Here is a 72,089-nt window from a genome sequence, read left to right as displayed (position 1 = left end):
TACATAAGATGCCACTCTGCAAAGGGCCAGAGAGTGTCCAAAGGGGGAATCCCGCAGCATGCAGAGCCACAATGGACGCTATTGATGGTAATTACTATGGTAGTAACTTTGAGAGTGCTATACTTACATAGATTAACAATGCTTTCTTATGCTTTGTGAATGTTCCTGTGGCCTCAACAGTATTCTTTGTTTCTTTAGCTGTATAGCGATATGAAAGTGGAGCATAATAAGTAATTTGTCAAATATTTTTAATTCAATGACGTTAAGTTTTCTCTCTATAATTATACCTCAAAAAGTGTACTACAACATTGTTTCTGTGCTCACTATTAGTACATAACTTGACTTAGCACAATTTATCATGGAGCATAGCGTGATTATACTAATTTGGAATCTTGATATTTCATTAGAGCTTATGTGAAGACAAAACTGAAAGGGGAGGTGGTGCCCAGGCTGTCAAAGACATTCAACAATTTGGCGAAAAATCTTAGGGTGAGCAGTGGTTACCAGGCGGGAAAATACAGATACACCTCACAGAAAAGGTAAAGATTGTATCAATTATTTGATATGTATCACTGAAAGTATACATTTAATAAAATAAATTTTCATTCAGTGAACTCTTCTTTTAAGAAGTGTTTATCAGTTTGTATCCCCTCGAATGTTAACAAAACTATCTCATTGAACATGATTAGTAAAACCTTTTCCTTGAATGGAACATGTTCGGAACGTGTTCCTGGGAATTGCAAACGTGTCATAACTTGTTGAAAATTCAAGATGGCCGACGGTAACAGTTGCATTATTTGTGCTAAGTACGTAAATACAGATAATCCTCACACTATTTGTAATTATTGTGATGGATTTGTTTACAAGAAGTGAAGTAAACTTCGAGATAATGTTTTCAAGATTTACATCGCCAATAAGGACAATGAATGGCTTTGTAAATCGTGTAAACCGAATCGGTCGCCGTCGGAGTCAAGTGAAGGTGTTCATTTTCAGCAAGCAAACGTTATCAACGAACTCAGAGCATTGATTACGGACCTCAGGAGAGAGATTGAAGAATTAAGAAACAGCTTTAGTGAGAAAACAAGCCGCACTTCTTTTCAGGTGAGCAGTGAAAGCCTTGACTCTATAGTATGTGAAGTAAATGAGCGCCGTAAATGTGCTAGAAATGTTATTATCCACCTTGTCCCGGAGGAAGACGGTGCGAATATGAATGTCGATAAAACGAACGGAATGAAGATCCTGACCGCTCTATTGCCGAATATCACGAACAGCAATTATAATCATTGCTTCCGTCTAGGCAAGAAAGTGTCGGGGAAATCACGACCTCTGAAGTATACATTGGCATCGGAAGCTGAAGTTTCTGAGGCTTTACGCCGCTATTAAAATCTGAAGAGGGCAAAAGACAGCTTATTTAATACTGGTGCTACTCTGTGTAATATATCTTTGTCCCGAGACCGCACATTAGCAGAGCGAAGGTTCTTGCAAGAACTTAGGTCTGAACTCAACAGGAGAACTGCTGGAGGTGAGGCAGATCTCACAATAAAATACATTAAAGGCATCCCGAAAATAGTTTCAAAAAACGAGGAGTTCCACGCAGTCACAAAGTAAATAATCTCCGTTTATACTACCAAAATGTTCGTGGTCTACGCACAAAATTGACTGAATTTAGTAACGCAGCCTGTCTCGATGAAAATGATGTGATTGTACTGACTGAGACTTGGTTAAGCCCCGACATTCTTGACTCTGAACTACTATTGACAAACTTTTCTATCTTTCGGAGTGATCGGGGTGAACTAACCAGTAGCAAGATGAGAGGTGGTGGTGTTCTAATAGCAGTAAAATCCAGCATGACCAGCTCCTTGCTTCCCTCTTCGATGTGCAATGTTGAACAGCTGTTTGTTTCGGTGGGATGTGGAAACTTGAATATCCTCATTGGGGCCGTATATTTACCACCAAATGCCACTTTGGAAGTGTACTTTAATCACTGCATGGCAGTGGAAGAAGCTTTTTCCTCCAGATCCTTTTCGGACGTCATGTTTTTCGGGGACTATAATTTGCCCAAATTCAGGAGATGGGAGATACTTAGTGGCATATACAATCCCGGTGAATGTGATGTGACTATTCCACCTGCAGCTAAGTACATTATTGAATCTTTTTCTCTGCTGCAATGTTACCAATTCAATAAGTGTCATAACTCATTAGGCAGGATCCTTGACTTGGTATTTACTCAAAATTATTGTGCCAATGTTACTTACTCCCAGTCACCTTTGGTGGGTTGTGATTCTCATCATCCTGCTTTGAGTATCACTCTCCCAAATGAGTATATGGTTGCTGAAAATTGTCCAATATTCTTTTATGATTACAAACATTGTGATTTTAACGCTAAGAATTTCTATTTAGAGTCAGTAAATTGGGCTGGAATACTGTGTGACCTCAATGTTAATTATGCTTTTTCAAAATTTTATGATATATTGTATGATACTGTCTATCAGTATACTCCTCTGAGATCTGTGTACACATCATCCTTTCCAAAGTGGTTCACTCCTGAATTGAGATCCTTAATCAAAACTAAAAAGTCTCTCCATTTGAAGTAGTAGTATTTGGATTTAGGGTGCGTCGACGGCAAGGTCATTTTGCACCACTACTGTGCTATTTAATTACAAAAGTTATGTATAAAGTAATCTACTGCATCTGATGTCTTAGTTGAAAGTGTACATAATTAGACTTTATTAAAAATGTTTATTTCTCTGAGAAACCGAAATGTACAGATTAAGTTGGTAGGGTGGTCTCCTAAAAGGGTTTTTAGGTCTCCCCCTAGATTATTTCGTCTTCGCGCTTCGCGGTACTTAACACAATCTAGCATGATGTGTCTAATACTAAATGGACATTTACAATCCCCACATTGGGGAGGTTCCTTCTCTTCAGTAAAGAGATACGCATGGGTGAGGGGGCTGTGCCCTATCCTCAATCGTGTAAGTACTACTTCCTCTCTCCATTTGAAATTCAAACTCACAGGAGCTCAGGAGGATTACTGTGCATTCATGTTAATCAGAAAGCAGTGCAAGTTTCTTTCTGCCCAGTGTTATAAGAGTTACATCAAGGAGGTTGGGGAATCATTAGTTGACAATGCGCATTCTTTTTGGTCTTGTGTTAATTCAGTTAGGAAAACATGTGGCTTCCCTGAAAGCATGCATTTGGATGACAATGTTCCTGAGTCAAAGAGTGAAATACCTTAATTATTTGCAAAGCACTTTTATCTGCGTTCAGTCACACAGACCTTGATGTCAATCCTAAGTTCAGTTTCCAAAATGATATTTCACTGTCTAAATTGCATTTATCTGTTAAGGAAATTGATAAGAAACTGAGGTCTGTAGATACAACAAAAGGTCGGGGGCCTGATGACATTCCTCCTATACTAATCAAAAATTGTTTTAAATCCCTACTATATCCACTTTTTATTCTGTTCAACATGTCACTGAATTGTGGCTCATCTCCTGATGTACTCAAATTATCATCGGTAATCCCTGTATTTAAAAATGGTCAAAGAAACAATAGAAAAAACTATCGTCCTGTTGTGATACAATCCTATTTTGCCAAACTGCTTGAAAGCTTAGTGGTTGATAATTTGGAACCTGTACTAAGACATATTATTGACCAACCACAGCATGGTTTCTACAAGGGCAGATCTACTACTTCTAACTTATTAATACTACAGAATAACATTATATCTTGTTTTGATCAGGGTAAACAAACTGATGTCATCTATACTGATTTCAGTAAAGCCTTTGACAAGGTCAACCATAAAGCAATGGCTTTGAATACTGACAAATGTTTTTACATATCATTTAACCGGGAGTCAACATCCATCACCTACTTATATTCTTTAAAGGGTCATTCCTTAAAGGAAGTTAAGTTCATAAAGGATTTGGGGGTCACTTTTGACTGCAAACTTCAATTTATCTTGCATTATTCCATAATTCAAGCTAAATCTTTAAAAAGCACCTTCTAGGTGCTCCATTTATTGACAATGACCACATCGCTGACCACACAAACTGGCTCAGAGAAGCATTTGAACGGGTTTATAACCCAGTCATTGGAAGAGCACTAGTCCAAAGACCTACACTAGGAAAAGTGCCTCTAACATCATACGTTGATCACGACGCAAACGAGGTAAATCCATATGAATACCTCATTCGATGTACAGAAGAAATAATCCCAAATTTGACGAAGCTATTCACCCAAATTGGTGAATATTTGGACACAGAACCAGGTAACCTACCCAAACTTGGCTCTATACTAGGTAATTTGGCTGGAATCACCATTCTAGACCATTCACTTGAAGATCCGACCCTTCCAACATGGCATCACATCAATCTGCCGCCGAAGGTAACTTACTACAATACCACTACCCTCTCCCCCAAGTCCTACGCTAATAAAATCAAATTTCACACCAAGGTAAAGAACGGTTCCTCGTCTCTGTTATACCCAGCAGATGACAAACACATAACCAAAGACCTTTACCTCATACATAAAGGTAATTTCGATCCTAATAAGCGACGACTTAGATATATTGAGTTCAACTCCAGGGTGAACACCCACCCTCCAGTACTATGGTACCAGCCATACGAGAAGAATCCTTCTCTTAACTACTCACTTCCACTCGGCCTTAAGATTGAAAACTCCCACATCGACGGAACTGTCATCCCAACAGTTAATTCAGCTAACAGTTTAGTTGAAACGAACTCTCAATACCTACAAGGATCCCTTCCCCTATCAAAGGTTAAACCAGGCCCCTGACACTCGAAGGTTCCCGCGATTGACTGTAGGTGGCAGAAAGTACCATCGATCACAGCGCACCTAGTGAGCACGGGGGATCTTTTTTTAGCGCAATTTTAATTCGTTCTTCCGCTGTTCTCTAACTAATCTGCCATTTTCGACATTTCGCTCACGTGGTTGGTCTTGTTGGAGTTTTTTTGCGTTTTGTGTGAAAATGTCTACGAAGAAGAGGAGCAACTATTGTGCTGCAATGTGGTCCAATAATTGTACGGGTGTGAGGTTGGATTCACCAGTCTCACTTTTCAGCTTTCCCAAAGAGGAATCGAGGTGAGGTGTACGAATTTCGTTCGATTGAAGAAGTGACTCAAGTCTGTTTTTACGTTCTGATTATTTTGCTAAGGTTAAGTATTTGTGTCCGTTATAATCTACAAGAAAGACTCGTAAAGTTTTACGTCCATGTGTTTAAAAAAATATAGATCACGGATAATTGATTCGGGGTGGAACGGTAATTAGGCTAAGTCTGGGGTAATTCTTTAAATCCTAATGTTACAATAGCAGTAGTCGCTCATTAATCGAGATCGTTAACGTTTTATCTTAAATAGCGTAACCAACCCCTTGGGGTAATTCAGATATACTTACGTCCTGGAATTCACCTATTCACGTTTTGAGAATGATTTACTAAGTTGTTGGTGATGGAGCCATGGGTTATGTTTTGTTATCTCCTTTTCGAACTGGAAATAATATTGGCTGTTTTTAGAGCAAAGGCATGGCTTCGGTTTTCCCTGAGGGAAGAACTGTGGAGTCGCGACGTGAAGGACTTGAGGAACCTTCGTCTTTGCAGCGACCATTTTGAAGAAAGATGCTACAAGAAGAAATTTCCTAAGCCTCTTCTTACGTGGGATGCTGTGCCAACATTGCAAGGTAGTACAATTTAGTTTACATTACATATTTCGTCTGTAGTTTGAGATTGTTTGAGTGTAAGAGATATTTTTTTACAGTTCGCAGTGGAAGTGAAGCTGGCTCCAGTGGAGTTTTTGTTCGAAAGGAGTCTGTGGCAGTTATTGGAAGGGATGCAACGCAAAGAACAGTTTTTTTTAATACATGGTTCTTTTCCTCCCATGTGCAAATGAAAAATTTAGTGAAAATTTGGGTAAATTCATGAATGAGGAGATTGTATATCCTGCTTGAGTAAATCTATCACCATTTCCAAATTAGCGAAGGTGGCTGAATGTCATTTGAGCTTCTTCGTTTAATAAACCTGATCGGAATATTATTCAGTGTCAAGTTGTTTCCACAGCCTTATTGTGCCAAGTCACCCCAGTTATAAATTTTAAGGTGGTTTGAATGTTTCGAGTTGAACCTCTATGAATAATGACTTGAAATTTTGGGAGAAAGTATTTTGATCTAAATTTGTTCATAGAGTGTTAGTTAACCTTAACTTTTAATGTGCATGTTTGTGAAAATTGCATTTAAAAGAAGTAGGCTTTTTTTCTTGAGGTTTCGAATGCCCATACAATTCCTCCTGTGGGTGGTGCTCTAAGTGTGTGTGGCGAGACTGCATCAACCAATCTCATTTCATGAGCATCCCTTTAGTGATATTTCTTATTCTTTGACAGACATCTGCTGGAAAGATTAATTGCATGTCGATCAAATGATTGCCGTTTTTTTGTAACTTTCATGTCAGTTACTCTATTTGAATAGTATTGAATAATTCTCTACTAGTAAGTTATTTCCTTTTCCTCTCTATCAGAAAATTCTGGTGTTGCAGTATCTGACATCCAATGTGCTAATGCTGGTCTCGACGCGGTGGATGGTGAAGGTTAGTTTCTTGTCATTGGGATAATTGCTGCCTTAATCTTCCGGGTATTTCTGAACTTTGTACACTTTTATATGTCTCTGTAAAATTCTTACATGCTTTTGTGTTACTTAGGGCATGCTTGCGGCAGCAGTGGTGATGCTGCGAATACAAGTCCAGCTACCCCAAATAAGCTCAGTGCCAGAGAGCAACCATTTGAAATGTCTCCAAAAGGTAGGAATTCCTTATTTATGAAAGCTTTTCATTAGCAGAAGTATGATAATCATAGAAGTTGGAATTAAGCTGTTTCATTGTGTTAGTTGATTTATCAAAAGTTAGAAAAAGGCATCTAGCTTATTATATGGCTAAATATAGGGGTCCTGAATAGTCTTTGTTTCAAATGGCATTATTGATGGAGTTCTCCTATTCTTTGAATTCAATACTGCAATGTTATTGTCCACATTTTTTTAAAGTTTCGCAGCGTCCATTATCATATATCCTTTTGTTGCTCATTTCAGGAATAAGGTCTACTCCAAGGAGAACCTTTCGGAGCCGACTAACTCCAAGATCGGCAAAAAAATTTCATCAGATGTCAAGGAACATTTCTGGGCTTAGGTCCAAGCTCTTCCGGCAGAAGAAGGCCAGGAATGCGATTCTCACAAGGATGCAGGAAATGAAAACTCTGATGGAGACTTCAACGAAGTACCTTGGGGAAACTTCTCAGAAGTTGTTGATGTGCCAAATTAGGATGGCAAATATGAGTAAGTTTGGCAGGAGGTGGTCCCCTCATTTAAAAAATTTGGCCTTGTCACTGCATTACCATGGACCAAAGTGCTATAGGTACTTGCAGAAACTCTTGCATCTTCCCAGCGAAAGAACTCTTTTGCGGTGGCAGAAGAGAGTTGTAGTCAAGCCTGGAATTGAGACATGTGTTGACTGCCCTTGAAAAGAAGGCTGCTACTGTTAAGTCTCAAGACTTGCCTGTAGCCCTTCTTATTGACGAGATGTCTTTGAAGGAGCATCTATATTATGACTGTGGCACAGATGCAATCCTTGGATTCTGCAGCCCAGGGCAATTCCCTGAGGCTAAAGTTGGCACCCAATGTCTCGTTGCTATGTTAAAGGGATTGAATAAGGGGTGGAAGCAGTGCTTGGGCTACTGGGTAACCCATGAGAGCACTGGAGTCGATGCACTGCATGAGATAGTTATGCAGTGCATTAACTCTGTTAATGCAACAGGCTTCAGAGTGGTGCTCCTCACCTGTGACCAGGGGCCTCACAATCAGTCTCTTGCCAGGAAGCTGAACGTTAACTGTGAAACTCCTTACTTTTATGCTGGCAGCCAACAAGTGTTTTTTATGTTTGATCCCCCTCACCTACTCAAAAGTTTCCGGAACAATTTAGTCAATCATGACTTCAATTTTGATGGTGTGGTGACTTCATGGAGGCATATCAATAACCTTTACCATCTTCAACACCCCTTCAGGGTACAACTGATACCCAAAATAACTCAGCACTATGTCCACATGAAGCCTTTTAAAAAAAAATGAGAGTGAAGTTAGCTTCCCAGGTGTTTAGTGCACGGATGAGTCTTGCACTTTCCATGTTTTCCACTATGGGACTCCTGGATGGGGATGCAGCTCAGACGGGGTCACTCTTACTGTTCTTGGACTCCCTTTTTGACACATTTAACAACAGTGAGAAGAAATGTGAGCCAGGGAAGCACAGGTCTGCTATTACTAAGGAGAGCACTCACATTACATTCCTCCATGAAAGTTTTGAGATGCTGCAGAGAAGTGCTTTCCTTGAAGTTGCAAGACAACCCCCATGTCTCAATGGCTGGCTATTGAGTATTAGGAGCCTGATGGGGTTATTTGACTGTCTGTGCTCCCAGTATTCCTTCAAGAGTCTCCGAACGAGGATACTAAATCAAGACTCTTTGGAGAATTTATTTTCTGTAATTAGGCAGCAGCATGGGGGTAATGATAACCCCAATGTTTATCAGGTGGGAATGGGGATCAAACACATAATAATGGCCTCTATTCAGAAGCTATCTGGTAATAGCAACTGCGAAGTTGACATTGAGTCGATGCTGGACATTGCCAACGAGTTTCTTGACAGTGTAAATGTTGGCAAAAGGGGAGGAATACAACCATGTGAAATTTTGAGTGGTGCTGAAACAATTACGGACTATCAAGACAGGGCAGTCATAGTTGAATATGGCAAAGAAATATTAAAAAGATTTGTTAAGGGGCATAAATGTTGTGTATGCGAGGGCATTGTTAATGAATGTGTTGCTGGAGCAACCTGTGGCCATTATTGACTTGTTTGAAAGGTGGGAGAATATGTTTCTAGAGCACTTTCCCTCAATTATGAGTCAGGGGAACGTGTGCTCAAAGATTATTTCCTTGATAAAAGTCAACAAGGAATTTTTGGAGTTATTTAAGTGCTGCACAGCTAGGGCTAATCTGCCCCAAATATATGCAAGGCAGAGAGTCCTTTGGGCGATAAAGTGCGAGAATAGGGGACGGGAAAATAAGAAAATGTTGGCAAAGCCCCCCAAAAAGTTAAGAAAGCTTTGCCATGTGTAAAGATTCCCTAGGCTTCTTCATTCATGAAGTGTGGGTTATTGTATATTTTGTATAGTTTATTGTGGATTTTCATTTTTTGCCTTCGAAATTGAAATTGATTTATGTTCCTATGCATTTGCCCTACAGTGTGGGTTATTCATTGTATATTTTGTGTAGTTTATTGTGGATATCCATTTTTTGCCTTTGAAATTGAAATTGATTCATGTTCCTATGCATTTGCCCTACAGTGTGGGTTATTCATTGTATATTTTGTGTAGTTTATTGTGGATTTCCATTTTTTGCCTTTGAAATTGAAATTGATTCATGTTCCAATGCATTTGCCCTCCAGTGTGGGTTATTCAGTGTTTATTTTGCCATTGACATTGCTGTTTCTTCATTTATCATTGCATATCTAACGTTACATACGAATCATGCGGCCCTGTTGCTCTGAAATTGATTCATGTTCCAATGCATTTGCCCTCCAGTGTGGGTTATTCAGTGTTTATTTTGCCATTGACATTGCTGTTTCTTCATTTATCATTGCATATCTAACGTTACATACGAATCATGCTGCCCTGTTGCTCTGAAATTGATTCATGTTCCAATGCATTTGCCCTCCAGCTTCGGTTAGGCAGTGTATGTTTTGCCCACGTTTTTAGTTTTCTGCAAATTAAATGTAACTGCTTGTGATTCCTTGCCAATTACATTACCAATAAATGTCCATCTGAAGACATGATGAGGTTAATGCCACCCTATTGCCCTGAAATGGATAGTTGCTAAGTTCTATTTTCTCTTGATTGGGGGGTATTCTGCGTGTATTTCATAGCTGTCACCCTTTTCAATAGTGGCTTGTGAATCGTTGCCCACCGGGTATCTCTGCCGACAGAACTCGTCTTATTAGAAAGGGAGATACCTTTGTCAGGGTCTCACCATCATTAGCACATCTCATAACAAGGAATTTCCGACATGCGGTAGACTTACTTTCTCCCCCGCCCACTTCCGGACGGGATCTTTTCGTTGGAGGAAGAAAGTTGTTATCCATGGACTCAAAACAGAAATTCATCCCCTGGGCTCCCCACCCACCACGGAGCCACACATTCGGGACGCCACACCGAGATCCGGTGTGGTCGCCAGGGCTACCCGAGGGATATAGGAACCTTTGATAGGGGATCTCTTTTGGGTTAGAACCTCCAGCGCGGGGGCCCTCCGAACCCACGCACCTTCGGCCGCCCTACGGAGACCCCCATATCTCCAGCACTAACCCGTCCTGGCGTACGCTCGGAAGGAGCCGCCAAGCTTCCCAGCCGCCAGGAGCCGATTGACCGAGCTGGGCTCTTCTCGGCCGCCCGTTTTTCGGGGAATCCAGGGCCGAAGTGGGGTGTTGAACTCCGGCCCATACCGGGTTTCCGACGCCCAGCTGGGTGCCGGAGAACTCACCCACCAGGATCCCCTTCTCCCCCTTGTACGGGTCTCCACGCACGGCAAACACGTGGGTGAATCTGGACGCCAGATGTTTCGGCTACTCAGCACAGCAGAGTCACATGCTGTCTGGACGCTATCCTAGCGTACGAAGGGTTTTTTGACGAGGTTGTCTCCCCGGTGGGCTCGGGTCCGTGGGGGCGCGACTCCCCAAAGGAAGAGATAACTCTCCTCCCCCCGTGCGGGGGTAAAAATGCTGCTCGTGCATAAGCACAAATCAATGGAGGAATATTCTCCGTTAAAGGAGTTGAAGCGTGTCCTCTCGCCATTGTTCAATAAAAAGAGGTTAAAATCTCGGAAAAAGCTGCTTAAAATCCGTCCCCTTCTGTTGCGTTGGGCAGAAGGGCCGCCCCGCAGAGGATCATGAGCGTTAAAGTCACCCAATAAAATATAGGGTCGCGGCAATTGACGTATGAGGGCTTGACGATTATTGTCATTTACCGGAGCATCTTCCGGGAGGTACACGTTGCACAGCGTTACCTCCATGGGTGCATGGACGGTGACGGCCACAGCCTGGAATGGGGTGGTTAGCCGCACACGGGAGGTGTGTAGGGTATCCCGGACCGCTATTGCTACACCACCTTGGGCTCTTCGCCCACTCAAGTCATCCAACCTAGTCACACTATATCCCTTTAAAATTCCCTTGCCTGTCGATTTAAAATGCGTTTCTTGTAGACATATACATGAAGGGTTAAAATCATTTATTAAAACAGCCAGCTCCTCCTTATGCCGATAAAATCCATTACAATTCCATTGTAATATAAAAGCCATAAAAAGGTTTAAAAAGGGTGAAAGATAAAAACAGAAAAAAAAGATGTAAATATTTAAACTTGGAGCAGCATTAGCCCGGAAATCTGTGGAATCATCGCTTCAAGCGACTTTTCCTTCCCTTATTCCTGACTTTTTCGATCTCTGTGTCCGAAATACAGAGATCTTCGTCTATGTCCTCCTGCATCGGTTCCATACCTTTGCCGCAGGGACCAGGAGAGGGAGTTTTCTCTCGCTGGTCAGGTTTTCTGGTGGTTTTCTTTGCTGTATTTTTGGGAGACCTCTCCACGCACGGCAAACACGTGGGTGATTCTGGACGCCAGATGTTACGGCTACTCAGAACAGCAGAGTCACATGCTGTCTGGACACTATCCGAGCGAGCGACGGGGTTTTTTTAACGAGCTTGTCTCCTCGGTGGGCTCGGGTACGTGGGGGCGCGGCTCCCCAAAGGAAGAGGTCACCCTCTTCCCCCCGTGCGGGGGTGATGCGATGCGGGAACGGGTTTGATCCGTCGGAAGTACCGGCGCAGCTTCGCGACGAACGACTCGTCCTCGTTCTCCGGTTTGGAAGAAGCGAAGAACTCTCCCGGAAGGCGAAGAGGTTCTCCGTAGAGAAGCTCTGCCGGTGAGGCGCCGATGTCGGCTTTCCAAGCCGCTCGAATGCCGAGAAGCACAGCGGGTAAGGTGTCGTACCAGCTGTCGGACTCGTGGCACATAATAGCAGCCTTTAACTGCTAGTGATATACCACATTATTTGATGTTCTTCATTCTAACCTCAGACAGGTAGAATTGAAAATGAGCACCGCAAAATCCGCGGACGCTCCGGCACTCCCCGCTCCTACTGCGGCTCTTTTACCCGCCGCTCAGGTGACGAGCGCTGCCCCAGCCGCCTCCCCCACAGTGAAACTTGAAGGCACTACACTGCCCACAGTGCCAACCAATGGTTTAAGAAACCCTGTCATTTTTAATATTCCACATCACTCCACCAATTATTCTTTCTTTTCACCATTATCAAAATTAATGCGTGATTCTAATTCCATCCCTAAGGACATCGACTTATTTAGGCTTTCAAGTCACCAGCTCAAGAAGCTTCTGAACAATATTGCATAATATTATAGACATATTCATTTGGTGTAATTGATAGTCTTAGATTTTGGAGTGTACTTTATTTTTTAATTTATGTTCAATATAATTTTAATTATTTTCTTCATTAAGATTGATAATTTTTCTCTGTATGTTGCATGATGTTTATGTGAAATTCTGTACTTTCAATATGTTTGAAATGGGTTATCAATACCCGTCAATAAATGTTATTATAACATGACATCTTTTCTGTGTCAAATGCATTTCCAATGCATTTCTGACTAACTATATCTCGTGTCTGTCATTTCAGGAAGCCTGTAATGGAAGGGCGTGATGAGAGCTGAATGAAGAATGTTTTTTTAATTGCCTTTGTGTTATTGCATACAGTTATGTTGTCTTTGTATGATGATGTACAACTTTATTTCCCTTTAATAATTCTTGCGCTGTACAAATTCACCATGTATTTTTTAAAATTTCAATGTAAGATATTACATTTTATATTAAATGACTTAATATCTGAATTGGCTTTCATGTAATTTGTCTCCAATATCAAAACAGGGTTTGGATCATTCCCTTTTCCAGCTGGTTTTTTGGGTCTTCTTCAGAGTTTATCCATGGCTTTGGATGAAATTTAGTCAAACTTCCAGTCAGCTTCTTCGGGTTCATTGAAGTGTCGAAGAGGATTCGGTTGGACATAAATATCAGTCTGGCCAAATCTGCATCACCACTTCAGTGGATCTGATGAAGCCAGCGGGAATGTTGGTGATTTTTCATAGTGCCATGGATAAAACGGAAGAAGACCCAAAGAAATCACTTTGACTGTACTGTGGTGACTGCACTCGGACTGTGCTGTGGCGACTGCACTCTGACTGCGCTGTGGCAACTGCACTCTGACTATGCTGTGGTAACTGTGTAATGGCCCCCGGAATATGTAGGGAAGGGCGTAGCCTTTTTGGAGGAAGGAGAGTTCCTCCTAGGGGGTGAAACCTGGGTATTGGGATTTAATATCGACATTGACCACTACATTGACGTGACAAGCCACCTCATGACGGAGGTGCAGACATTATTAGCGAAGGGTAAGGGGACCACACCGACTGACGTTGGAAACCAAACCCTTTTGACAGCCGATTTCAAATCCATTGTCCAGGATATCCTCATAACGGAGGGTAGTCGATTAGAAACGGCCATAAATAAACTGTTAATTAAACTTTGGAAATTTGAGGATTCGTTGAAAAGACAAAGGAGAGGCCTTATTAACGTTGGCGGCGAGATTATGAAATTTTTATTCGGGACCGCGACAGAGGCAGATTTCGCAAAATTAATAAAGGAAGATGGCACTCTCCATTCCGCCATCAATAAAAACATCCACGTAATTCAACTACAGGCGTCACTTATAAATTCCACGTACACCATGGCCAAGAAAAATAAAGCAATCGTCGAGAAAATCGCGAGGGTAACAGAACGACTCGCAAAGGAAGTTAATCTCATTAACATTGATTTGGGCGAAGATTTGCGAGTTATGGCTCACCGCCTGGCGAGTACGTTCGCGATTTCGTCTTGCTTCCGTCAATTAGAAGCAGTACTGGCTGAAATCAGGGAAGACCTCATCCTCCTTGAACACGCCTGGGAGAGCACAATTCATAATCAGCTTAGCCCTTATTTTATTAACCCCGCTGACCTATTAAGCTCTTTAAAACAAATCAAGCCACACCTTGCGACTGGAATGAAATTCCCCTTCCCCCTCACTCCTTCAGAGATTTACAAATATTACGCGTTGGCACGCGTATCTTACCCCATCGTAGAAGGAAAAATCAGAATTATGGCGGAGATCCCGATGCAATCAGGGAACCAATTATTTCGGCTTTTCAAAGTAGTGCCACTCCCCGTCAGATTGCCAAAATTAAACGCATCAATTGAAATAGTCCCGGAGGCGCCTTATCTAGCCGTTTCAGAAAATAGGTTAAGACACATGCTGCTGTATGATGGAGACCTGTATGCATGTACTTATGGCCCCTTGACCATATGCCCCCCTAGGCAACATGTGACGGAGTATCCATACTCATCTTGCCTGTATGGAATTTACACGGGAGAGGACAAACCCCTTGACTGTGACACCCGGATTATCACCCACCCCAATCCCCGCTTCTTCCGAAGCAAAGGCACCAACCGCTGGGTCTTCAGCGTGCCGCACCGCAGCCGCCTCCTGCAGCGATGCCCCGCGGGAAAGGAGTCGCTCAACGTCACCGAGACCTTTCTCGCCGGGACGGGCGTCGTGGACCTAAACGAAGGTTGCTCGGCCTACAGCGAGGGGCAGGTGCTAACGGCATATCAGCACCGCAGCCAACGCGTCTCGCCAAGAGCAGAGGAGGTCGCTATGCCGGACATCCACCGGATTTTGCCGGAAAGACTTCGCGACTACATCAACACCCCCACCATCGAACGTCAGCAACGGCTCGCATACATCATCGCGGCAGCGGCAGCAGCGCCCGGCGGAGGAGCTGACATCCCGACGGCGCAGGTGGAGAGGATGCTGTCGGAGGCTGAGGACCTGGAGGAGACAACGGGGATAGGCGGCACCGCATCATTTCTCCCTTACATTGGAGGGGCACTGCTACTACTCGTCATCCTACTCATCGTAGGCGGCCTGATCATCCGCCGATGGAGGAGGGCGACGAAGCCGGCACCAGTGCCAGCGGCGCGAGAAGAAACGGAATGGCTGCAACTCCATTCGGCGCCTACCCCAAGGCTCATCCCAGCGGCGACTGAGGAGACAGTGTGGCGACACACGCGCGCACCGCCCACCGCCCCCAGCGGAAGAAGAAGAGACGAAAACGCCCCCGGATCCAGAGAGCCCCCTTCTTCAACGGGGAAGAATACCCCGACCCCTATAGACTATTCTCATTTTTTTTAAATTTTTTTTTGTTTTCTCGTCGTTCGTTTTTATTTTTTTGGTGTGATCAGTGTCACAAACTTTTCACGGGATATGGACTAATGTGTGGTTGTATATATAAACATTCGTTTTTCTACTTTCCAAATTGACTAATGTGTTTGGTACTCATTCCTCTTTTTTTTCTCATCTCCATTTATAGTCTAATAATATGCCAGTCCCCCAAGCAACCAATCAAGGGTGGAGGTCAGCAGAGCGATGGGGGGAGTTCTGGGTGGAGATAGATGGAATCCCCTGGGCTGCTGACCCCTACCAGTGGAGGGAATACCTAGGATACGCGGCCCGCCCATTGGAGAGCCGGGAGTGGGGCAACGGTGACGGCCCCACCTTCTGGTTGCGGTACGGGACGCGGGAGGAGACGGAGGCGGTCCTCCTGTTTTGCAGAATGCCGGTGGCGGGGGCACCAGGAATGACAGTGAGGCTGTGCCACCCCCTATTTGTGCGAGGATTATGAACATTATGGTGGGGGGGGGGGGGGAGTGATAAAACGAACATTTTATTTTTTTTTCTAATTATAAATCATGTATTAAATATAGATAACTTCACGGACAGCTATGTGTGATTTTCTTTCTTGGCATTATTACTTCTTCTTTTGCTGTCCTTTCTACGGGAACCGATTGGTTCCCGCCTTTCTATTTGTGTGTATTTTTCTTTCTTCTTTCTCTGTGTTTGTACTGTCTAAAAAGAGGAATGAGTGGTAATAAAGTGAAGAAAGAGGAAACCTACCTAAGAACTAAAACGGCATTTACAGGCACATAAAAATTCGAGTAGCCTCGTCGGAGGCTGCTCGATTTCGCGAAAGGAGGGAGTATTGTAATGGCCCGAAATTCGGGGGCCATTTGCAAATTATTTCGCGGAGGACAGGGCTGTTTGCGAGGCAGAGGACGATGCACAAACAGCCCTGTTTTTCATAAAATGGGAGATCCGGGAGGAGGAGAAGGAAAGGCAATGACCGAAAGACTGGCAAATAGGAATAAACACCATTAATGGAACGCTCACGGGTTCTAACTTTTCGAAGGGGGGGGTCTAGCTTAAAAGATATGTTTTCGCGGAATACCCCCCACCTGGGCTTTTTGAACGTCTCTACGTCATTCGAGAGACACTATATAAAGGTAAACCGGGAGATACTTGAGGTCGTCTTCTACTTCGAGTCTTCGACTACTTCGGGGTGAAGTTTTGATCGCGAAAGGCGTGATTGTGCACGCCTGGATTATTGTAAACTCTTGTCTCGCGCCTGCTTGGCTCGTCGATACCCGCTTCCCGGGATCTGGTATTTTTGCTTTCACTCTCTTCATACCTTGCTTTTAGGCCCTCTCTTGTAGGCCATTTTCGCCATCAGCTTCCGTTACTTGCGAAATTTAGACTTCATAATCCCTTCCCCCTCCGGGAACTTGGGAAATTCCTCGCGCCCTATCCATCGCTAGGACAGTATTTGCCAGTCTATCGCCTGTCGCCACACCGTGCTGCCGCCTTCTCCTGCCTCCCAGGGTGATTCGTGCCGTTGCCGGAAATAAAGGTAGATTTCCTTTTTCTTTTATTAAAATGCAATCCATGTACTATCATTGATACCCGACGCCAAGGGCAAGAGCCCACGTTAAAATAGTTCGGATTCGAGTCCCGGCTTATCCGGGGCCGGGTCGCGACAACTCTGTCGGCCGAGGTATCTATTGCCTAGGGCGCAACTAGAACAGGCGAAGGCAATAAGAGTTCCTACTCAGTTTGAGAATCGCAGCCCTGCCGCAAAGACATCCGCCTCTCCGCCTTCGCGAGCATCGCACGAGCTTCTCAAGGAGACCCGAAGGTAAAGTGCCTTTTCACTTTATTCACAAAGTAGAGTTTGAACCAATTCATTGCTTCCTGCACCCAAAGGCAAGAACCCACATGGCAAAGCCGGGTTCGACCCTCCGTCTCACGAGAGAGACCGGGGCGGACACTACATATCACCCACTATCACTTTCATCATTTTTGTATATATTTTGTATAGATAACACGTGGGTTATCTACCAGAAAATACAGTAATTGTTGACAGTGTGTAATGAATCTTAGGAAGTAGGCTACTACTCTAGTCAGCCTGGTTATCTAAGAAAACCGTCTCACTCAATACACTCAACTCATATGTAACTCACGCAGTCAAACATTGGGTGGCCGTCACTTATTGTACATTTACGTTAACACAGGAAGGAAGCGATGAGTTACGAGAATAACCAAGCAATGTGAGGGAAGTTTGGAAAGCTTTTGGAATAATGGAAGAAGAAATGTGTTTTGAATGCAACAACTCCCTCCACATAACTGGGAACTGTCCTACAGCTGTTGGAGTGACAATGGAATGATTAGTAAGCAAAACAAGATCAAGAGAAATATGGAAAACGTGCTAAAACGAATAATGCTTATGGTTCCTCTAAAGCTAGACAAACAAACGTAACGTACGTGCAGAACTAGGATGGCAATCTTTTGTCAACGAAGCAAATACATGAGCTGCGCTTTATACTTTTGAATTACTGCTGTGAAAGGCAATGTTGAGTTATTTTAGACTTTTCCCAGCTGAAAATTTCAACCGGGTTTGTTTTTTTTTTCACCCGAAACAGACTGTACACAACTCAAATCAAAATTGACTGTGCCATGCCTTATAGACTTTGTACCACCATGCTGCAGACATATCATTCCAACCCAACTCTACTGAACACTATTCGGTTGCCCAAATACGTTTGGATACGACCCATGTCTGATATGATTTATGCTGCAGCCGTTCATTGGTATTATAACTTCAGTAATTCTGCCACACAGTGTAATGTATCGTATAGATTACTCCCTCTCACCCATCCCATGCCACCTATCTTCCTTACCGCCAGTCTCCTCTAAGATCTCGACTCATCCTCACGTACCACCAAGATCTTCCATTGGAATGTGTCTTTTCAATTACCTCACAGTAAATCTTCCTCCGATAACGATGCTCATACCGAACATCGCACACAGCAGTTTTTTATGTAATATAAGAGTCACTGTTGAGAGGTTTAGGGACGTTTTTCAGTCTTACATTGCATCATAGGCACGACCCTACTCCCAAGCATATCCCAGCATCATTTACCCTAATGCTAATCCCAGTATCATTTTTCTTAACATCACCATTTGAAAGAGTATTTTCATACCAAAAGTAAAGTAGGATATGGTATAAAAAAATACGAAGATTCAATTGCCATCAATTACCTTGCAGAGGCAGTGCGGGGAAGTGTGACACTGAAGGTAAAGAGCTTAGCTGGAATTTAATGCTGGCGATTGATGTCTCAAGGTGCTTCAAGCAAGCCACCTTTGACTTCAGGGGAAGAAAATGGTATTAGAGGTGAGTTTGAAAATGAGGGGCTTCTTTTGCATTTTAATTTATATAAACCAGTGATGATCAGGTTAACATGATTCTTGTTTCATGTACCACGTGTTTAAAAATTCTGGGGCACCTGTGGCATAAAAAATCCCCTGGGATTTAGTTGCTCCACGGCTGGTCACTATAACAGACATGGTGTGGCGGAAGCTGTTGTTACCTGTCGCTATGACATCAATCAACATGTTTTATATGTGCAAATATATACAATGTTGATGAGTATTCTGCATTACCCTCACCACCCTTTTAGTCGCCTCATACGACAAGCAGGGATACTGTGGGAGAATTCTAAATGCCCCTTCCCACAGGGCTTTTATTCAGTTTATGGTTGTTATCAGTCACTATGCAAAGGGATTTAATGGCACTTGCACACACAACATAACAATTACCAGCTATGACCATATTCAGTAAACCAGGAAATTGAATGGTAACTGCCAGTTACGCAAGCACAATAGCTGCTCCCCGAGCGCACAAAATGGAAAATGAGCATAGATGGTACTATTTTTGACTGATCCTTTAGAAAAATGCAAACTTGGACTTCATTTGCAGACCTATAAGATACTGCACCAGTTCAAAATATTTCAAGCAAAACCAATAATCAGCAAGATACTATGCTTGCTACAAATTGACTGCTTATAACAAGAAAGATTAAAAAAGTAAATGAAAACAGCTATTGATTCTCAATTACCCTAGTAGCATTTATTTTTTACAAACAAATGATGATTGGGATTCAGATATTAGAAAGGAAAACCTTGATTGGGCAATGGCTGCTCATTCCTGTTTATGGATGAAACTGGGACAGCAGAAATGAAGAGAACAAGCAAACCAGCTGCTAGATCTGAATTGAGCAAAACCCAATCATCCACAAGCCCACAGATACTCCCACTGATGCCAGTGCAATGGATATCGAAAATGGGGTAATTCTCTCAGATCCAAAATTGCAATCTGTAAAATGAATTTGGCTGATGGGATGGTAAGCTACTTTGAAACTCGCCTGAAAAAGCATTGTTTACACGAGTTACTAGTGAATGTGGAAAGTTAAAAACAATCAACTGATCAGTGGAAGATCAAAATGGCATATTCAGGTTCAACCAAGTGACACACTTCCTGAGAGTTTGCAATGATACATACTTACCTCAAAAGGGTTAAGGGAATCGATTTATCATAATGCATTAAAAGGTAAGTTAGTGACCGATCAAAAAATGGAAAAATATATGTATCTTTACTTTCCAAACACTATCACAATTGACAACCAAATAAATGGACAAACAAGCCTTCCTGTTACGCAAACTTCATGATCAATTCCATGCTAAGATGTTACAAAGCACACTTTGGCTCAGGTGAGCAGCACATTTCCATGATGAAATTCACTTTATGCAAAAATTCTGATTAAAACGATCACTTCTCAAAGAAAAAGGAGCTTTCCCTACACAAATTTACCATTCTCTTCCCCTTTTAAAAATTCTTCCACTAATCTCCATATCTATCACAACTGATTTTGTGTAATAAAAAAGTAAGCTCACATCTCATTCAAATATTTTTGGCCTAGATGAAAATGATGCATTACAAATATGATCTTCATAATTATTCAATAAAATTAGAGATAAATGTTGTTTACAGGGCATGGGAATTAGAGGTGTCTAACAAATTACCTCTTCTCCTGAATAACAAAAAATAAATAGTACTGGCCTCCTCAAGGAAAACTATTAAGCATTGACCTCACACAATAAAGAAATCATTGTAAATTAGAAACACCTTTGGCTATAAATACATACACACTCCTAAGTGTGCAGCTAACAGGAACATGCGGCAGTGTGGTGCAGTGGCTGTGATAGGAAGGTATTAAAAGCGTTCAAGGAGGGATAATATTTTCCACATATCACATAAAATGACAATTTTCATGAATATTGAAGGAGAAAATGGTAGGCATAAATTAAATATAAATAAACAGATAAAAATTAACATAGAATTTTTTAAACAATGTCACACCTATTTATTAGTGACTAGGGCATAACATTTGTACCTTTATCACAAAAAGTTTTTTTAAATAAATAAAGTTCTAATGAGAACAAGAAGCAAACTTTGCATAAGAACAACATATAAACAATGAACATAAACTAAATTTAATATAAAAATACTTGATCAATAATCAAAATCTGTCGAGAACAAAAAGTTTTGGGTTAGTAATGACTAAAACCTTTAACATGTGTTTGAACATAACCAGATTTTTCCAGCATATGTCAGATGTAGTTGAATGTATTTTATGACAAATACACAGGTACTATGTCTGTGATGAGACCATGTGTTGCCTGAGCAATGGATATCATACAGGCACTAATCATCCATATCTTAAAATACATTGGCACAATAAGTCCAAATAAGACAAGTAAATTCTTTCCCTGGGTCTCTCCCATTCCCTGGTGTAAAAGAATGGATAATTTAAAACAATTCATTGATATCATGGTTTACTTAACATTTAGCAAAAGAGGCAGAAAGGAACATAATGTTGAGACAATTGCATAATTAATCTCAAGGAGAAGCTGGACCTTGGACCCATAACTATTTATTCATCTTTCTGCTCAAAAGGCCAACTGGACTCAGTCCACAGCTGGGCACTGCCAGGATCAGACTTACATCTCTTCAGACCAATTCAGGGAAGGTCCATTCAGCATTCAATGAAGCTCCCCACCTAGACAATTGAATAATGAAATATAATATTTAAGGCCTGCAAGTTTAGCGGTTAAGACCGGGGATCATTTAATATTTCTAGATTTATGCTCATATTTGATTGCGGTCACAGATTTAGCCAACTAAGTGAATTTTTGGAAGTTTAATTAGTGACAACCAAGTGATATTGATGACTCATAGCACAGTACAATTGGAAGTTCATTTCCATCATGTCATCGTTGTTGCTTCGAGCAATGAGTGACTCGTGGAACAATTCATTTGAAGAACCAACAGTTCTCTGAATGTTGTCACTTTCATTTGTACATAAAAAAAACAACTCCTTCTGAATCATATGGCCACCTTTCATGCACAAGTTCAAGAACTGCAGCTATGACACAGCAATCAGAGCAACATGGAGAACATCATCATAGAACCTCAATGTATTCCTTGACCCAACAAAATTGGTAAATTAAGAGACATTTTTAAGAAAACACTTAACTGTTTCACAAAATAAAATATATTGCGACCGGTTTCGATACAGCGTATCATCATCTGGCAATTACAAGTATCAGTACACAGAATTTATACCCTTGAAGGCGTTAGAGGGGTGGTAGAGTGGAGGTGGAGAAAGGGGGGGAACTTCGGAGTACCCATTATTGCATCAATTAGTTTGATTGTGTTTAGCTCCTTCATCCTGTTGTAATTCGACAATGGAATCAATCATAATCTGTGAAGCATACAATGTATTGCTGATAGTTTGTGAGAGAAGTGGTGTCTTGAAATGCGGTGTATTATTTGGTGGAGGGGGTAAGGGAAGGGAAGGTAGGTTTGGGAAGTACGTCGCTGATGGGTCACTGCACGGTGTAGCCGAGGGTTGGTGTATGATGACGAAATACCGGGAGGGGTGTTATGGAGTTGTGTGTGTCATCCGTAATGGCTTCTCAGAAAAAACATTGAAAAGTGGTGAATGGTGAGAATACAACTGCTCGTTAACTAATGTTATGTTGGGTGAGGTTTGGTCCACTAAAATTTCCAACTGCTCGAGTGCGTCAAGCCTTGGGCCGTAAAACTGGAAAATTACTACCTAAACATCAAGTGAAGGCTGCCTTCTACAGTAGAAATACACTGGGCAAACTGTTGGGCAGTGCCAAGGACAAAATTAGTGCCGGAGAACACAGCGGAGTATATAAACTCCGTTGCAATGACTGCAATTCCTGTTACATAGGAAAAACTGGACGGAATTTCAACATCCGGGCCAAGGAACATCGTTCATGTTTTATTAACAACAAAGAAACCTCACACTTTGCAAAACACCTCTTGGATTCCGACCACACAAGCGATTTCGAACCGATAATCCTACATAAAGAAAACAACGGCCCAAGGCTTGACGCACTCGAGCAGTTGGAAATTTTAGTGGGCCAAACCTCACCCAACATAACATTAGTTAACGAGCAGTTGTATTCTCACCATTCACCACTTTTCAATGTTTTTTCTGAGAAGCCATTACGGATGACACTCACAACTCCATAACACCCCTCCCGGTATTTCGTCATCATACACCAACCCTCGGCTACACCGTGCAGTGACCCATCAGCGACGTACTTCCCAAACCTACCTTCCCTTCCCTTACCCCCTCCACCAAATAATACACCGCATTTCAAGACACCACTTCTCCCACAAACTATCAGCAATACATTGTATGCTTCACAGATTATGATTGATTCCATTGTCGAATTACAACAGGATGAAGGAGCTAAACACAATCAAACTAATTGATGCAATAATGGGTACTCCGAAGTTCCCCCCCTTTCTCCACCTCCACTCTACCACCCCTCTAACGCCTTCAAGGGTATAAATTCTGTGTACTGATACTTGTAATTGCCAGATGATGATACGCTGTATCGAAACCGGTCGCAATATATTTTATTTTGTGAAACAGCTAAGTGTTTTCTTAACCTTTGTGCATCATGAAGGAGTTTCACCATGTTACGCCAACCACCATCGCATTTAAGAGACATTTTATCAAACAGATAAGCATAGGAACATAGCTTTCCTACAGAAAATAAAGAACTTTAATAAAGGCTACATAGGACTGCATGAGAATTGACATAAGGTTAAACAAAATAACTGCAAAAATGATGTATGCCAGGAAGGAAAAGGTGGTGGTGTGAGATTGAAAAGTAAATGAAAAGTTCTCAGCCACCTTGGTGTACACAAATAATGCCTAAAAAAATCATTCCCAGTCACTCATGACAAGTGAGTTCCAGTGGGATTTACTTCCCATGGCTGGTCACTTAAACCAGCAAGGTGTGGTGAGAAAGACATTTATCACCAAACACTACAATAAGTGCGGCGGTCAATTAATTAACTCTTTGAGGACCCATTGGGCCCATGTGCATATAATCACAATGGTGGGAGATCAATATTACGTCTGTCACAGTTTAAAATGAAATTTTTTCAGCCCAAGAAAAACAGATAATTTTATATTATCCCACCTATCCTTAAATAAGAACTTAACACGTTCGCGGCTATCGTGAAATTTGCTGTTTCTTCCCCGTGGGCGTCAATTTTCGTAAAAATTAAATCGATCCAATCATGTTAAAATTAATGCACACTTCTTTGGTATAGTTGAAAATGATGAATTGCAATAAATTTTGGAAAACCTATGCACCGATATTAAGTAATTAATTAATCCCCTTTTGCGTATGCAACCACGCATTACACGTTTTATTTTCTTCTGTTTTTATTTATTGTCGCCTAAAATAACTTCAAAACGTACAAAATGGAAACAATGAAATAATTTATACACTTACTATTATTATAAGCCCAGAATGCAATATTTAGCTATTAATTAATCCCCTTTTGCATATGCAACAACGTATTACATGTTTTATTTTCTTCGATATTTATTTACTGTCACATAAATACCTTCAAAATGAACAAATAAGACGTGCTTTTAGGTATGAAAACGATGAAATAATTTATTTACCCTTATAAGCCCAGAATGGAATAATTTAGTTATAAGTATCGGAAAAAATTCGTTATTTCATAGTTTTTTTGCAACTGTTTCGAATTTATCTTCTGAGCCTTCATTACCCTCTTTCTATTTCGCTGTGATGCCTTGCTTCGGTTTTATTGCTTTGGGAACAAAATGCAGCGGGAGGAAATCATACATCTCGTTCCTGCTGTCATTGTCAGAGGTTCTATGCTTTCAGAAAGTCGCGAAAATGATTATCCCCAAAAGTACCGGGAAAACCTCTACCTTTGTGACGCTGGCGACCGACCGCTCAGTCCGTAGCACCCGATACGAAACAATGGCTTTCCCTTTCTCTCGCCTTTCGGGGTGGACGTTCCATGGGATTTCGTAGACTCAAGACGGGCCTAACCGCACTTGTCCGGCGCTTAGAAAAGGCTACGGCTGACGATATTCCGCACCCAACCTCACGCCTCCTAGGAGAGGGGTGGTGGTTGGGGCGGAACCTTTGAATCTATTATTTCCATAATCTGCGGATAAGAAACCAAATTATTATTAGCATAGGTGAAGCTTTGCTTACAATTTTATTGCAGGCAGACCCACTCGTGGGTGCAGTTATTATCGTAAGCTTACCCACAATTGGGTGTTGCAAGTAACCCTTAGGAGGCTAATCCGACAGTTTCGTTTTTGAATAATCTTGTGCGGCATCGCTTCTCACATAGTGGCCTTATCGCAACAACGCAATCCACACGTCGAGTTTCAAATTAGTCGAGCCGAGCGGAAGGCCTTACATGTACAATGGTGACAAAATTTTCCTTGCAGTGAGAGAAGAACTTTCAGTCTTGGCTAATAAACGAGTGCCACTGGATATACGAGTCCATTTTCCTTGTCTTTTTGTGGAGCAGTGATTTTTGTGTTATTAGTGGCAAAGAAAAATTAGAGGAGACGGCTTACTCAGATGCATATCAATTTAGTTCTGACTCCGATGATTCATACATTCCATCCGATTTCGAAGGAGACAGTGAATCTTCATATTCAAAGGACGAAATTGGAGAAGATTCACCTGAAGAGGAAGAGCATGCCGCGTTATCAAGCTCCGATGAATGGGGAGACTGCATCAATCGTACAGATGATACCTTGGAGAGGTCGATTACATTTTAGGCAGTACCTGCCTGGAAAGTCTCATAAATATGGAATAAAATGCTACAAACTGTGTAGCCCTGACTCATTCACGCATAGTTTGCAAGTGTACTCTAGGAAAAGTGAAGTCCCAAACACGATGGAGAAGGTTGGACATGGTCACAAAGTTGTACTGCAACTGATGGAGGGACTTTTTGATGCTGAGCGGACATTGTGCATTGATCATTTTTAGACAAGTATGGGCCTAGCTGAAGACCTTTTGGGTAGGGAGACCTATGTTTGTGGCACAATGCGGGCGAATCGGAAAAGGTAATCCACCAGAGGTTCGTCAAAAAAAGTTGAAAAGGGGGGAAATTATTGCAAGGCAAAGTGGAAAAGGTGCTAGAATGATGAAATGGCAGGAAAAAAGACCACTTATGATAATATCCCCTAATCCCGACCTTGGTGAGATTTTGCAACCAATCACGTCGAAATCTAAGCGAGGGGAAATAATGAAACCCTAAGCCATCATAGTCTACAATAGCGCGAAAAAGGGGGTAGACATTTCCGACCAAATGTCTGCTTATTATAGTTGCATCAGACGATCTCTCAAGTGGTATAAGAGACTGGCATTAGAACTGCTTCTTGGGACATGGATGGTGAATTCATAGGTTTTATATAATAATTATGGACAAAATAAAAAAATGGAAATGCTAATTTTTGAGAGAAAGTTATTGATGGATTATTGAAAGAAGATGTCGTCTTTAGCGATGTGGCTGGGGGAGGTGTTTCAGCTTCGAAGTCCTTGCACAACCTAAGTAAATATGAAGGTACTGCGAGGATAGGTAGGAAGAGATGCCTCAATTGGTACGAGAGAATACGTAAAGAAAAGGGAACGAAAGAGGCAAGCGAGAGGGCAAAAAAAGTGAACACATTTTGTGAGGAATGTGATGGACACCCTACAATATGCTTGGATTGTTTCAACAAAATTCACCATTGACATTGTCAAAGAAAATAAATGAATATATTGAAAATAATGTAAATAAGTGATTATATTGAAAATAGTTTGAAATTATATTTGAGATTCGTTAAGTTTTCGCTGTGCTCATTTGTATTCCCCATTTAGAAAATTGTTTCCATTGACCCAATTAGGATAACCAAACTGAAAATGACATTTATTATAGTTTTGAAATGTTTTCTCCATTTTTGTTTTCGATCTAAATAATTTTTCCGGTGTGTGCTACCCTCTAAATATCTACGGAAGTGGAACATCTTCGATACGTGAAAGCCATGTAATTGAAACGGTGAGTGTAGTAGTATTTCAACGTGTAATCAAGGAAGGTAATCGTCCTTCTTGTAGGTCCATCTTACAGTCTTATAGAAAACGAAAAAAGCATTTCTAGCGATGCATAATGCCACGTAAATAGTAGGAATATTTTAGTCCTATCTTCATCGTAAAATGTGAATAGAGCAAAACCAACTTGATTTATATTTCGATATACTTTTGATAGAAGATGCAAAACATAAAATTTACGTCTAGAGATTGCTGTGTCATAGAAAATAATGGCTCAATAACGAATCAACTATATGTAGCTCTCGTCTACCTTCAATATGACTGCAATATTCTTTATTTTCTTTTATTATTGAATAAGCTTCATAATACTGCCTGTGGAATTGATATGAATGAGAACTTCGTTCGTAACACAGCTAGAATTTTTTAAAACGCCTATAATCGACAGATAGGCAACCCGCAATGCAAGAATTACGCATTTCATAAAATTATGGAAGTTGATTACCGATGATCGAGTTCATATGAATATCTTTCCGATTAGTTAAACTAAAATTGAAAATATTTCACGCACAAATGCAAATACAACATCAAATACTGAATCTTTACATCATTGCCCGCCATTTTACTTGCTACCTTTCTCTTGGCAAAAAGTTCGGTTTGGCATCAGTAAAAAGTTTACTAAAAACACCTTCATGGGCGATGAAGAACGTAATAAGTCCGTCCTCATGGACGTACGTGGCCAGAAGCTCCTTTAATTCGCATGGGAAACGTGACCACCGGTGGGTCATGCCGCCCATAGAGCTTAAAAACGCATGACCCACCGGTGGGTCATGCCGCCCACGGGGATAGACCAGCCATGACCCACCGGTGGGTCATGCCGCCCTGAACGTGTTAAATCAAGAAAAAATAAAAAAAATACCAAATAATCAAGTAGAATGTAACAGACTTATATGTATGTCAAAAATATAATTGATTGAAAATTTTGGAAATAATTGAAGAATGGCCAAACAAGAGCAAAGGAACCCCTTTCAACAGGCCACCCTCAAAGCATTAAAATATTTTATAGTGAAAGAATAATTTGGGATATGTTCCTCACCAGTCATGCTTTCCTTAGCAGATTGAGAGCAGGGTAAACAAGCAGCTGCGAGGGTCCTTCTCACCGAGGTGCATCACTTGCGCCTATCCTGATCCCATGGTCCTTCTCCATGTGTATCTTGCGCAAGCAATTGTACATAAACCCCTTGTTGCACACGGAGCACACAAATGGCTTCTCCTTGGTGTGCGTTCGTACGTGGTATGTGAGCTGGCTCTTGCAATAGTACACCTTTGGGCAGAGTTGACAGTGGAATGTTCGGCTGGGACGCTTGCGCTCGTGAACCCACGCAATGTGCTTTGAGAGCCCATACTTATGGTCCCAGCCCTTCTTGCACACTGAGCATATGTATGGCTTGGTTGCATGCTTGATAACAGGCAGGCATGCCACCTCACGATTCTCCTTGTGCTTGCGCAATGAGGAGAGGTGTGCAAACCCTTTTCCACACTCTGAACACTCGTAGGGCTTCTCCTTAGTGTGTGACCGCTCATGAATACGCAGCTTGCTCTGCGCAGAGAATGTCTGCGGGAAGAAAAAAATGCAATCAATTATGCAATTCAATAAATGAAAATATTTGCAGACTATAATTTTTTGGTGTTTAAGTCTCTTGCCCATTTATTAAAAAAATATGTAAGGACAACATTTTGGAACTTCATGGCTGCATTATGAACGCTTTCACAAAAAAAAGATGTTCATGGTTGCTGTAACTACAATAAAACCTCTACATAACAAACCCCTTCCATACAAATAGACAATGTATGTGAAAAATCTGAAACAAGCATTAGAAAAAATGAAAACTCCGTACAACAAAGTCTACACTTGGAGCTAAATGAGGAAAAGTGTGCCCATTCATTATTGTAAGAGACACATAGTGATTTGCAATTAAATGTAATATTTTTCATTGATATTGACCTAAAAAGCAGGGAGCAGAACCAGACTGGAAAGTACCATGTCATAAAATATTGCAATGTAAGTCACAGTATTTTATGGTAAATAACATCAATTATTTATTAGCAATATATGAAAGGTTTTATGTTGAATGCAACAAGATTGAGAAATTTTCTTCATTTGCATCGTATAACATGAGGAATACTTCTACACCCGCCCCTAAAAAGATGCAACTGACATGTGACCTCCATAGAGTGAAACCCACTACAGAAAATCATGGTTTTTCCAGTTACAACAAATTTGTTGAAGGAGATTTTACTGTACAACTATTTTCATGACAGCCTTAATAAAGAAAATGAGAGTTATGAAATGCTGGCCTTGAACGATTTTTAATTAAAAAACAATAAGAGACCTATACTCCAGGAAATAATAGTCTACAATTATATTAACAGGTCAAGATGGTAACTTACTCTAATGAAAAATAGTTGCATATACATTTAATGTTCCTTTGTCACCTTAACACTAACAGCTTAATTTATATCACACATCCACTATAAACACAGTTAAGAATATGAATTGACATTTCACAAAAAATAGTAGAATACTTTATACATACAGTACACCCATGTCTCGTATAGCGCAAGGGATGCGTTCCTTGGGGTCTTTGCGCTATACGAATTTGCGTTATACGAGAGCGTTTTAACATTGGGAAGATAGGGATGCGTTCCTGGTAGCATAGGTCTTGGGTATTGAATTTCCTCTAAAACATATATATTCCCATAAATAGCCTTAGAAAACATTATTTATATAAATGTTTATAGTTTAAAACATCTTTAAAGATATTATGCACGCATTTGAAGACTTTTATTCACGTTAAAAAAAATTCTTACGCGCTTTTTAAATTCCCTCCTGTCGTGCGGGTGGGCTAACATCTGCTATCTCAGGGGATCGTAATGCGTTGCCGGCAGTTGACGATTTTTCAAACCAGTCGAAAAACAACTATTGTGTCACCCAGGCCCTTTTGTCGCTCATCGAAATGACAGGAAAATGCTACTTTGAATGCCATTTCATAGCTAGCGGAGTTAATGAACGATAAATCATTTTAATTTGAAGTCCTCCGAGTCATTATAGCAGCTACGTGAAACAGTCTTTAAATGCCTTGAAACCTGACCCAGGTTTTCCTTCCCTGAAAATGAATGAACGAGATTGCATTCTTTTCCAAAACAATATCGTCTCGTCAACACTAAAAACTGGTTGAGGGGGAAAGGAGCCACTTTCAATCACAGCTTGGAGTTCATCAGAAAATGTTGCGGTGACTGCGCTATCAACACTTGTAGATTCACCTGATATCGCCGCACTGAAAATACCTGCTTGCCGTTTAAATTCTGGAACCAACCGGAGCTTTCACTAAATGTCTCGGAGCGATTAACACTCTCGTCTTTTTGTACTGATTCACTATGAACTTTCCGTATGTGTAGACCGCTTGGCTGAAGTTGGTGCGGCTGAGGTCACTGATGTTTTAACTTCGTCTTTATTCAGAATAAGGCATCGTGAGTTTAAACTTCCGCGCAATATCGCTTTGACGCTCTCCATTTTCAAAGCAATTGACCTCTTTCAATTCCTCTTCTAGGTTTATAGTTTTTCTTGATAAATTCTTGATTTTTCTACACGCATTCCTATTTTTTTGCCATGTTCTCTTAGTTTTTACTCTGTATGGCTCTATCTATATCACCTTCCACTGCTGAACTGTATTCCTGAGACGCAGAAGGCATACGACTGCGGGGAGGGAACGAAGCCATTGTGTTTGAGACTCTATAGCGGAACCTTTTATGTGTTGATGCTATTCATGCGCCACTCCGCCACCGCTCCATTTCTCCCCCGTGAATACCGATGACCTTGAAGGCTTTAGCGTAGACTCTACCTGGAAGTCAATCGCCCGATAACCTATGACGGCAAAAATACGCCTCAAACCGTATTGCTGAAAAAAACTCATTTCCACTAGCCCCACGCTTAAGTAACGATCTATATTATTTATTATTATTCTGTTAAGGAGACGAGATAAATTACTTCGGTAGGCCGGCTATCTGGACCCAATGACGAGTAATACTTTTGGCCATTGCACAGCAATGGATTTCGATTAATATATAAACAAAAACGAAGATTTGAGGCAAGCAATAATATGAATATGCGCAAAATGATAGAAATTTCGTGTGTACTTAGCGCAAGTTCACGTTTTATCACGAGAGCGTTTAAGATTTTTGATTAGGCTACACTGCGTTGCAATGTTTCCCCGAGGAACGAATTTGCGCTATATCGAAATTGCGCTAATCGAAATTGCGCTATACGAGACATGGGTGTACTTTCCTCAGTTACTGAATGTGCTAATAGTCATTGTAATAGATTCATCTCGTTTCTTATTTTTTCAATTTAACATGAACTAGAATCAAATACTGTATTAAACACATAGTCAAAGATTTGAGCTCCTTCATGTAAATATGGCCATTACTTGTATTAATGTATTGTTTGCAGTTTATTTATTACATTTGTGATATCATTTTTAATTTATTTAGTTTAATCATCACATTATTTTGTTTTCAATATTGTTTATTATCGCAGTGCATTCACTCATTCAGTGATTCAACCTGAAGGTTGATTTGGAAAGGTGAGGGTAAGTAAAGTTCAGCTCAAACTAAGCCACAAGATGGTGTACATCTCACATTGAGGGTAGGGGGCCCCAGTTCCTTCGCCTTTCTTACCTTGGGGCAATAGGAGCATAGGAAGGGCCGTGCAGGCTCAATGCCCAGGTGGAAGTGCTTTGTATGCCTCTTGAGGTCTCCCTGTTGACTGAATGTCTTTCCACACTCAGCGCACAGGTAAGGTTTCTCTTTCTGGTGCGTGCGCATATGCGTCACAATCGAGGACATGTTGTAATTCTTGTGGCACACCTCGCACTCAATGCGGTTGCCACAGCACTGCTGCCGGTGGTCCTCCATCCTCTCCAGTGACAAGAACTTCCTCGAGCAGTTGGTGCATGGATACAGTGGTGCTGAGCCATGCTTGCATGCCTCATGGTACAGCGTCGCCGCCTTTGCTGAAGAAAACAGAAGAACAACAGTCAAGCACAGGGTGACCATTCACATTAATGGCCATGGAATAAAAACCCCAGGAATCAAACCACGAACCATTGGCTTTCCAGGATAGTGAGCAGATCATTATGTGATACAGATTCCTTGAATACCATGGCAACTTACTGAAGTTTATGGTCTACATGTTAGGCTCTAGCAGTCAATCACCAATGGCGTTGCAAGGGTAATGCAGACTTCCCAGGAATCCCACCCCAGGAATCAAACCACGAACCATTGGCTTTCCAGGATAATGAGCAGATCATTATGTGATACAGATTCCTTGAATACCATGGCAACTTACTGAAGTTTATGGTCTACATGTTAGGCTCTAGCAGTCAATCACAAATGGCGTTGCAAGGGTAATGCAGACTTCGAAGAAGTCACTACCAAAAGTGAACCTCATTTCAGAGCTGAACCCATGCTTGGTGGGTAATTGTGGAATATTTTCATCCTACTGCAAGAAGGGCAGAGAAATCGACGCACATTGACGTGGGAAAATACTCACAGGGAAAGTGTCATGAGATTTATAGGAATTTAATGGAGATACTTTGCAAAAACCATAAATTGCTAGATAATAGAAAGCTCTACTTGCCAAATGGTTATATTTTTGGACAACCCCCCAAGTCTGACTTCACATTCCAAGTTTACCTCCCACTTTGTTGTTTTCCAGGTGACAAAAGTTCATAGTTTAGATTAATGACTTAAACAATTAGAGATTAAAATTAAACCCTTAAAATGCAGTGCCATTGGAGGGTCTGCTTTTGAAAAGGGGCAACCTGGAAATATGTAGTCAGACAGAAGGGCTGTTAAATAATAAAGTAATTTGGCAAGTAGGGCTCTTATGAACGTATCCGTGGAATTTGCGAGACACGATATCACAAAATAACACGAAATAATGCAAAATCAGTAAATAAAAACGAAACCACCTTTTTCGTTAATTTCTGGTGAATTAGCAAAAAAAATTGCCTCTAATGAGTCATAATCTATTAAGCCTAAGCCTTCATTATTTAACGCTGCTGACGTTCATTCAATGCATCTCATTACAATTCCGAGGTCGATTGGCTTGTTCTGTCTTGTGCATATCGCATTCATCTAATATCGCACACTGTAGTGATGTCACCGCTGGAATTTGCCGTTTAATTAATCACAGCCTCTCTTTTCGCTTCACATTTATCAATCCTGAAATTCTCGGAAATATCTAGCATGACGAAGTTTCTCTCCTAAAGAATTAGATACTTTGAATTGATAAAGTGCTGGCAGAAAGATGATGGGTATCAAAAGGGAGCCCAAGACATGAAAATTTTTGGCCAAAACGTAAGTCATACATTACTCATGGATATACCGTAACAACCCAGCACTTGGTTTGAAAACACCATCATGAGTGGTCGTGATTCACATTTGGACTTTTTTATCAGGGTTACGGCTTTAAAGCCTTAAATATGAAATGAAGGAAAGGAATTTTGAAATACCAAAAACCTGGTGTTACAGGGTTCGTGAATTCAGCTCAGAAGGATTTTATGTGAAAGAGAAAGTATTACTGTGCAATTTTTCTTTGAAAGACTTGAATCTGAAAGAATTGAAGCACATCGATGTACTTCAAGTCTTTCTGATTAGTAAGCAATACACATAAACTTTCAAAAGAAAGGGGACCCACAAAATTACAGCTATCATTTATAAGCTTCAGTCAGGATTTGGGCCCCATGAAAGCCTTCATCCCTATAATAGTCCCTTTTAACTGGAAGTAAGAAAATAAAACTTTGCAAGGTTCACTGTTATTTAATTATGGGCACGACCCGGGTTTCGTAACTTGGTTACATCGTCAGGTGACTGATCTTGCATGCATCATACATTTATACACAAAGTACACAAGTGACAGTGAGGACATCTATTGGAAAGGAAAAGGACTGGTTGAAAGGGCGGGGGTGAGGGTTAAACATGGAATGGAATAGTGAGAGGGGGCGGGGGGGTAAGGGGAAAGGGGCAGCCTTGATTTGGGACGAGGGTTTTTCCTGTGAGGATAGGTATCTGACCAGCCAGGGGAGGGCGGGGTTAAAGTGGGTGAGGAGACGAGAGCTAAAGAAGGTGGCGGTGTTGGGGAAGAAAAAGAGGATTAGCGGGGTACAAAGTTTTATTTCCTTACTTCCAGTATGGCGAGGTTTCTCAAAGTAAAGCCTGAAGTTATTAGTTATAGTCCCTTTTAAGTTCAACTTGCCTTTGAAGCTTGCATTGCAGAAGCGACATTTGAAGGGTTTCGGCCTCCGACCCCGTGATGTAGGAGGAGGGGGTGGTGCAGTTGTCGTTGCTTCCCCACCCCCCCCATCCTCCTGCTCTCCAGCAGCAGTGGTGGTAGTGGCAATATCCTCTTCCTCCAACTCCCCATCCAGCACCAACTCGTGCATCTCCATGTGCAGCCGGTACATGTATCGCTTTGTGAAGAATACATCACAGAACCTGCAGAAGTACCTACGAGGCTGCTTGTCTGTTTCGTGGGCCTGCTTCATGTGCCATGACATCTCAGCCTTGGAGTAAGATGACTGGCCACAGTGGACACACGTGTACAGAGGAGTATCCTCTTCAACCAAATCCGTTGGCTCAGATGGCTCTCCCAACTCCGTCGTCTGCACTTCAATCTCCTCCCCAGCATCCTCTGACAGGTACACTGTAGCCAGAGAACAGCCAAATTAAATCATGCTTCATACCAGCATACCATTTTCAAATTCCAAGACTTTTCCCTGATTTTCAGTCTGAATTTTTATAGATTCTCATACTTAATACATTGCATACGGATGGCGAGAATTCTCGTCATTTTTTTCCTGAACGTTCTGGACAGATGACGAAGATTCTCGTCATTTAGGCGCGTCAACCTAAACAATTTTAAAGCGTACAATACGTGTTCGTTAGTACGTTTTCAGTTGCTGTTCGTTATTCATAATGAATTGATGCATCATTACGTTTGATTGGGTGAAGTTATATTCCAAACATTAGCTTTTTAACCATGTTTAAACCAAAGGCATTACGCCCTAATAAGCACATATTTCCAATCTCGGCATTCCTAGGAATTTAAATACCCCGGTACGCAACGTGTTAATATCAATGGTAAAGCACTGATGTTGAGGAAGCTAAGTTTAACAAGTGTGATTACTTCCTGGAAAATTGCTCACTAAATGGAGTGCTCATTATATCCTAAAGTAAAGTATGAAGCCCATCAATTCCAATATCCACCTCACCTGACTGCTTTTTGTTCTACTCATTATAATGAAATTCTCGCTACATGCCTCACTCATGAAACTTCAATGATTCAATGCAGGGATTATATGGAAATATGCAGCAAGGTATAGCGTGCTGTTACATAAAGTTGAGCAGTAGTACTAAAAAAATAAATAAAGTCAATAACGGCTGAGTTGATGCTAGGCATCCAGCCAGAACAGCAACAAATCGCCCACCTTGCAGCTCAAATTCAATAACATTCAGCTTTACGATTTCTATTAATTTTCTGTGCCTCTTGCATTTTTCCCTGACCATAAAAAAATTTGCCAGACATTACCAAGAATTCCTATTTCCATTTCCCTGACCTTTATGAACCCTGCAAATTGTATTACCATTTGCACTTGATTAGTTTTTTAGAAGATTCAAATTCTCCCCAGAATCTTCCTCACAAAACTTTTCATTTCCAAAGACTTTTGTCATACTTGAAATCATTGCATTAACTTTTTGAAGAGTGAAAGTCAATAAAATTCCAAATTCATTAATATAACTCAATCTTATTGAAAACATATTGTGGCATTTTCTAGTGTGGGATAGATCCCCTCCAAAGCCTCAGAGAAAAAAAAATATTTATAACTCTTGTCCAGTTTTGACATATAATAACTACATCTGCTTAAAGTTAAAGAGCATTTATTAATATCATGGCAGTGAGACGAGTCACTGAGTACCAACTGGTGACTAAGGAGTCAGGGAGGGTATGGGGGGGTCCCATCCCCCTAAATCACATTCCTAGTTACGCCACTAGTGTTAACCATGCATTTTCACATCAAATAGTCCAAAGGAAAATTGATTCCAAATGCAGACAAACTTTCCTTGAACCACATAAAATCTCCTACCTTTTCCCCGAATTCCCTGACCTGTAACAACCGTAAGAGCAACTCACACAGACTATCCTCTGTCAATGGCTGTCCTTGTTGCATGCGCTCCAGCTCATCAAGCTTCCTCTTCATACACTTGAGCATCGCCCTCTTGGCACGCAGCCGGATGCGGTTGACGAAGCTCTCTGAGTCGCCCTGCAGCACCTCGGCCCCCGGACTCTCCTCCGTGTCGCTCAAAACCTCCTGCTTCACCTTTGAGGAGATTAATCAAATCAAATCCAGAATTGGGAAAGTTGTCAAGAAAATTTACCAATTTAAGCTAATCTCTGCGAAAAGTAACTGGCAAAAGTTAAATACTAATTTTTTTTAAAGTATTAACTGATTAAAGAATAAATCCAAAAAGTAACTACCACCTCAAAAGTTATTTTTACAGTTACGTTAAAAATAATCATGCAGTAATCAAGATAGTATTTCTTTGTAATTACAATAAAATAAATGTAAAATTAGAATCCAAGAGCAATTTAAGGGCAGTTATTTATTTGATCAACCCCACCCACGACAGAGAGTCGCAGAGTGTAAAATAGAAGTTCGTTTGTTCTATTCATGTGCGCTGAATTATTGCTTTAAATAATTACACACCCATTAATTTTGACTAGGTTGCCTATGTCTCAGGAAACATGTTTTTTTTTGCACGTAATTATGATATTCGTTAAGGGATTTAGCTAATTACAAGAATACTAGTACTTTATCAAAACACTTGTGTCATAATGTTGATTTGACTAATATCTCTTTTACAAATATCCTAAAGGAACACGCCACCTCGCTAAAAAATGTTTGACCTCCACTTGGCATTCACAAAGCTATTAGGGATTTCTGTCTGATGTAAAAATTCTTATTCATCAAATGCCATTTCTGGTAAACGTATTCACGAGAGCAATGTGCATTGTATGCCTAAAACAACCGCTTTCATTGGCGCAGTGATTGGTTGTGAGATGGATCACAAAGGCCAAAAATAGTCTATTATTAATAGAAATATTCCTTTCTAAAAAATATAAATGAGGCAATGTAACAATGTTACGTTAATAGTCAGCGGCATGCCCACTTGATCCTCAGCTTCATCCTACTTATTATTTTCACCAGGTAGTTCACTCTACCCCCACCCCTACTGTCATATGCTAGCGGACAAATCAATGCATTCTGCAATATTCATGCACTTCTGGCCCGGATTCTTTTCTTCATCTTCAATTATTTTCAGTCCATCTTTTAAAGTTCTAACTTGTTTCTTCGGAAGGCCCATGGACCGAAGACGAATAAAAATAAAAATATTAAAAATGAAACCTAACTTTATTAAACCAACATGGAAAACACTTGCTGGTTTGAAGTCAACCCACCCTGGAAAGTATGGAAACACTCGTACGAGGTAAAGTTCGGAACTGATGCTATTGCGTTCGGCGTACGTGGAGCATACTGCAGAGGGTGAAGCATGACCATATCAAGGGAGACTATATTCAAATGCATTTTTTTTTATTTTTCCAGAAACTGAGCCTCAAAAATAAGGAGGGGACTATATTCAGAGGGAGACCATATTCGGAGAAATGCGGTAATTCTATCATGTGATGAATCAGCATTATTTCCAGATAAGGAATCAGGGTAAAGAGCATCAAAATAGGCCAATGCTACAATGTTAAAAAATAATCATCTTGACATGTATGCCCTCAATGACGCAACTGATAGAATTCCGGTAGGTGTATCACACAAGCCCACTCCCAATGAACATTGAAACCTTTTCAAGGAGCCTATTGCGGGTACAGTTTACCCAAAGTGGCAAAGGTTGTCCACTCAAATGCCTATCATAAATATGATGTTTTTGAAATAGCTGGACATCTTCTGCGACTAATTTTTGTGTGTTCCAAAGTATTCCATAAACAAATAAGATGTAGAATAACATATGTGATAGTATATTTCAAATTAGGCGACATTTGAATTATTAAAAAGTGCACTTTGGATAATCTTTAATGAGATACTTATTGCAATTGAGATTACTTGATCTTACAATGAATTTCATTATTGTTGCCTACGGGAAATGTTTTGCACAGAGGGAGAAAATAGCCCAAATAATTCAGGAAACCAGATAATTGTAAGCTATACAAATGACTGTTGACTGTATTGCAAACTACCAGAAACCCAGCCTTTGGACATACCACTCGAGATCAGCAGCTAGTACAATGGGATATATTCCCAGACAATTTGTAATTAATGACCCGTTTATTCTGAAGTAAAATGATTGAGAACTACACACTTTATTGTATACCTAATTACGAGGATTAACCCCTTGCCTTCCCCTAACCCTCTCGATAGTTTATATAGGAAAAATATGATATTAGACTGCAATTTTAAAGTTGTTTAGCTAAATCTAAGGTCTAAAAGATTAATTACTTTTAATTGTAGCTTTGCAATAATTACTTAAGTAATCTTTTCAGTTTTGTAAGAATCATCTGAAGTTCCCTGTTTACTCTGACTAGTGGAATCACTGAAAATATTCCCTTTTACCTCAACAAAGCACTCTTGCTGCAAGGCGGCACCCTCTGGCTCTTCCACTTCTTCACGCTCCTGCTTCAGGGGCCTCAGAAGTATCGCCAGGGGAGTCTGAGCGTCTGTGTTGTCCTCCTTAGGAGTCGTCAACAGCAGAGTCTTGGGGGCCCTGTTCCTCAGAATGGCGATGGCCTCGGACCCCATGGCAGCAGGCGGTGTGCTTGGCTCCCGTGGAATCTCCATGGCTCCCAGCATGGACGATCCACGGCGTGGCCTCCCCCTTCCCCTCCCCTCAACTTTTTTGTCTGCACTGTTGGTGGAACCAAATTCCTTCTTCTCCTTTTCACTCCCTCCCTGCAATCAAAACGAACGGATTTTCATTGTTGAGCGAAAATTCCACAAAGGCGCATTTCGTCAAAAACTGCTACGGGCGTACAGACAGTGTTACCCAGATGTTAAGCGATTTAGGCTGGGAGCCGTTGGAGACTCGGAGGCTGCGCGCTGGGCTTAGATTGCTTGAACAATTGAGAATGGATATCTTTAAGAGAGACACAGAGAACATATTATTAGAGCCACACTATATCTCCAGGTCCGATAGAAGCGATAAATTAAGAGAGATGTTTTGCCGAACGGATAGATATGGGAATTCATTTTTCCCCCGAACCATAAAGGACTTTAATAAACGCTAGTACCAACCTCGTTAGAGGACTTCTTTTTTTTATAGTTGTAAACGGCTGGTGTCCTAACACCCCCTGCCACACGCCTTTTAGGTGGCTCGCAGGGTATTATGTAGATGTAGATGAAAGGAAAATTCTTTTTAAAAACTTGATTTGCCCATATTATACATGGAAACCCATAGGCGGATCCAGGGGGGGGGCACGGGGGCACGTGCCCCCCCCAGACCCTCAAAAATATGCATGATTTTTAATACGGTCCCATTATCATTGCGTTCGTTTTGTATTACGAGGTATCCTTGTGCCCCACCCAGAACAAAATCCTGGATACGGCCTTGCTTGTGCCCCTCCCAGAAACAAATCCTGGATCCGCCCCTGTGGAAACCTATGTGATGTGACCGGCAATTCTATGTGATCCCCTAGTGGGTTATACCCTGGACTGGTTGGCGCCATGAAAAATGGCTTATCATCTGCAACTTGGTCCACCACTTATGATCAGAGAAAATCTGCCATTGTGCAATATTTGGCACTGAGATAGTTTGATTTACATTGTTCTTCACTTAATCAATAGATTTGATGATAGAATAATAGATTAGAAAAATACAGGAAATTGTGGAGTAAGTATACAAACATACCAAAGCACAGCTGATATCAGCATTAACCAATTTGATGATGCAGGAATAGTCACCCAACCTATTATCAGTATCCATCCAGCAGACCCTAAACTAGTAAGAAACCTGGAAGTAATTCACTTGAATCATTCACCATGTAAACCTTGGATCCTTTGAGAACAACTAACCTCTTCCCACACGACATTCACACGATCCTTTCTGGAGGCCGCCCTTGTGCCGTAGGGCATTATGCGATTGTTCCTTCCCCCGGTCAGTGGCATGCCTTTCAGTTTGACGATCGTCGGCTCCACGTGGAAGACGTTTCCAGTGGGACCAACCTCACTTACTTGTATCTTCTTCTTCCCTGAGAGACTTGTTTTGAGAATGTCACCCACTTGCTATAAAGAAACAAGTTAGGACATTGATTAGTAATGAGGAGCCACAAAGAAAAAAATAAGTTTTTGGGACTCACAATAATTAAAATATGCATCATGGGAAGATCACTCTTTTGCTCTCAACAACATGCTTAATTCAACCCATTTCGTCATTAGGAGCATATGGCACAACAAAATGCTTCAATCTGTTTATTACAATAAATAATAATCTAATAATACTAATTTAATTATTTCAATTATATTTTTTGGGGCTCCTCCCACATGAAAATCTTAGCTCCATTAATCATCTAAAATGCTTTGCTCCTAGCCACCAACGTTCAATGCATTTCCCATACATAAACAATAGACTTGGATTTGATCAAGTATAATTTTTCAACCATGATGATAGGAGGACATACAAAAATTTGCAATTTTCCAAACTTTAATCAGCTTACACTTTGTCCCTGTCATAAAATACTTGTTAAATGACCATGTTTTTGACATCTGCTTACCACTGCTATGAGTTAACCTTCCTCAAAGAAAGTCATCCATGAGTGACCCACCATTTCTTTCCAATCTTTTATTATTTATTAAATTTCTTTTGTGACCTTGTTGGCCCTTAGTTGGCCATAAATTATGAAAATGGTAGTAAAAACATTAAAATATTAGGCGTGCACCTAAGTTCTCGCTGTTGTATACATGAAAATACAACTTAATTGTGAAAAAATGGTAATAAATGAATCATTCAATGTATTTTCCATTGCTAGTTACAACGTTTGCCTATCATTGTGGCAGAACTCGAATACCGTAACAATAAAATTGTTCATCTTATGAGGCTATCCACAAATCATCCAATTTTTTTATGTCTTCATATTAGCGCAACTGCTGGTCAGGTAGACTATGATGCATCGAAAAGAAAAAAGTCATAATCGGACAGCGCAATATCTGGGGAACGTAGCAGGTGGGTAAGCACCTCTCATTTGAGCGTTCTGAGGGAAGTTTTAACAGATATGGCAGCATGAGATGGAGCGTTCTCATGCTGTAAAATCACTTTGTCGAACATAAGGAACTCAAGTTCCTTGTTATTGCGTAAAATGACTTGGTGGGTAACTCCTAATGCTCAAGCAAGCTATCCTTGAGTTTGACATGGATCTTCATCGAGTAATGCCTCCAATTCAGCGCCTTCAAGGCTTTTTGGTCTTCCTTCACACGGACGGGCGCTCAATATTGAAATGACCGTCTTCAAAGCGACGGAACCAATCACAGCACGTTGTTTCACTTTGAGCAGCATCTTGGTAAATTTTTTGAAACTCTAGATGCGCTTTAGTCACCGTTTACTTCGAGTAAAAGAAGATAATACATACTTCCCGCAAATGACAGTTACCTGGCACAAACTCAGATACCGTATTTATCCAAATATAGTCCCCCCCCCCCCTAATTTTGAGGCTTCAGTTTTGGGAAAAGTTAAAAAAATGCGTTTGAATATAGTCCCCCCCTTTACTTTTACCATGGGCATTTTTGGAAAAAAAAGGGGGGACTATATTCAGACATAAACGGTATGCCATAACAAACTCAACATTGTCGTACAGCGGTTTGTTTGCCAAAGGTCTAAGCTTGGTTTATGATGTTTCCAGTACGAGTTTGACGAGCAATTACTGCTAGAATGATATATTAAAAACAGAGGGAACCTAGTTGCCGACCTAATAAATTTCAAAAATTAATTAAAGAAAATATAAATAATTTTTATTTATTACGAAAATTCATTAATATAGATGATATCTTCGCAATATTAATTTTGGAATTTAGAAAGTCATAAGCACAATGACCCAAAATAAATTATAAAAGTGTTAATAGGTGATAATAGGTTATTGCATCTTTTATTCAATTTTTTCATGCCTTTTCTATTGTTACACCCTAACGTAAATTTGGAATAATCACAATATAAGGACTAAATCTCAATAACTCATTCTATCAATTAATTAAAAAATAAATACATAGTTTATTAATCGAAAAAAATTCAATGAATAAACTAACAAATCAACACATGTACCTGCTTCAGATCAAACTGTTGAACTTTGGATGTCAGCTCCTCTGAGGCAATTACTTGAATGACGGCCTGGCTCGAATTACTTGCTTCTTCACGGCCAGACTGCTCTTTCCTGTTCTTCTTGGGAGGCACCAATGTGTCCTCCTTTGAAAGGTTGAATCGTGGACCCTGAAGAGACCATCATACACACACAGTAAGGTGCAGCTCATTTCTCAAAAAAATATTTTACTGTAATGGTCATTAAAGTTGCTTCATTATTTCAGGAGTGAAAGAAAATTTTCAAGGATATTTCCTGATAAGGCATGAAAATCCTTGACATTTTACATTATCTCTGACATTTGACCCATTTTCTCTGAAATTTCCATCGCTTCCCTGATTTCCTGAGATTTAAAAAACTTTTTGTATAGACTCATCAAATAACATTACCTCTTACATCCTTTCACAGACCAGCCATAAAACAGCTCCAAGCAATGTGGCCACCTACCTTAGATACACCTCTGTTACTTCTGACCGATGAACTCGTGTCTGCTTTAATCTGCACATCCAGTTTAATGCCATTCGAGTCCACAGGTTTCTTCATCCCTGACCTCGTGTCTAAAGTGAGGGCCTCACCCTCAGACTTAGACATCCTGCTGTTCCCCTCAGCCTTTCCTATTTCTTCACTGTCCCTACTAGCCTCCGTCGGCTCACCCACTGGCACCCCTCTCTCTGCTTTCGATGCACCACGAGATAACTCCAGGCTTTTGCTGATGGCCAGCATCTTCTTCTTGCAGCACACAGCGTTGGAGGACACCTCCTCGCTCTCTTGAGAAACCACCTCAGCTGTTGCCGCTGCACTTTGTTCAGCCTCGGACACGTCCATGATGACAGGACTCCCTGGGTCCTCTTCCATTTCCTCTGAGATGGCAGCCACAGCATCCTCGCATTCCTGACTGTCGTCATCCTCCCTAAGCTCTGCCCCCAGGCTGTTGCCGTCCTTCCAACTCCCTCCCTCCTCCCCTATGACAGTCCCCTCTTCACTCTTCTTCTTCTGCTGGAGGTACGAACGGTAGTATGCCTGGGCAATGAACGAGCGTCGCTTCAACACCTCACTTTCCTCTTCCACATTGGTGACAACAGCTTCTTTCTGTTTTCCTACTTGGCCAGTATCCTGCAAAGCATGAGCACAAGAACAGTTAAAAATAATTCGAGGGTAAGAGTGATAATGCAAGAATGGGCTTGTTCGCCATGTTATTTTGTACATTGCGATAGGTTGAAAAATCAAGGGAACCATATTTTTTTGGTTTTGATTTGTTGCCTACTTCTCGTAGTCGGAGGCCTTAATACTTTTGCAGATAAATTGATGATGTACAGACCCTGGCCAAGCAGGCCACCATGCCCCAGGTAGTTTGCTTCATACATTTGCTCTGTACGGTTAGTTGCAGTTTACACTCTCTTGAGCAATTGCTTCCTTCAATGAGTGGTTCTCTTTGAATGAGTTCATGAGCTGAATCTCTAACAATATCTATAACAAACTCATGAGTGATTGGCAGTCACGTATTTTTTTTTTTTAATTTTGATATTGTGAGAGAATGGCTGAATGAGAAAGATTTTCATTGTGCTGTAACTTATCATTTCCTTCCACCCACCATATTCTTTAAATGACTAGTGATTTTAGGTCCAATTGAACAGCCCCAATATCCATGAATAAACTGCTGAATTCCAATCTAAGACCAAATTTAATACTTGGAAACTCCCTGCAGCTTACTTAAGCTACACCTCTGAAATATGCTCTGGTCTTCAAAATAAACAGTTCAACTCTCAATACCAACAGTTCTTAAGATTAGAAACTGGATTTGATCCAAGGCACAAAAAAAATTGCTACAAAAATATTTACTAGAGTAAAATCCATTTAAAAAACTTTTTTGAGCATTATTAATTAAATATGTACCCAAAACATAGCGATTTTATGGTTTCAATCAATAGCAAGAGTTATTGGTCATATTTTTCAGTGCAGTTTTCATAGTACTCTTATGAAAATCATTTATGGCTTTGGGAAATTAAGTAACAATACCGAAAAATTTGATGAGACCAAGAACTAATTCCAGCCACTGGAAAGGAATTTGAATTATCTAAAACATAGAATGACCAAGCAACCCCAAAGAAACAACAGATAAGCCTTGCCTTACCTGTATTCACTGTCCTACTGGAAATTTATTCAACAATCGATTCATAAAAATCGATTTCAACATCTTAACTTTAGAGGGTGAGGTTTTAAAACCTTTCTTAATGATTTTAAAACACCCACATCCAAACCCTAAAACAGTTATCGCTCCAGTTGACTCTTCCACTTCTTTCTGGTAGAAGCCTTGAACATGCAGTGAGTGTCTCACCTGTACAGGAGTGGCTGCTTTCTCCTGATGCTCCACCCTTGCACTACCACCATCAGCCAGAATGATGGCTACCTCCCTCTCCTTGCTGTTCCTCTTTCGATCGACCACCAGAGGCGCCAACAACACTTCCTCTTGTGTCACCTCCTCCCCAAACACATGACCATTACCCTAAAATTGAATACAAAAGTAGCTTTTTTTAATCTTAATGGTTATTCAATATTCATTTATATAAAAAGGCCACGTAAGGAAATTAGACTGTTTAATATAGGTGCAATAAAAAAATTGGCATCGCATTTTATTTTATTATTATTTTTTTAAATATATATATTTTTATTTAACTAAATTTATTGCAACAATGAGACTTAGCATCCAAACATTAAATAAATCAATATTCAGCCCTGATGATGAGTGCCGAGACGGTACTTGAAACGTTGGCTGTTATAAAAACATTAACCTGGTGGGAATCCCGTGAAAAGTTTACCCACATTATTTGCCGGGAAAGCATAAAATCATATTTCATCTCTCAACAGGCTTGTTCACCAATTTTATTTAGTTTTCAATTGTGATAGAGTTTGAAAATTAAAGGGACATGCATTTTTCTATCTGTCCTCTATTTCTTGAGGTATTTGCCATGAAAAATTGAAGGTCTTATCCCTTTTGCACACAAGTTGACAACATAGTGAATTCATGTGACATGAGTTTCTGCTTCTCGGCTACTCCTCTGCCTTGTGCATTGGCTTCAAAGATGTTTGTTGTATTTTACACTCTTGTAACGTAGTAATTCCTTCCATCTATGAAAGGCTCCCCCTTCCTCAAAAGAGATAATTGACCAGAGCTACAGTGACATCATCAACTAATTATAAATAGGTACATCATACATATTCAAGATGTGGCCAAAAGAGTGCAAAATAGCACCTTTCTCTCACTTTTCTCACCAGAAAATCTTCCCACAACACAGACTAATGATTCCTAGCTTCTTCAGGGCCCTGTCTTGAATATTTCTTTTGTGTATTCCTCATGATAGGTTTGAAATAAAAATAAGTCCCAGATATTTCACTTCATGTGTCTCCTTTATGTTAATACATCCATAACACTTACACGGGGATAGTTGGATCACCTACAAAAGTACCTTCATACATTTCTGAAACCATATCTGAGCAAATGATTGAATCTGAAAATAATCATCAATCTGAAAAATTCACTTTCAGCACTCAATCCCTGAACATACGATCCCTGCCATCCCAGCCTGGTTCCCATTCAAGTTGTGTTACCCGCAAAGGGAAGTTTGCTCAAAGGAAGCAGGAAAAAATTAGAGATGACATTCAATTTTGCAAGACCTGCATCAATGGTTACAGGAGAAAACCAAGTCGCACAACAGATGAAAGAAACTTACTAAAGTATAACTGTCAGCAGTCACCACTTCTTCGTAGTCAACGACAAACGGCATGGTAATGACCTGAAATGACAAAAAATGAATGAGTAACCTTCTCATCTTAAATATTAGTAAAGGAAGCTTCAAAGTGATCATGATTCCTAGTAAATAAAATTAATTTTGTCTCTCAAGGCCAAAAAAACCTTTCTACATTTCCCCTGACTTTTCTCCATACACCATTCAATTATTACGTAACTTTTTTACTTTGCTTACATTGTCAAGGCCAATTTCACCTATGATTCAAGTTAACCAGGAAAAAAAACTGCACATAGTAGTCTTAATGGTTTATTCAGAATACTGCATTCAATTTTTCTATGAGAGAAACATGGCTAAGCCAAGCGGAGGAATTTGCTTCTACAATTTGTTGGAAGTAAGCACCTAAAACATACCTGCTTTTAAAAATGTTAACCATAGGCACACTTAGGGGAAGTGAGTACTCGGAGCGCATGGGAATGGACTGCTTTTGCATATTCTCAGTTCTTCTTAGCTTTCCTGAATTGAAAAGATGAAAGAGCGATGTGGAGGAGCTTTTGAATCATCTAGTAACACACCAGTATAACCTACAACTAATATTTGTGCTCCTGTCAATTAGCGATGAGTGACAAAGGAAGTAATAGCCAAAATGACCTCTCGGGGAAATGAATGAGCGCTCACTCCCCTGAATGCACTCAATGCTATGAAAAGCAATGCTTTCAGAACCTTAATTTTCATGATACAACTAGTGAAACAGTTTTATACTGAATAGATGTACTTCCCGAGCCAAATTTACTGCATCTTTCAGCGCCAACGATACAAGCCCTCATCCAGCCAACGCTATAGCATTTCTTTTGATTTGTAAATCACACAATAAATTTTCCCTCATGCCATTCATGAGGTTCCCTGACTTTTCTGAGGAGGATAATACTGTATTTCTGAATGAAAATGAACACTTTCTGAGAGCTGGTGGATTTTCAAATTAACCATAAAATGAGATCAACAACAGACAACAACAATGACACGATGGAAATGAAAACTGAGGTGAAACTCTTCCCTTCCTGCACACCAACACAGTGATTCATTTCTGCAAGGTAGACGAGCATTAGGAGATATTGTATGGCCACATGAGTTATTTCATTCTATATTGCAATGGTTGATGGTTGCCTAAAAATAAAAATGGTTCATTCACCAACAAGGAGGCCACCAATTTGTAGAGGTGAAACTCCTGATTCAAGGCTGTCACAAGAATCCTGAACCCAAATTCTCTGGTATTTCCTAGACATTAAGTTCCTCTGTTCCTGTGGAACTGAGCCACTTAACAGAGTCGTTACTTATGCACGTAATGTCACTTGAATTGGAACCTAAATTCCAAAATACTGAATAACCCCCCAGAACTGTAAAAACCTTGCTTCCATACACCATAAGGGTAAGCTCTTCATGAGGCAGTAGGGGCCACGATAAGAATGAAAACATCAAAGGTTAATCACACAAGCAATTCTTAATGTTACATTCATTGTGTGGCTGTTAGGGTCACACCAAGAACAAATGAACTGAAGTTTATCACACCCTAAAATATTAAATTATTCACTTTACCACAAATACACCAAGACTTGCCAGGATATATAAACTTTCTACAAAGAAAAAACTCTGAGATCAGACCAGAAGGAGAGTCAAAGAACACAGAGCCACCACCACCCAATATTAGGCATCAATTTTCATTAATAATGAAAAAAAATTAATGGTGAATACTTTTCACAAGACAGGGTTCCCACTCTACCTGAACAATGAAATTCACGGCTTTTTCCAGGTTTTCACGGTTATTTTTCACGTTTTCACGGTTTTTTTTTAAGGTTTTCACGGTCTCAATTTTGCTAAATTCACGGTCCGTTAATAAGCCAACAATAAGAAAATCACTGGCCGTATATCAACAGAAAATTAACGTACGCGAAAAACGCCGTGAATGTTAACGCCACAATGAAAAGTGATATCTGTTATGACGTGATCTATCGTTTGCAAAATTCAGGGCCGACTAAAGGACCAGCCCAACCGCGCTCTTGCCCGGACGCCGAATACCCTTCGGACCTTCTTCCGTCCGGACACTCGAGGTCCTTTTTTAATTCCTTGCTGAGAGATTGTTTTTTGCGCACGTTGTTATTACTGCACAGTAACCGAATTTCCCCCACCCCAATATTTCTTATTTAACGGAAAATATTTTATTTAAATTGTTTATAGAATATAATAAATTGATTCTTTCTTATTCAGCGGAAAATATTTTATGAAAATTGTTAATAGAACATAATACATCGAGAAACAATTTCATACACCGTATTAGCACGAATCTAAGACGAACACGATTCTAAGACTACCCTACTTTTTTAGAACTCCACTAGGGGACAATTTTTCTTTATTAATAACGATACGATTATAAAATGAATGCGGAAAAACGATCAATGCTTAATTTTTTTTGCTAGATTGCCTATGTCCCAGGAAACACAGGATTTTGGCGAGTGATTAAGAAATTCATTAAAGGTTTCAAAACAATATTTTAGATAATAACAGGAATAGTAGTACTTTATCAAGACACATTCGTCATATTGTTGATTCGACCCATATCTCTTTCAAAATTCTGAATGTTTGCTCTCCACTCGGCATTTACACTGCTATTATGGATTTCAGTCAGATGTAAAAATTCTTATCCATCAAACACCATTTCCAGTACACGTATTCACGAGAGCAATGTGCATGTTGTGCCTAAAACAACCGCATTCGCCGGTGCAGTGACTGGTTGTGAGATGGATCACGAAGGCCAAAAATAGTCAATTACTTGAATTGTTCCTGTCTAATGAATATATTTTTAATATAATTGAGGTAGTGTGTAAAGCGCGAACAAGGTTGCGTTAATCGTCAGTGGCACGCCCACCTGGATCTTCGCCTTCATATCTCTACTTGTTTTCTCCAGGTAGCTCACTCTACCCCCACCCCTACCGTCATGTGCTAGCGGACAACCCAAGGCGCTCTGCAATATTCACGCGCATCTAGCCCGGATTCTTTTCTTCATGTTCAATTATTTTCAGTCCATCTCTTAAAGTTCTCAATAGTTTCTTCGGAGGGGCCATGGTCGGAAGACGACTAAAATTAAACTAGTGAAAATGACTTTATTAAACCCACATGGAAAACACTCGGTGGTTCGAAGTCCAGCCACCCCGGAAAGTAGGGAACCACTCGTACCAGGTGAAGTTCGGAACTGATGCTATCGCGTACGGGGGTACGCAGAGCACACAGCAGAGGGCGAAGCGTGACCATATGACTGCGCCATGAAATTTTTTACCCTAAAGATGCCCATTCTTTTCTAATTAGCGTAGCGCCAGATGATCAGATGAATTCGGATTGTTAGTAGGGAGAAACAAAAATCCTGAGAAGATATCCCTTCGTCAGTAACTCTGACAAGTGAGACTACTAGTAGTAGTATAGCTCGTAAATTGATAACTGATAACAACCTGGTATCATGTTTTCGGAACAAAATGCCGAATTAACTGCCGTAAGCTCAGCTACGAGGATATCGCGTTTCGCCAAAAATCACCATCGTATTTTTCCACCTATTTCCTTGCTTAAAATACGTCATGTGTGGTCTCGTTTTTTTTAACGCGCAAATTACTAACATTTCAATCTAATAAAAGCATAATAGCAATTACTGAATATCATTGTTAGACACCTTTTGGGCTAATAGGTGATTCATGCAGCAGTTGACCTCCATAAACTGGGAACTTCGAAGCAGTTAGGCTGAAAAAGATCAGTTGGTGAGAAGAGGGGGGAGCGCGAAACACGTTTCTATTGTTCTCGTGTAACTCGATATTTTTTTCGAAGCTAAGGTCTTCGTAATAAGATCCCTGCGCGAGTTGGGACCTGTTTTTATTTTGAAGAAGAGGAAAGCGTCAGAAGGGGGGAGGCGAATGGTGAATGGAGGGGGATAAAGGTTCTTGGGAAATGCGCTAATGTTACTTTCCCACGGCACTGAGCTTCTCCCAATGGTAGTTCCATCTCTTGGGGAGGATTCCAACTACGTGCTTGTCGTTATTAGCCATAAATTACACATTGTATTTATTTCGTCTCATTTTCGTCAAACGATGGATGCGGGAAAATTCTGCGTCGGAACCGCGATCTTCAAACGATCAATGCGAGAAACGATACTTCGGGGAACGATAGATGCGGGAAAAAATTAAATTGTCTATAAGGAACTTTATTTGGGACCAGAAACGGCGAACGATCAATGCGGGAACGATAGATCGAGGTTCCACCGTATAACTTTCTTTTGAAAGCGGCAGTGTAATGACTTCTTTTCTCTGCTATCGTAATACTCTGAAACCAAAACTGAATCGATCTCTCTAATCAGAGGCAAATCATGTTCCCTTCTTACCGTTGCTCTGGGAAAAATGGAACGACTATGTAGCATAATTAATCGTAGAGGGCGTAACTTGGTGGAAATCCATAATATCACGAATACAAGGATCAAGGAAATAGCAAAGTTCTTGATCCTTGTATTCGTGAGACTATGTAGCAGTTTATATCGCGACGGCATTGAGGCTTTAACGACACAAACAAACAGCATTACCTTAGATAGCACAAAGCGGAGGAACTGGATCACCACCGACAGTAAATAACTCCACACAAACTTTCCGGTTGCGACGTAAAACTGGCAAGTTCCAGGTCGACGCATGCGACAATTGTGTAATGCTGTGTTGCCATAAGCGGAAATCTTCTCTCGTTTTCAGGGCCGCAATGCGCGAGAATTAGTAACGTCACGCCGAAAGCTCGCTGTCACCCGGTTCAAACGCAGGGAGCGTAGTGTCCACAGCGCATGGCAGGTTGTCAAGGCTAGCGGTCTTCCAGTCATAGAATTGAGGGTGTTGAATAAACGTTCAAATTTTTCGACACAATGGCCATCTAGATTTAGTTTCGAAAGTGGTCGCTGCAGCCAGTGGGAAGGCTAATTGGGTGGAAGGGGGACAAAGCAGTGACCGAGGGAGGGGAAACCAAGCCATTTGAGGAAAGTAAACAAGCTGATGAGAAGTGGTGTCATATTTCAGGAGGGGGAGAGAAAAGGCCTGCGCTGGGGAAAGATGTTTTTTTCTTCAGGCAACATTCGTTCCCACGCTTTTCTGACCCATGCGACCGCATGCGACGATGCTCGCCACAATGAATAGAAGTGCGCTAGCTACGAACGAAGATGAAAATTTCTGGGAAGGTATTATTATCAAGATTGAGAGATTTTTAAGGTTTTGAGACGAAATTCACGGCTATTTCCCGGTTTTTTCACGGTAGAGGAAATTCACGGCTAATTCACGGTTTTAAGGTTTTCACGGTTGAGTGGGAACCCTGCAAGACCCATTCCTCTTGGCCATTGTTATCTGATTTCATCTAGACAGTCTTAACAATGAGAGCAAAATAAAGGCAACAAATGCATAAACAAAAACAACAGCAAATGCAAACCCACCTCTTCCATGATGTCACCAGGCTGTGCAACATCCAAAGTCATACCATCCGCCGTCATCTGCAATAATAAAGATGAGTCCACACATGAGTTAACTTCAACCAAAGAATCAAACCACACCTTTAAAATGGAATTTGATTTGCCAAAATACTAGGCATATCACTAAAAACAAGCCATTGATAAGCCATTATTGTACTAACATGTAACTAGGCATTCTGAGCCAAATGAGAAACACAGTTTCAATGGGGTGCTCTCATAAAATTAAAAAGGTAATTTTTTTACATGTCTAGGTAAGTAAGTTAAATTTATTAATGTAGGCAAAATATGACTTCATAATTCTCAATATTCTTGTTGCTAGAGAGCTTCAAAGCTCGCAAAAATTACTAAATTCTTTGACGCTACAAGAACGCCCTGTGACATCAGAATGAGTAAGTAGACTCGCTCCATCATAATAACAAAACAGTAAAGACGGTAACAAACATCTACGGTGATACTGATTCATAACTTGAAGGGTGTGTGAAAACAGTTGTGAATAGTTTAATAGTTTTATGTTGCGTGTGTTGCGCAATGGTTGACTCCGACTTCGAAAAGACGCATTCTGGGAACATTCTAAAGGTAGATTAATTTAGTAATTTTCCAATACTGTGGAAATCGCCATAGATAAGGATGATGAAAAAGTAATAAGCGCTATTTGTCAAGACTGTGCTTCATCTTCCAGCATGCATATGTGGTGACAGCAAATTTGGACACAATATTTTTGTCTAAACTTGGTCACGGACCTTACACCCACTGAAACGCGTGAGGGAGGCAGATTGAAGGCTGGCTTTCAGCGGGGCTGCGACTCTCAGACTGAGTGTGAGCTCTTGCCCTTCCTTAGGAGGATTGTGCCCTGGGCAAAAGGTACTTCTGCCGACAGAGTTTCGAAACACGGCACGGAGAAGACGAGAGATTTCTGATTGTCTAACGCGACCTCTGCTTGCGGTTCATGTCCCGGCGGTCACTCCCCAACACCAACTGCCTTCCTTCAGGTTTGAGGGTTTTTATACCCAAATCTTGGCCTCCCAGGTCTTATCCCCCCCAAGTTGATCTATAGGAGTAACCTAGGAGGTGGAGTGTTTGTTTCAACAACTCCATGTTGTTGAGGTATCCCTCTTCCCGTATTCTCCAAGTGTGTTTTTGTTGCCATATTTCACTTTCCTTGCCTTCAGCCGTCCTCCACCTCCGCCTCCCTCACGCGTTAGAGTGGGTGTAAACACTTCCGTGACCGAGTTTAGACGAAAATGTTGTGTCCAAATTTGCGGTCACCACACCACTCCCCACTGTCTCTAAATTGAGCAGCCTCTATTACGAGACTGCTCACATTTCAATTCCTTTTTTAGGCCTCTCGTGTATGGGTCACCCTCCAGTCAACCGCTTTTCCTCTTTATTCACTTAGTGCATCTCATGTATACATAACATAATCATTTCATTTGCGTATCACCAAAAAAACAAGGGTCCCCTCACTCCAGGCTCTCAGTCGAAGGCGTTGTAATTTATCCCGTTTATTTGCCTCTGGACTGCCGACGCTGGCCAGAGCCGAAGCTGTAGCTCTGGTGCCTCTAGGTCCTCCACTTGGTTGAACAGGAGTGCAAAAAGGCCCCACTGGCATCCCGGAAGCGAAGGTATCCCCATACTTCGCCGGAGGGCTCCTCCCACAGGTGGCTTTCCATCAGCTGGCCGGCCACCTCGATGTCCCGTATCCATATGTTTGCCATATCTGCTCTTAACCCGTCCACTCGTACCCATGTACTAACGAACATCTATTCGCCGTACCGACGCCCCATGAGGAAGGGATGAGGCAAGGCATGGGTAGGATAAATGAGGGCATGAATGTTCCAGGGTTTAAGTTGGGTGTGGTAGCGTGGCATGGACCCAAGATTTCGGTGGAGAGAAGAGGAAATGCATATTAGAGCAAAGACTTGGAAAAAAAGGGGATGGATGAAAGAAGAAAGAAAAGCAAGATTTAAAAAAAACCCAAGAAATTTTGTTTATAACGGCGCCTGTAACATCTACATTTCCTCCGGTGCCGATGGTGTAGGTGGAGGTGGAATTGTCCGCTTCCGGTATCGGCGGAACACCGCAATCCCCACTGCACCCATGGCGGTCCCTATTGTCAGGACCAAGCCGACGTAAGAGACGGTTGGCGGAGATGGTATCCACGATGCTGCCTCTAGGGATTCAGCCTTCTTCATCATCTTGTGTAGGTTATCGACAGGGATTCCCTCCATATGGTCGAAGGTGGGGCGGTACTGCCGGACGAGGTTCTCCAGGCGTTGTTGCTTGTCCATCGATGCGTTGCTGATGTGCGGGTGAAGTGGGCCCTGCAGGATCCCAGCAATGTCGGGCATGTAGATGTCCTGTTGCCGCACGGTGATGGCCATACTCCGGTGAAAGAAAGGCGTGAGTACCTGTCGTTCGGTGTACCCAGAACACTCAGGTCCCAATTCCACTACCCCGGTGCCGGAGATGGCGGTCTCCGTGACATTCAAGGCCTCCTTGCTCTCAGAGCAGCATTGAAGGAAACGGCTCTTGTGGGGGACGCTGTAAACCCAGCGGTTGGTGGACCATGCTCTATGGAATAATGCTCTGGGATGTGGAATAACTCTTGTATCACATTTTTCTGATTTTTCAGCCCCCATAAAAATGACATATAGACAGGAGGTGTAAGGAAATTCTGTGACTTGCTGTCGCGTAGGGCAGATCGTCATCTGCCCTCTGCGCAGCTTGTTATATTCCTTCGCCTGTGCTTCATGTCCGATTCGTAGTCTTTCTGCGACGGTTTGAAAAGATAGTTTCAACCTCGCTTGGAGTTCGGCCGCGTAATTACTGTCCGTAGCGTAATTAATGGAGGCTGGCGAAGTAATATCGTCGAACGGCAATTCAATATGCCGTCCGTGCATAAGGAAGTAGGGGGTTTCTTGCGTAACGGAATGAGGGGAGCTTCTACAGGCCAGTATGGCAAACGGCACCCAATCGTCCCAATCTCGTTGATATTTGTCAACAAAGTGGGATAAAATGTCCATTAACGTCCTATGGCTCCACTCACATAGCCCATTGCCGGGATGGTAAGCAGTCGTCTGTAATTTTTTTATCCCTAAGAGCTTACACACTTCTCTCATGAGCTGGGAGGTGAAGTTTGCCCCGCGGTCTGTCAATAATTGTCACGGGACACCGTGACGCGTAATTATTGATTCCACAAATAACCTAGCTACTGTTTCCGCTTTCTGGTCGGGAATGGCTACTGGTTCTGGGTACTTGGTAAAGGCATCCTGGAAGGTAAGGATTCCCGTTCCCTCGATCTGTTTTTGGTAGCGGTCCCACGATGTCCATTGCTGCCCTCTGCAGGGGGCCAGTCACTTCCGGTAAGGACTGTAATGGCACCCTGTTTTGTTTCTGCGTGTGTTTACGCAATTGACACGAATGGCAATGCGTGCAATAGGTGATCACATCATTTATCATCTTTGGCCACCAAAATTTGGCCCCAATGGTCCCCAGGGTGCATTTTATTCCCATTTGACCCGCCCACGGTGAGCCATGGAAAGCTCTAAGCACCCTCTCTTGCATGCTCTTGGGAGCAACCAACTGCTCTTTGCCCTTTTTCCCCTTCCGATACAAGATCCCCTCTTCATTGGTAATGAAATCACTTTTTCCCCCGGATTTCTCCATTTGTTCCATCACCTTCACACACCATTGATCCCTCGCCTGCTCGTCTCGTATTAATTGTCTGTCCCACACGGGCTCGAATGGTGTTTGAATATCCACCACTGGGTTACGAGACAATACGCCAGCATTCTGGTGTATTTTCCCGGGCCGATGTTGTATTTCGAAATCATATTCGCTCAGGAGAAGAGACCACCGAGTCAATCTGGACGATGAATCTTTGAGCGAGAATAACCATTTCAAAGGCCTATGATCCGTAACTACTGTTAAGGCCCTCCTGTACACGTAACACCTCATATACCTTACTGCCCAAACTACCCCAAGGCATTCCCTCTCCGTAGCGCTGTAATTACGCTTCACATTATTTAATTGCTGGCTAGCTCAAGCAACTACGTACTCCCCACTGGCATCCTTCTGGGCTAAGACGGCCCCCAATGCTTCCCCGGAAGCATCCGTATACATTAGAAAAGGTTTCCTGAAATCTGGATACCGAAGTACCGGCTCATTACATAGAAAGTCTCTCAATGTTGCGAAAGAGGCAGCGGCTTTCTGAGTCCATTCAAATTTCACACCCTTTTTAGTGAGCTCTGTCAGAGGTTTGGCTATTTGGGCGAACTTCGGAATAAAACTGCGGTAATATCCAACTAAGCCCAAAAATCCTCTGAGTGTCTGTAGATTATGCGGTGGGGGAAAATTACTGATGGTGTAATAATAGCTCCCCCATCCAAATTTCTGGCTACTTGCTCTCATAACCGTAATACATACTGCCTTTATAGAACATCTATTCATTGCTACTCACCTGTTTGACGATAATGCTTGTAGCCATCATGGCCTCATTGTCAACCACTGCTGCATTGTCCACCACCGATACATTGTTGTCCACTGCTGTCACATTGTTCCTTTGCACAACAACATCCTTATGGGGGGACACCTGCAGAAATATAATCATCATAATGAGTACAAAGTTTCAAGTAATTACAAAAAAAATTCAGAGAGTACAGAGAGTCTGATTGTTACAAAAGAAATATTCAACCTGTTCCTCAACCCTTCTGACTATCAACTACGCTCTTTCTTGATTGAAGCTTTTGGGTGAATTCCCTTGAAGAAGTGACCAGCAGTCGGTCACAAAACATCGGGGCAATCTCCACTACGTCACGTGGCATAAAGCCGTATGTCTCTCTCTTTGGACTATGCTCTTCTTAAAGCTAAAATTGGCTCAAATGCTTGCAATAACTTCATGGTTAATTTAAGTCAGGAGATATGAAACAAATCATTTCTGGCAGACATTGTATTTCTTGAAGCTTGAAGACGAACTTAAAGCTTAACAGTATGGTTATAACCAATAATTACGAATAATCTAAGTGTGATAGGCATTGTTTATGTTAATCTTTATTCTTAATCAATAATATTACAAACTGATCAACAATAGTTGCTCTCAACAATCAAATCAAATATCCTCCTGGAATACATAGATGCAAATGATGCAAAGCAGTTATTCGTGTTTTTGACAGTATTCCAACAATTTTAAAGATCTGTAAATAATTAGGATTATACTTTCATGTAGGGGTAACAACATGTATTTTTTTCGGCGTGTCTGTTGTTTCCTAAAATTTTTAATTTACTTTTGAAAATTTCAAACTTATGCAAAAGTTTAGTTTTTGGTTGAAAAATTTTGAAAAAAATCATGATGGTAGAACGTAATAATATATAAATTTTAAAGTTAAGAAAAAGATTTTACAAAAATAAAAACTGGAGATATAGTTTAAAAAACGAAAAATTGTGCTTCAATTTTTTTGAGGTTAATTTCCACTGTTAGGGCCTGAAACTTTGGGGAAACACATAATTTTTGATGCACTTTAAGTGCATATTTTTATTTTTATTTTCAAAACATCTGGGAGCACTTTTCACCATCTTAACCGGCTAGACCCTTTCTCTGGAAGTTTTGATCCCATCTGCGGATTAGTGAGTTTTCCAAGTACTTGTGTGCAGTGACGGCGCTAGCAGGTGCGGGGCTAGGGGCGAACCTTCAGTGCGGGGCCCTTCACTTAAAATATTAAACTCTATACCCCATCTACAAACTCGAGCATTTTGAATCCCTACCACTCTCTGGCTAAGTATGTGTTCCCCTCCCAAATTCAGACTTCGTAATTACGCCGTTATGATACCATCACGCAGTTGAGTTCAAAATAGTATAATGCAAATTAAATTTATAATTATATTTATTCATAAAATTATAACGTAAAATAAACATAAAAATCGCGCTTTTTACTTTAAATTACTGCATTATTATTCCTTTTTCATAATATTATTTTTTGTCTAGCACGGACTTAACAATACAGTAATAGTTGAAATTGCGTTTTCAAACTATCGTATATTTTAATTTTTTTCACGAACGCGGGGCCCGGGGCAATCGCCCCGGTCGCCCCGCCCTAAGGCCGGCTCTGCTTGTGTGTGTACATCTACCAACAACAAAGCATCCTTCGTAGGGTCTCTCCACCCTTGTGAAGAAACCTGGGTTTTCATACAGGAAGCTTTAGGGCCGTATTCTTAGTCAACCCTGCATAACAAGAGCCTACATCAGTCAACCCTACATAAGTGGTGGGGGGTGATTCTGTTGTCAAGTTCTCTGACGTAGATGATAGCACACAGTGCCAATTTTCCTCTCTGGTTGCATAATGAGACCTAACTATGAAACTAAGAAAAGACATCCGATAATTTTTGGGAGTGTTGTTAGGGCAACGGCTCAAGGTAAATAAACAATCAGTGACATCCGCCAGATTGTGTCGGCACATTAATTATCACTACAAATTCTCGTGTCAAGCCAAAAGTAGAACCATATTGTCTTTAAATTACTTCAAAAGCGGTCAGTACAAGATAAAGATAAGTACAGGGCAAATATGATCATTGACGTGGGAACTAGCGTTGCATTAGCAAGGTTCATAATTTGCTTTTCACCTTCCATAGTTAAGCTAATTACGTGGCAAATAGCGACATGAAAATGTTTTCTACGGTTATACATAAACAAAATATTGGTTTCTCAAAAGCATACCGTGCCAAATGTGAAAATAATAACATATATTCGCAGAAACAAGGTGCATTTATACCGCTATATTGACATCATTTTAATTATTTATTTCACTTGATGGGTATAATGCGGCAGTATTATTACCTTTCTGCTGTTTCTGTGCATTTTAAAATGGTTTGTGTGAGCTCATCTCCCTTAATATGCATTACAATTTAGATTCTTTCATCGAAAAGATCAGCAGACGAAATTTGGCCACCATGTTTTTGTAGGGTGTAGGGATGTTCGGGTACCCTACATTAAGTAGGGCCCCTTTAGTTCCAAAAACGGCCATATGTAGGTCGAGATCAGTTCAGGTAGGGGCTGATGACTAGGGACATGCAAAAGGTGGGGTTATTTCATAGGCAAAGGTGGTGTTATATTTTTACAAAAGCGATGTTATTTTGCCCTAAAATCTGTGTTATTTTAAAGTCAAAATAATTGATTTTGATAGATCCATGCTTTCACTGGCCCACCCAATGCCTAAAATTTAAGATATTATTGACAGGGGATAATTTAACCAATAATATACATGGAGTATTGACTGAATTCACCCATTCTACAAATTTTATCCCTCGAGTATCCATACATCCAGCTTACTAGGAAGAGAAATTACTTTTGAATGTCTGTAATTTCAAATGAAATATTGCTATTGTGATAAAGTTGTCTTCTTTTAGATTCGTTCTCTCATCTGTTAACACAGTGCTATAGCAGGAAAAAAAATCTATCTCAGTCCACATTTGCAGAGGGGATCCAAGTTGCTTAAAGGCACTTAGATGCAAATGATGTCTCAGACAATTTGAGCTCCTAGATTGCTTTAATTATATCCACTGAACTCCTGGAAATTTGCTTTTTTAGTAATTTCTGAAATTCTCTCAATCCCAACATCAACTTCTCTGTCTCCATTGATTTGAGGCCATGAATTTTTTGTCTTTAAGTAAGGGTTCACGTCTGTAGTCGAAACTTCTAGGGGATCAAAAACTGAGATCTTTTCAAATACCAATTTTTCTGCTTAGCTCTTCTATCATAAGAGAACTAAGTTTGGTTGATGCCTGTTTAGCCATCTGCATAGATATTGACTTTAAAGCAGCTGCTTTAGAGGTTGCCATGTTTTGCAAATTTAATAAGTGGTTTTATTGAAAAAAGTACTCTTAGAAATAATCTGGAGACTCATTTATAACTTCCTTAACTTGAATGCGGTTTAGACATCATCCTGACAAACAAGTCGCCTTATTTCCTCGAATGTGTTTCTTTGTGGAAATCAAGAATTATTTTTTCTGCGTTGGCCGCTCACTGACGCGATGAATTTCTACGAGCTGCCGCTCACGACACAGCGCCATGTAATTCTGAGAGTCGTCTAGTCAGAAAGTGGCCTGAATTTCACTGCGCTGTGCCGGGAACGGCAGCCGGCGATAAGTCGTTTTGGCTGAAAGCTGCCTCAATGTAGCTCCATGTGTATTTCACGGCATAGACGGCGCATCGCTGCTTTCAGAAGAGACGGCTCCGGCTGTCATCAATGGCATGGCACCATGCTTTCACATAACCATTGGTCTCAATGGATGTCTTCAAACGAGTCGATTCGCGCAGTTGACGGTACGGCGTTGTCGACGGTCAGCAAGGCACCCATTTCAATCCAGCCCGACAGTATGCCGTCAATGGCGTGAAATACACACAGTGCAACCTTGAGGCTACTTTCAGACGCGACGACTTTTTGCCGGTCGCCGTTCTCGGCACAGAACCATGAAATTCAGGCCGCTTTTAAATGAGACATCTCTCTGGATTTCACAGTGCTGTGTGTGAATGGCGGCCTGCAGAAATTCATTGCATCGGAAAGCAGCCAGTACAGTGAAAAAATTACGGCTTAAGTATACGCCTTGAAAAACAATTTCGTGGGAGAAGCATGAGTAGAAGAAAAAATGATGAAAATCACGTCTGAGTTGGTGAAAATCGCCCATGAATTGGAGAAAATGGCTATTAACACGAAATTCCCTTACGGGAAAACCCCAGAATTCACGCTAAAATTTGCGTTATCGCATTTGCGACTTTTATTCAGGCCCATTCACACCTCACAAACAATCTTGTTTTGGTTGCACGGATATGTGAATGCCCATTTGTAAGTGCGTACGTCTATTCTATTCCAGTTGAGAGGATGGGAATTGGTCCCAGAGGTGAAACTCTCCCCTTCCAGCACACCAACACAGTAATTCATTTTTGCAAGGTAGACTAGCATTGGGAGATATTGTATGGCCACACGAGTTTTTTCATTTGATATTGCAAGGTTGATGATTGCCTAAAAATAAAAATGGTTCATTCACCTACAGGGAGTCCACCAATTTGTAAGGCCTGGTTACACGGTGCATTAACCTGTACGGGTTAATGTCTAAATGTATGAACGCGAGAATGAACGGAAAAATTCACCGTGTAACCACCCCAAAATGTACAAATGCATGAACGCGTGAACCGAAAATAGAACCTGTTCTAATTTCGTTCATGCATTCGCACAAGTTGAACTCATAACAGAGCCACCTAGTGGCAACAAAAACTAAATGCCTAACGTTACGAGAAAATGTGTGAAAACTTGTGCGAACGCATGCACCGTGTAACCGCTCATTCATGCTCCTCGTTCACGCAAACGTCCATGAATTCAGACATGCAAACAAACACGCATTCATACATTAACCCGAACGGGTTAATGCATCGTGTAACCAGGCCTGTAGAGTTGAAATTCCCGATTCATGGTTGCCACAATAATTCTGAAACCAAATTCTCCGGTATTTCCTAGACATAATATTCCATCTCTCCAGACTTGTTCACATTCTCCTTTCACTCATTGTATCACATTATTGAAGAGTAAGATTAAATTATATTCAAAATTCCTTATATATGTATGGGTTTATACCAAACTTCTCTTTTTACAATTTCCCCGACTTTCAAATATTTCCAGTCCAAATTTTTTGAAGTTTCCCTAATTTTATATGCATGGCAAAAGAGTTTTATCCCAGGAGTTAATGAAAAAATAAACTCAAGCATTAGTAGTTGCAATAGGTATGGAGTAGAGTAGGGCCAAGTCAGTGCAACACCGAGCCACCCAGCCAGGATGGTGATGAGAAGCCCACCTTGAATGAAGCAATGCTTTGCATGTTCAATCATGATCTTTTTGAGATGCAACCCAAGTTTTTCCTCAATACCCGTGTCATTTCCATGACTTCCGGTCCCAATTTTTATTTCCCTGATATTTCTCTCACCCATATGAACCCTGTACACATTACATTTTCTTAATGCATTTCTTCACACTGAAAACATAGGAAAACAGTAACTTTCAAACTTCATCTTACTCAAACATAAAGCAAAAAAGGTAACAAATCGACACACCAAACAACTTTTCTCTTAAATAAAATCAGCCATTAAGTTTAATTTTCTAACTTAATTTAACCAGCAATTATAAAAAAAGAAACTAAGTGAACTTAAAATCTGCACCAGCAGACCTGTACCTTTCCATGTAAAAGGCACAAGCCCTCAGCCAGCTGACCACTTGACCAAGCTTTAGATTTAAGTGCCTCATGACAAATTATCCCTGACTACATGGATGACAATCTCTGATCCACTTAACTTCCCCTGACTTATCCTTGATTACCATGACCTGAATGTATTACACCTGTAACTCTGAAAAATAACAATTTCAAATGGCACAGTAATTTCTAATTTATGACCCTGATTACCAGTTAAGACATCATTATGAGCAATAATAGAACTAAATTCAATGTCATTGTTACTACTTCACTGTGCAAAAGAAATTTCCAGACATTTCCTACAACAAAATTTAATTTTTCCAGAGATTATCAGCATGACATGCTCACCCAGTGATTCAACTGAAAGGTTGGTTCAAATAGGTGCGGGTAGAAATCACCGCAGACTATGTCACAGATAAGAGATGTATACAGTTGGACTTGCAGGGCAAGTCATGAGTACATTAACTCCATATTAGGGGGTGAGAGGCCAAGGGGTAAAAGTAATTTTTCTCTAAATCAAATTAGGTCCAATATAGATGGAATGAATGTAAAACAAATTGGTGGCCAAGGGATACAATTGAGTATCTGCTCTGTGCTGACATGGAGTGAAAACTATATTCACTTCTAGATATCTAGTCGATCTTGTTTGTTTTCTTTACCTAATTTGTGTACCTAACTCTGTTTAGAAAAACATATCACTTGTACCCCTTGGCTTCTCGCCCTCTCATATGAATTTGAACATGCATATGTGATCAAAATAGAGGCGATCAAAGAGCTAAATGGAAGACAGATGATAGTGTAACTAATTTGTCATACATTACCAACAACAATAAAGGATAAAAAAGCTTCGAAATCTCCTAAGAGTCAACTCTCAGGAATAAATTTTTGTATTCCTGACATAAAATACCGTTACTTAGATATAACTTCCAATATAGATAGTATAACAATACATTAATTTTGTCAGTATCAATTCTTAAAATCGTTCAACTACTTCATTTATCTGGTCACATATGAAATGGCAAAAAAGTGAAAACAAAGAATTTCATCCGAAATAATCAATCACTCCAAATGCATGAGAAGTATATCATTCAGATAATAATCACTCTCAAGAAATAGTGTCTACCATGCGGAGAAATAACCAGGCATACCTCAGCCAAGGAGACGGTCAAACTGAGTAAATTCAGTTTGGCTTCATGGCTCATCCGTTTGAAAACCATGAACTCGGAAATCTTCAAAAAGCATTCTTTGCACACGTATTCTGGAAACCCATCATCTTCTGAAATCTGTAAGTGCAAGAATGGGGATGAGTGCTGGAAAAACATGAAACGGCATGAGGGAACAACATCATAATACTCCTCGACTTGGGCAAGTAATACTCGGCATAGTCAATTGTAATCAAAATAGGTACATTCATGCCGGAAACAGAACGTTGAAATAATATATATCAACTTGAGAGACAAAGACATAAGCGTCCACTATTCGCTGTTTCTCAATGCAAGTCATCAAAAAACTGTTAACATGATGAGAGCACATGGTCCCCTGATCCATAAAATGGCCAGTAGCGAGGGTTAAGTTACTTCATGCATGGTATAACGGCTCATAAAACTCTCAAGCTCTATACATCATGTGGAAAAACTGAATACTTACATCGAGCTGACAAACATCATTTATTAAGTGGAAAAACGGTGTGTTATCAGGCACAACTTGGTCATAAATGCGGATGTAATCTTCACTCCGTTCCACACATATCCTACACAGGTCTCTAATATTATCGTCAATCATGATTTTAGTAAATGTTCACTGAGGGAAAACTAGAAACGATTTGAATTGTGAATGCGTGAACATTTCCCAGATATTTCATCCTATCAGAATCAACAAAGGAACTTCATCAAAATGGCACGAAACACATAACGATATATCGAATTAGCTTCGATCACTAACGCTTTCCATGTTCGCCAACGTAAGAAAAAAAATATTTACTAAAAAAATATTTTAGGGTGCGATTCATAGACGGCACTTTAGGCTAAAGTATACTTTAGCCGGGCTAAAGTCTGCTTTTTCCGTTTCATAAACGCCACTTTAGAGGAAAAATGGCCGAATCGTCACTTTACCGTAAAGTGCCCAACCGGAGCTCACTTTAGGGCTAAAGTGTCCTTTACGGATGAATAAATATGGCTGCACCGGCTGTTATTGAAGTTGAAATATGAAGATATTTGGGTTACGGAAATGAATATGAACTATTTTTTTTGTGAGAACACAGCAGCAAACTGGCGCGTTTCAAGAAATAACCAGACAAGTAATATATGTCTTTTCCCTGAATATATATCGAGTCGGTATTGATGGAGATGACCCAATTCTTATATTTTGAAGTTTAACTCTATCGGTCGTGTGATAATTAAAACACAGTAAGTGGTTGAACAGGTTGGAATAATTTATGTTGATTTTATATACAAGTTAATTGTTAAGTTCTTAGGTTATTTATACGTTCATATTCTAGAATTTTCCTTAAAGATACTTGAATATGATAGCAAAATTCTGTTTATACATTGGCGTCAATAGCCTTCGTAAACAAAGACTTGATTTTCATATCGTTTGGCCAGCCAAATACTAGTTTCTACACCTTGTATTGCATTTTAAGCGTTTTCATTCAATATTTGCTTAATGTACTCTTTCCGTATGCCTCCATATCACGCTTAACAGGTTTCTGTGATTGTGAAACTAGAGTCGAGTTTCTGTTTCGTTTTTCGACTATGCATTTGCATATTTACAATGATGATATAAGATCTCGTCATGAAAGGCAGCAATAAAAAGTAAAACGTACTTTCCTTCAAAGCCATATTATCAGCAGCAAAGCAATGTTTCCTCGAGGATGTAGGATTGTTATGAAATGTTATTTACACAGCATCACAGACTTCACTGACATTTTCTACTGCAAAATTCGTGAATGGATACTCGGGTTAGGTATTCACATATGTCGAGGCATCTTTTAAAGTAGACAAAGAGATATTTATTGATATAAGTCCATTCTCACATTCAACATGTTTCATTGCGTGGCCATTCATTCATTGGTTTTGATGATATAGATATTCTTGACTGTACATTCTCGTCCATTTCTCTAGAATATATAACCCCTTAGGTCAACATTCCAAGAATTAAAATATTGGTAAGCACAAAAGAATTCAACAAACACCCATACCTCATTCAAAATATGCGTCCAACTGAGACAACCACTGATCGGTAAATCTTCAAATTAATTGGTAGTTTCAAGTTAACGCGAGAGAATTTCACTATTTCACCCACCTTCAATGAACGTACACCATCAAACTTCGACTAACATGTAGTCCAAACAACCGTATGCAGTTAATCATAGAAAATGATCATAAAATGACGTGAAAATATCAGCATTTGAATATTTACTTCGCTGGGAACATCGAAGGGCATTACCAATACACGAAGCTAATTAAAAGTGAGCTTTTATTCAGCCAACTCAGTCATTAACGTACAAAAAAGCTAGTGGGGAAAAGCTTTCAATGACGCAGTATTCATTTACATTGGCACATAATATGAGAAAACGAGAAAATACAGCTTAATAAATCTTAGCAAAATACAACACGAAAACCCAGTCGCCAGAAACATGTAAACAAGTACGCATTTAATATCGTGTGTCATCTTTTTCTTCACTTTTTCGCAGCGTTCATTGCCAACACTCAAAAATTTCAATGCATGATGGAGACTTTAGGAGCTAAAGTTCCACTTTATAAAGTGAGATCCTTGGGACGACTCTGAAACGAAATTTAGCTAAAGTCTCACTTTACCGTAAAGAGAGACTTTGTAAAGTGAGCAATTTCAGTGTCGTCTATGAATCGCACCCTTACTAATTTACTAAATATATTTACTGAGAAAGACAGACTGAGTTATTTTTAGCAAAAAGGTTTTTATTTCCATTATTTTGAGTTAAATATTAAAAATAAGTGTTTTAAAGACCAAATTTTTTCGACTTGGTGCAGTCATTGTTATTGTGATTAACTTTAACGTGTGGCAAAAGAATACAAGCTTCGACCGGGTTATTTAAATTTTGTCCATACACAATATTGCCTTTACACGACACGAATTCGAGTATATGGCGTTTAATAGATGTATAAACACATGTTTTTTGTAATAATGATGAATAATATATCTATTTAACGCCATATTCTCGAATTTATTATGCATATTATACATAATTATACATTTAACATCAGTGTTATCAGTACACATTAGCATCTGTGAACTGATAACGAATAATATATCTACGGAACGAAAATGAAGTGCGCTCACATTGCAAATATGGCTTGCTGGGGAACCATATTACCATAGGGAACAAGATGTATGGTATAAGCAGAGTATAGATATATTTTTTGAGGTGTAGGCAATACATACTCCAGTCACCAATATTTCGAACATGTAATAATCACCATGAGAATAAACTATGATCAAACATTTCCACAAGGTATCGCAGGACACTGTTAATTATGTAATGATCTTCTTAAAATTTTCATTTATTATTATGAAATTGATGAAGATGCATAGAGTCAGTATGTAATTTTAATATTGCTCACATCTCCATGCCTGCATCTTCTTTGATTTCATGATAATGCGTTAAAGCCTGAAGAGAAACATTACATGTTTCCACTAAGTTCCACCATTCATCAGCACTCCACTCGCTCCAAGAACCACATTCATCTGCACAGTTATAACCTGACTGCTGCTCAACATGGACCGCTTCACTCTGCTTCCCTTATATACAATAAATTGGCCCAATCAATTAAGTTAATTATATCTCCCCACACATTCAAATGTCAATTAAAGAAAATATTGCTCAATAAAGTTTACTACTGTGTTAATGAATACTTTTGTGACCAACTCTAATGCTATGATTAGAGTATCTTGAAATATAATATGTGTCTATATTGTGTAAAGTGTATATTTTTATGTTTTCATGACCATGTTCTATGTCAAATTTCCTTGACCAACGGAACAATAAATAAATAAATAATGGTGAACATGCTTGAAACTTCGGAAAATTGATGTTATATATTGTAAAGCTTTACCCCAAAAAATATATCTGCAAATTAATTATTTATAGATCAAGAAGATTTAACCATTTATCATATAAACAGTTATTATATAGCTACATGAGAGACATGAGCAAGCATCATTCCGTATTTTTCAATCCAGTTCATCAAAGCACCATAGAAATAAATCAGCATTGGACTCTCACATATAGGATATGGCTGGTTTAATTTTCATTAATCTTCCTTTTGTAACAGGTGAATAATGTTCAATGATCCATAATAAATTTGAATGATCCTAATGAACATAACATAAATGAATTAAGCAATTAATTTTTTAGCTTAAAAAACTATTTTTTAGCATAAATTAATAGAGATGCATTAGAGAGAGAATTAGTAACCATTTGGCTCTTTGTCTCAACAAGAACTTATGCCTTGAAAAAACTTGTACCTTTTCAGCTCAATCTTTTTTCTCTGGTTGTCTCATTCCTACACATACATATATTCCTTACCTCTGCCACCTATCACTGAAATTTGTCTTCTATACCACATTTTTACATTTTACGATAGCAGAGTAAATTCTTAGGACCTCTGGCCTTTGGCTAAATGTCCTCTGCACTTTGCTGTTAAATACATTTCCGGGCATTTTTCCCATGCATGCATGATCAAACAACTTAACTTGACATCGATCACGGGATTCTCTAATTCTACTGACAAGGGGAGACCACGAAACTTGTTCCGCCTTTTCCAATGCCGTATTTTTTATGGCCTTCGGAATGGTGAACATATCCCTGAACTAGTAGTGGTTCCGTTGAATGGGCCTTAATTTGGCTGTAACTAATTGAATTTCATGCGGTACTTTTCACAAGCCGACTATAGTTCCATGATATCACACCACTCAGTAGACAGGTCAGGTGGGGTAGTGGTAGCGTTAAAGGCTATCACTCAGGAGACCAGGGTTCGGGGCTTCATGATGGCTGAACATTTTATTGTCTTCATTGTGATCATACGGCATCAAGTTTTTCATTAATTTTAATTGCAGCAAGCATAGACATGAGACAACCTTTTTATCATCATAATGGCGTTTAGGTATTTAAGCAGTGTCATTTCAAACACGGAGATATGACGACTACACTAGCAAGGGTAGGTGTGCGCCAAAATGTTATTTCCATTAATTTCCATTAATAAATAGGATGAAATAAAAGTTGATGACCCTGGACCGGGCGTGCTGGCATATAAAATACGTCAATCTTCAAAAACAAAGGATTTCAACATCGTACGTTCATTCTGGGCTAGAATGGTCTCGTGTATTCCTACAATGTACTTTGACTGTCTATATTGTTTGAGTTTTCAAAGTTCGAGTTATAGTAGCTAATTTTTTTAGATCAGCATGAGGAACCCGTCACACGTACGGCATATAAATTATGCCACGCGAGCGGCCGTGTACCACCTGTGTAACTTTATATCTGTATCACCTATAAATGTACAAAATTTTACTAATTCCTACAAGTAAAGATTAATTTTAACAAAAATCGAGTGTTATCATATATGCACATAACATGGGCAAAGTATGCCATTCGCCTGGTTGTTTAGAAATAACAGTCGCACCTGCTAGAGGGTTAAAAGCAACAATTACACCAAATGTGCCTTGTGTTCGCCGCTTCCCAAAATCTTCTGTAGCCCTTCCAATATAATAACAAGAGGCCCACCAACAAATGTCATTTCTTTGAAAGAAAAAGCCACTGTTTTAGCCCCCCGTTAATCTTTCGGTATGTTTTTGAGGAGAGTAGAAAGTGGAGCCTTCACTTCTCCGTGGTCCCCCCTTGTGAGAGTTACAAAAATTTGTGGTACCTAGTTTCATAATAGCCCATAGACATGGGAAAAGAGGAGGGCCTTGAATACTTCCATAAAGGTTTCCCAGAGGTTCCTTGACTGAAGGTGTTGTATGGTGGCTGGCTTACATACTGTCCAATAGCATGCAACATCATGAACATCTCCTTGGGAATCTCAAACTCAACCAGCTGCAGATGGTGAGAGGATGAAACAACCACCCATTTGCAAAGCTCATGTCATGCATGTGTGGAGTCTCATAACAGGCATCTGGGCTCACCTTTCATTGACCTGCTGGCATTAATGGAGACATGGATCTCTATGGATATCCACAATTGGATATCATGACTGTGTGGAGCTTGTATTTTTTGATAGCACTCTTCTATGTCAAAGAAAATCTTGACACACTCTTAGATCTAATCATCACAATGACATAGCATGAGGAACAGTAGCAATTTAAACATTGAATATTGCAGGCTGTCCTTAAACTATAATTTTTTCATTAGGTAGTTCATTTATAGGTAAGGTAGATTTAAGGTAGTTTCATAATGCTAGTTAATTTAAAGGTTTTATTATATGATATAGTTATGTACATTTTAAAAGAATTGCATGTGTGTGTTTAATGATGGTTCTAATGTACTAAGATGACCATAAATGATGATATGTATGATTTGCTTTGATGACAATGTCATATTAATGTTTAATTTACTATGATGACTATAGTATACTTACATTAGATTTACTAGTATGTGATGATGCTGTATACATAAGATGAAGTCTTCTCAGGTTCCCCACAGAGTCAAGTCTTCTGCTGCTGAGGTTTCAATAGCTACCTCTGCCAGGGCCAGGGAGGATGAAGGTTCAATGTCCATCAATGTCATTGAATCGATGGTGGAGTTAGCCATTGAAATGTTGGAAGTAGAAGACTTGACCTGATGGGAAACCTAAGAAGAATCATCTCATTAGCTACCTGGAAAAGAGCAAAATCCTATATTTTATGTATTATAGTGAAAAACTGTTCTTCCCTGGTATATGAGAAGAATGTAAAATTATTTAAATGAATAAATAATGTGTGTATACATTTAAACACTGGATATTCTCAATCCACCTGCCCCAGCCAGTCTGTCCCTACCAACTCCTCTCGCCTTCTCTGGTATCTCACTGCATCAATGCAATCCCAGGAATCATAAAATCTCAGGAGTTGTACAGTGAGGAGTTAGAATGGTTTGGTGAGGGGAGCATTGGCTCCACAACCCATGGGTCCAGATTCCAATCCATGAAAGGGCCCTAGGAAATCCTCAACCTTTCCCATAAATCACACTCTCTGAAGAGAGCATTGATCACATTTGCATGCTATATGTGTGTGCTAAGGTCTAATGCCAGTCCATATTCTGCCTCCCTTCCTTACCTTGCCCTCAAAGCCTTAGAACTACCACTTAGGCTGATTTCACTCATACTTGAACAAATCCAGTACTCATTACACTTACTGTGGCATATGATGATGGTGGACTGGGATGGTAGGAGGAAGAGAATGATGTGAGTGGGATGCATTGAAAGTTCCAACGTACACACACAGTGCATTGGGAAAGCTCACAGTAAGAAGGTTTAGGTAGAGTGTAGCAGAAATGCTACCTGATTTGCATTTAGACTCTCTCTGGTGTGCTTTGGTGAGTGAGAGCAATGGAATAAACTGGGGTAATTTTTTTGGTGGCATATGTTGTCTCCCACCTTTCCCTAGGTTTAGAATCTCGTTGCGGTGGAAAGGCTTGAGCATTTCAATGACTACTAGAGCTGCACTGGTGGGATTAATTCTCAATTATTTCCGGTAGGGCCACCCATGCCAGATAGGTCAAAGGGTAGGAGCCTGACAAAAGGTAAACCACGTGATGGTGTCACCTAAAAAACGCAGTTGGAATGGAAGTGGGAAACCCTATCAACTATCTCTTCCCTGAAAACATGAAGTTTGATCGAACGAGTCTTGGATGGAATTGTGAGACCCAGCTCTTAAGGACAAAAGTCGTAGGTGGCAGCAAGGTCGGCAAGGTCCTCAGGGTCCGTATCATGTGAAATCCTTGCAGAGACTTATCATCATCATCTATTTCAGCAGCAGCATCCAAGGAGGTGGATAAGAAGACCAAGAGGATGGAGAAGAAGAAGGCATTAATGAATGTAAGGGTGTGGAATGTGAGGACAAAGATGAGGATGGGTTAACTAGAAAACAAAAAAGGGAAATGCAGAAATAGAGGATAGATATCTTAGGATTATGTGAAGTGAGGTAGAAGGATGGTGGGGACTATTGGAGTGATGGGTATAGAGTTATATACAGTGGTGGTGAGGGAAGTCAGCGAGGGATAGCTTTAGTATTAAACAGGGAGATGGGTTAGCATGTGGTAGGAATAGATCAGGTAAGCGATAGAATTCATGTGGTTGAAATTGAGGCACAACCAACCAACCTTGTGGTGGTTCAAGTATACAGGGGAAGTAGATGAGGAGTATGAACAGCTCAAGGAGATAATTATAGAAAACCCAGGTGGGAAAAATCTGGTAGTAATGGGGGATTGGAATGCTTCATTTGGGGAAGGGAGGGATGGAAATAAGTAGGAGAATTTGGATTAGGAAGTTGGAATGACAGAGGAGAGAAAAAGAGAATTTTGCAGGAGAAACAAGCTATTCACAACAAACACTTGGTTTAATAATCATAAAGGGTGAAGGTACAGATGGAAAAGTCCAGGAGATATGAGGAGATATCAAATAGACTACATCATGATAAGACAGGTTTAGGAATAGTGTGAAAAACTCGAGCAGCTTCCCTGAAGCGGCTGTGGATTCAGACCACAGCCTAATACTTAAAAAATGCAACATAAGATTCAAAAGACTTATGATAGCTAGGAAGGCATGGAAATGGAATGTAGAAGCTCTGAAGGGTAGTATGAGGAGAGAATATCAGGAACTTGTAGAAAAAAGCATCCGGGAGATTGATAGTACACAGACTGTTGAGGAAATATGGGAGAATATTAAAACTGGAATGGTAAAAGTGGCTGAGAAGTCAATTCACTATTTTGACAGCAGAAGCATAAAGAAGCCGTGCATTACAGAGGCAATAGCAAAAGAAATGGAGGAGAGAAGGAAGTGGATGAACGTGGACTCAGAGCAGTGCAAAAGAATGTATAGAGAACTAAATAATTGATTATGGCGTGAAACTAAGTGGGCAAAGGAGGCTTGGTGGAAAAGAAAGTGTGAGGAAATAGAAAATTTTCAGAAGGAAGGAGAGGCAGGCACGATATACGCCAAAGTTAAGTCGCTATTGGGTGGCAAAAGAGGGCAAGCTATGTTTAAAATTATGGCTAAAGGTGGAAGGAAGCTAACCGAGTGAGAAGAGGTACAGAGTTGGTTGAAGAAATATG

General features: G+C 40.4%; 1 protein-coding gene across 1 annotated transcript; it reads right to left on the bottom strand.

The window, feature by feature from the left end:
- Window positions 1-16,022: 16,022 nt before the first annotated feature.
- On the bottom strand, window positions 16,023-63,711 carry LOC124166606. Its single transcript, XM_046544198.1, has 15 exons — window positions 63,452-63,711; window positions 62,953-63,087; window positions 56,034-56,165; window positions 51,539-51,595; window positions 46,033-46,095; window positions 44,640-44,807; window positions 42,752-43,417; window positions 42,271-42,435; window positions 40,035-40,244; window positions 38,580-38,915; window positions 36,095-36,281; window positions 34,160-34,606; window positions 31,579-31,913; window positions 27,938-28,456; window positions 16,023-21,479 (listed from the first exon to the last, which is right to left on the bottom strand). The coding sequence occupies exons 1-14, from the start codon at window positions 63,584-63,586 to the stop codon at window positions 27,998-28,000; spliced, it is 3,495 nt and encodes a 1,164-aa protein (XP_046400154.1). The 5' UTR covers window positions 63,587-63,711; the 3' UTR covers window positions 16,023-21,479; window positions 27,938-27,997.
- Window positions 63,712-72,089: the final 8,378 nt, after the last annotated feature.

Source organism: Ischnura elegans, chromosome 10 (genome assembly GCF_921293095.1).
Source record: "Ischnura elegans chromosome 10, ioIscEleg1.1, whole genome shotgun sequence".
NCBI classification, from domain to species: domain Eukaryota; kingdom Metazoa; phylum Arthropoda; class Insecta; order Odonata; family Coenagrionidae; genus Ischnura; species Ischnura elegans.
Note: the sequence above shows the minus strand (reverse complement) of the source record. Positions and strands in the feature narration are given on the sequence as shown.

Coding starts and splice junctions, on each gene's coding strand:
- LOC124166606 (XM_046544198.1), bottom strand. CDS start 63,586: ATGATTGACGATAATATTAGAGACCTGTGTAGGATATGTGTGGAACGG. Junction 43,418..44,639: donor AAGCAGCCACTCCTGTACAG/GTGAGACACTCA, acceptor CATGCTTTGCAG/GATACTGGCCAAGTAGGAAA. Junction 40,245..42,270: donor AACAGTTTGATCTGAAGCAG/GTACATGTGTTG, acceptor GTTTCTTTATAG/CAAGTGGGTGACATTCTCAA.